We start from the raw sequence: 64113 nt of genomic DNA, 5'->3' as shown, positions 1-64113 counted from the left end.
ATGTGTTGGTTTCACCGCCGCCACCTGCAGTCTGTAACCAACACTTGCATAGTTGATGATATACTGCCAGACTGGGGGTCACTAATTCTAAGGGGGAATACTTAACTCTAATCTTAATTTCTAAGGGTCGCTGCCACCAGACCCCCTCTGGACAGCATGTAGCTCGTTAGGTAGCGTGCAGAGTGGACTAGGCATTGGGCTAGGTTTTCCATTGACCAGATCGATAAGGGGAAAGAAGGGTGAAACCATAACATGTCTTAATTAATTTATTCCTTATAAAGCATACTGGTACAAAAAACATATACATGAATTGGCCTTCCTCAGAAGAACAACGAAAATGTTGGTTACCCAGATGGGCCCCAGACTCTTACATTAATGGCGTGTCATGCACCTACTTATTGCATAACAATCTGTGACCACCTTACCTCGGTCATTCCTTCTTACACTATCCCTTAACACATCAGACTGCTCCACCTGTATGGAATATAGCACCATCGGTTATCATACATAGTAGCACCATCTCAACACACATGTTACACTCCATACCTGCAGGTATGGGACTCCTTGTGACTTGTAGGTATACACAACAGGCACCCCGTTCGCACACCGCCCTCGGTGGGTAGAGACGAGGGCTTCACCCAGAGACATACCAGCACTATTTCTACGCCTGGTATTATAGGTCGCTCCAAGTGACGACGGCAGAGTTTCTCACGGTCTCCTTATTTGTGACTACTCATTTGGAGTGGTGTGCTGGAAATCCACAGGTTCACAGTGGATTGGCATAGCTGGGAGTAGTCACCACCTGTTGGGACGCTCATAGGGATAATGGCTGCCGGGCAGCAAGGCACTCCGACCGCATGGAACCTGAGGTGACGGTAGAACGGAGGGTACTGAGAAATAATGCCTGACGGGCGGTTATCACACCTCCTAACACATTACTATTACACTTATATATCAGGCAAAGCTTGAAACTGTAATAACTTCTATATAAACCTTAATTATAGGGCGGGATATAGCCTGATAGGACACTGACCTGAGGTGACGGTAGAACGGAGGGTACTGAGGGCAGTGCCCGCCGCTCCTCACCGAGTAGGCCTACAGTTTCCAATCTTTAATTTTTACTTTTATTTCTTACGGTTCTCACCTGAACACTTTTCGGTATATTGTCACTCATGCCGTATAAACACATATTTTAATCCTAAAAAACCCTCTAAGGTAAGGTCTTGGTTTGCTAGTTCGTGGGTAAATTCATTGGGTTATAATATCAACGCGCACACCCGAGGCGGGTACATGACGCGCCTTGAAACAAAGGCTGAATGTTCATGGCGGGGGTGTATCACCTTCACTTAAAACTGTAATGAGGGATCCTCCTCTCACACATTGCACTATTTGAACACAGACATAAGATTCTCTGATCACTGTACCTGTCGTGGGTATATGTCACGTGAGGATGCGAGGTGTATTAAGTTCATACCAATGCATACAAGATATTTCCTTTCAAGTATAGTTTCTGGGTCACTTCCAACACCTCACATAGTTCTGATACATTTATCCTTTTTCCAGATCATTGTTCTCATGTATTTTCATATGATATCTGTGGAAGTTATGTTCGCTACATGCTCACAGATGTAAATAGTATGACCTTCAAACCCTGATCCACACTTAGTCCTACAGTACACTAGTCTGGCTCAACTGGACTTTAACATTCATCTTATGGATACCCTGAGTTCTCCTTAATGCTATGAATACATACAATTAATATGATATAACTGTACCTGGGTACAATACAACACATGGTCTAGTAACATTGAGTAGGTGAGTTGTCCTTTATCAATGTTTCCCGTTTTCTGAGGTTCTACAAGCGCGATGGATTTGAATGTTATATAGCGTAATATGAATTAAATGGGGTTTTTAGGAATGACAATGATGTGCGCAGTACAATGAGACTATGACCCGATACTACACTCAGTATCCAAGCCTTGTGGCCACAACCTTTCAGTTTCAGCATAAGGGAGGTTGTGAGTTCTTTGTCTTCCTTCTGTTCAGATATGCCCCATGCTGTTCCCTAATGCCACTTTGTGGATTCTCCCTGAAGTTCAAGTTTGTCAGAAATTTTAATGAGAGGAAGGACTTACTCCTTCTCTGTGTGGTTTATTCTCTCTTTTTTCCTTTTTAGAGCATGACTCCTCTCACAGAGGAACTAACCTTGTTTACACCGATGGCTCTAAGTCGGATGTAGGGGTGGGTTTTGGGGTAGTCTTTCCTGACTTCTGTTAGATGGTAGACCCCATAATGGCATCTACAGCCACTCCTCGACTTACGACTGCCCCAGTCGTACCAAAAAATTTTCAAATTACGTATTTTCGAGTCCCGACATTAGTGTTTGCGCTGTGTACTGACAAAATTTTCGTTTGTAATTCCCTTTACAATGGTTGGCATGCTTAAAAGTGAAAGTTTTGTGGTGCTGAGAAGAAAGGGACACCCACTTTAGATTTTTATGTATTATCTTCGCATTTTCGACTTACGACCTGGACATGGGTCCCTAACCCCGTTGTAAGTCGAGGAGTGGCTGTATTTTTATGGCAGAGCTTTCAGGTATTTTGCTTGCCCTCAAGATTATTTTTACCCAATCTCAGCGATTTTTGCAGTGCTCTCCAGGCCTTAGCTAGTGTTTCATCACCCCATCCCTTGGTTAAAGCTAATTTACAGTGCCTGTTTCTCATCCAACGTTGGGGCGGGAGAGCAAGTTGCTGGGTTCTGGCCCAAGGGGGAGAGAAGATGAATGAGCGTGCTGCTACTGTGGCACATCATACCCTCTACCTGCCTCTGATATGAAGCCAGTAATAAGAGCTGCCATCGGCTTGAGTAGGCAATGCAAGTGGGATGCCATTTTAGCAAACAAGCTCTGCGACATCCACCCTGCTTTGGGTGCCTGGGATTATCAAGGACTGCCTCGTTGCTGGGAGATTGCTTTGGCTCTCCTCCACATTGACCGTGCATGGCTGACTCAGTTTTTTTAATGGAGAGGGCGTCCCCCTCCCCATTGTGATGACTGCCTGGTGCCATTGCTTGTTAGATGCCTGGTGGAGTGCCCCAGTGCTGGGGTGAAGACGGGTCTGACTTGCTACAAAGTTGCTAAGCTTGTTCCACTCGTCTTCCCCTATTTGTGAGCCAGTTTCTTCCTATCTCCCTCCTAAACTTAAACTTATCCAACTTAAATCCGTTTGTATTACTGCCGCCAGCTGCTGAAAACAGTGAAAGAAACACTTAACCTTAAAATTTAATGAACAAAATCTATCCCCACATTTTCCCCTTTCCTCCTAGGCATGTGTTGTATTTGGCTTGGAACATGTACAGTGAAATATTGTAAGTAATATTCCTTCTTATTCCTGGCACGAAGCATCAAGCTTGACATCCTTCCACGTTCTCTCTATATTTTGTGTATGAACGCACGAGCCTTAAAAATGTCAGTGGCAGCGGCTTCGTTTTCAAATACTGTATACGATTAATGATCTGCCAGGCCAAGAAGAACACCTGTGAAGAGAGAAGCCATTTTGAGATCAGTGGTTCATGTAATACATAGAGATGAGCCTCAATTACCCCCCCCTCCGACCTATATACAGAAATACAAAGTCCCAACTATTCTAAACGGCAATGTATGAGAACACCGCTACCACCAGAACGAGTTGAAAATTTACCACAAACGTTGGCTGAACCAAATATAACCTGGGGAGGGGGAGGAACCTAACCTAACCTATTGCCACATACCTTATAAGATAAAAACGAATATGGTATTAACCCACAACCCAAATTAAAAGCTAATTCAGGAGTATTGAATTAATTTTGATTTAAGAGAAGATAAGTTTGTTTATGTCTTAAGAAGAAAAATAGATGTAGTAATTATGTTCGTACTCGGATTTAACATTGTATGCCTCACTAAGTTCCTCTGTGCTCATCCACTCAAAAAACACCGATTCACCTATAATTCGATACCGTGCCACTGCAAAACCTCAATGAAACGTTAAACCACGATTTTTAGAAATACAGTAACAATGTAATTGGCTGATCAGATCAGATTTGTTTACTAGCAACCCATCCCTTTAAATTTACTGTTATCTTTGGGAGAATTAAAAGATAGACTCACACACTTTGAAATATCTCTAATTAAGTCCCACCCGTCATTGTGTCACCTCTCCAGACTCACAACTTGCTTATTCTTTTATGAAATTGCATGTTTCAGAGTGCTCTCTAATCTACAAGTCTATCTCATTGTTGTACATTACAATGAAAGAGTTTAGAATGACTTGACAACTTAAAAATGAAGGGATCATATGGGATTGTTACGTCCTTAATATATATTCCTTGGAGTATAACGTCTTTATTACATATTTCTTGGAGTATAACGTCTTTATTACATATTCCTTGGAGTATAACGTCTTTATTACATATTCCTTGGAGTATAACGTCTTTATTTAATATTCCTTGGAGTATAACGTCTTTATTACATATTCCTTGGAGTATAACGTCTTTATTTAATATTCCTTGGAGTATAACGTCTTTATTACATATTCCTTGCAATACTGTAAACAAGAGACTGCCATCCACAACATGAGATACGACGAACAGTGAGATTAACTAATTACTGTTCTTGTGTCGATAAAGAAAACAAAATCCAATAATAACCCACAAGTGTTATATTATAATCGGTTTAATTATATTTGGGCCGCACGGTTTAAAAAATAGAACATAACCCATTATCATTTACGCCACCGTGTAATTTGTTAACATTGTGTTGTGTTGTGCACGTGTGAGACTGTCAGCCGAATGTTAACAATGTCTTAGTGATCTGTTGCAATATTGACCTTTATTATAATATTTGTGTAAGTAGCAAGGTTTATAAAAAATGGCAGAATTTGTTGAACAGCGCATCGAAGAGACCATCCCCGAAATAGAAGAGATGGAAAGGATTGGTCTTTTGGGTGCCAAGGAAGTTAAGTAAGTAAATTATGTTTTATGATAATTTTAAGATATGTTTTGAGTTAATTGTTGGTAAATATCCAGCAAGTGTTTACCCTCGTCACAGTGTACCGTGGGCAGAAGTCATAATGTACAATTGTTATATTCTAATCACTCTGTATGCCATCTATACAGTGTACCTCCAACTCGGCCCAAGTAGCTGACTAGAGGTTCAGGAATGAGTTTGAGATAAGTTTTAAGTCTCTTTTGGTTCACTGAAATGCAAAGAGTGTGAATGAGTGAATACTGAGGGTTCAATCTGTATGAAGGACGAATTTTATGAGTTTATATTAGTATAACTTGATCAGTGAACCATGATTAATATTCGTAACTTGTGCTTCTCCAGGTGATTTCAAATAGTTTGAAATTATTGCATCCATCAATTTGCCTACAATTAATGTTAAACTGATTGGACAGTAGTTAGAGGATAGTGATCTATCTCCCTTCTTGAGAATCGGTATCACATTCGCTATCCTCCAGGATTCGGTATTATTGCATTTCCGCACACAACATTTCTACCCCTAATCTATTATCATATTCGAATAAGACGTCTAATTATAAGATAATTGTCTTCTATTACATTACCGTCGCAAATGTATGATAACGGAGATAGCGTTTCCAAAATTTTCTCTATTTTCTTCCATTAATTTTCCGCCATTATCGCCTACCTCACCTCCCACACTGAGTGTCTCCCTCATAAATCGTCACTTGCATGCGTTCCTGTACATGTCACACGGCCAATCAAAAGAGGTTTTTTTTTATCCAATGAAAATGATTTGTGGTTTAATTTTCTCAGTACTTTTGGGCCAATCAAATTAAATTTTTATTTTGGGTCTCATATTTCAAAATTCAAATTCATTTCCTACCATAGAAGTCTGCGATGGGTGTCACTTAAATTATATGGAGCTGATTGCGAGTTTTGGGGGAAAACGAAGAAACTATAGCATTTTTTCGATCTCATGGTGTTCTCCCGATCTCAGTAAAGTGTCCTAAGTGCAAGAACGAATGTAAATATTGTCAAGACCAACATATGTGGCATTGTGGTAACATAAGAAAATGAGGAATCTGCAATAGGCCGGTTGGCCTGTGCACGGCAGCTCCTGTCAAGAGTTACTACCACTCTCTATCGTCCATGAATCTATCTAGCCTCATTTTAAAACTTTCCAGCATTCCAGCACTTACTACAAAGTTGCTAAGCTTGTTCCACTCGTCCACCACCCTATTTGTGAACCAGTTCCTTCCTATCTCCCTCCTAAATCTAAACTTATTCAACTTAAATCCGTTGCTACGAGTCCTATCCTGCTCGGATATTATAAGAACTTTATCTATATCGCCCTTATTGATTCCCTTCACCCACTTAAACACTCCAACGACGAGTGAAAACCTGGCCAGTAAGGTAAGAAATAAGTGATTCCATCCTTTGGTGAGTCAGTTAGGTTAGGTTAGGTCAGGTCAGGTTTATGTTTTCTAGTGTTTTTTTTTTTTCGCTTAGCCATAATTTTTGTTGGAAAACGCTCCCCCCCCCCAAAAAAGGATAAAAAACGGCCAATTTTCTACATATGTACATTAATATATTAATAAGATAGAATGAAAAGTTAAATAATAACAAATCAATTTCCCTCTTTACAATCTGTGTTGCTTTTTATCATTTTACTTTTATCATTCATGCAAAAATGTGTAAAGTTTTACTTTTTAGTCCGAGTTCGTTAACCTAAGTGGTCCAAGTTGGTCATCCGAGATGGTCCGATTTGGTATTTGATGGTCCAAGTTGGATGTGGGCCAAGTTGGCAATGGGCCGAGTTGGACTGTAACCCATCTATACTGTACTAATGATTTAACTACTGAAATGGGTCAAGGTGGAGGAGATCGTTAGCACCAGAGGGTCTTGGGGGGAGGGATTGCATCAAATTTTCCGATGTTTTGATGATACTGAGTAATAAAATCGAGGCAAGAACATTGTAGTATTTTTTCTCTTTTATCCTTTTAGCCTATCCTTCGATCATAAATTGCTTGTTAGTGGACAGGGCATGAAAGAAGAGGGAAATAATGTGGTAAAAACACTGCAAACACTTATCATATGGCAGTAATTTCACATCTCTACGTCCTTTGTAAGTGATGAAATAAAATATTTACTGTAATTATGGGGCCACTAGATTACCCATGGGAAACATGTTTTTGTTGATACCGTCTGCTCTTTGGGAGCATTTGTGGTCTTTGTTTACATGTCAAGAAATGAATGATTATCTTATCGGGCGCATACTACAGTATTTATATTGGATTGAATTCATTCATTTTTTTTTCTGGGGATATTTTTTGTGATAGTAAGAAAATCAGAACAATGAACAGGTTAGGAAGTTAGGTGAGGTTAGGTAAGTTAAGTAAGTTTAGATAGTTTAGGTAAGTTAGGTAAGTTTAGGTAGGTTAGGTAAGTTGGTAATACTGTACAGTAATACCTCGCTTTACGCGGTCAATTGAACCCACTGAGGCCCGCGTAAAGCGGGAAATGCGTAAAGTGAACAACAGAACATATGGGATTAATTGAAATAGAGACTGGGCCAACCCCCAAACTCCACTTTTTCAGACACAATACCTACGTTGTAGTAAAAATAACTTTTTTAACACTTAACATTAGTCGAAAAGATGGCTGGGCACACAGGGATGGGGGGGTTGGTTCTGAGGCAGAGGGCAGATTATTAGCCCTCACCTGTATCACTTGTATCAATTGTATCACTATCCACCACAGAGGCTTGCAGGGCCTCTTTGTCAAACCCCTCAAAGTCCATATAAGTCCATATCCTCACTATCACTGACTTGGGCCGGCTGTGGCGGGCGAAGAACTCGGTTATATTTTTGATGACTGGGCGACCTTGTGCGCACCCTGCCCGCGCCGCTTCCCGCATATGTGAGTAGATGCACCGCGTAAAGTGAACATTCCGGTTCTGGCGGGGTACCGCGTAAATGTAGAAACGCGTAAAAAAAAACCCGCGTAAAGCGGGGTATTACTGTATTTCAGTTTACAGCCACCACAGAATCCTGGAAGTTCACTACACTCAATCGATAGAACTATTTTTTTAAGATCATTTTCTTATACAGGGTATTACATTTCTGTAACAAATTGTTAATGAGGAAGTTATTGAATTTTAAAAAGAAAAAAAATCAGAGCACCTTTTGCCCCTACGCTGTTGCTCAAATTGTGTGTGTTCGTACTTTTGCTTACCTCCCGCGCATGTGCTGGGGGGCTGCCGCCAATCAAATCGGGGAGGGCCGCAGCCAATCAAATCTGGGGGGGGGGGCAACCAATCAAATCCAATAAAAAATCTCAACATTTGATTCAACCAATTAGCATTCAATATTCGGCATGGGTGGTAGGATGCGGGACATTTTTAATCAGTTACAACATGGAGCCATTATGTGCTGGGTGCGATTTTGATTATTGGAAGTTTATTTTATTACAGTATTTCATTTTAAAAATGAGGAAACTTTAGAGAACAGAGGAACCCACGGCGCATTATGGTCCCTAACTTGGAGTAAGGTAAGAAATACTGTAGTGGCTATTTATATTCTCGTGGAGGCTGACCACGTGACTCTTGGGTTATTACATAGCTTTCCGATAAAAACGATAGTCAAATTTGAACCACTCGCATCAAAAACCATCAGAAAAACAAATTTTTTATCAGATTCTTTGGTTACTGTAATCTGCAATTTTACCCATCAAACTGGGTGACTCGGATCCACATCTCACTAGGGATGCTGAGGAGAAGGGATCAGTTGGTCAATTGAGCTTGAAGGTTTTTTTGTAGCCTGCTTCAGTCATGAGGCTCATGTGCAGTGGTGTAGCAGCATAGATTCACAGCTCTTGATCCTGTTCATTACTGCTGCAGTGCCACCTACTTACTGTTTATATATCGGGAATGCGGTTAAACCAGGAGAGATTTCTCTAGTTTTCTAATGGAGGTGCGTGAGAACCCTAGGGTTAAACATGCACTACAGTACTGTATGTCAGTCATCTGATTCACACTTACTACTGTACCTACTACTGTATAAGATTAGATTTAATTTTAACTCCTCCATTTCACTACAGGAAGTTGATACAGAAGAGGAGGGATTTCCATTATCGCCTTGCCCGAAGATCAAAGAATAAAATTGATTTCATGAACTACGTTGATTTTGAACAAAAACTCATTGAATTGATTAGAATCAGAAGAAAGGTAAGTACTGGAAAAGTTATCATTTTATAATACAATACCCTGTACAGTACAGTATTACCGGTATGTTCAGCTAGCTGTATTTCTTGATAAGTGTTCATTTTATTTTATTTGGTCATATTAAATACAAAAGTATCCTGACATAGTACTGTATGTCCTCACTTATTGTCTCCCCATCTATCATTGTTTTGTGATTAAGTTGTCAATGAATTATGGAAGGTATCTTTAATGACTGTTGTCAGCTACTGCAGAACTACAGTACTTTTTGTTGTATGGGTTGTGAAGGACCCAAGAAGTGTTCCTGCCTCGATGAGTATGGTCAATCTACCTCAACATCATGCCTCCAAATATTATCAGCAGTTGGCAGTCTAGTGCCTAGCACAAAAAGCCAAGAAAATACTTACTGTACCTTGGGTACCAAATTAGAGGTTTTAAGATAATTTGTTGCTTGATAGTATTAGGCTTTAGGCTTGCCTCTCACCATGATAAGTATTCAGGGTAGCTATTGCCAAAAAAAAATCGGGCCAGTGCTCAATTTATTACACCCCTTAATACAAGGAATATGAGTAGGTCCCATAGTCAGTTAATAGAGAATATGGAATGTTGTATTTTTGTAATGTTATCAAAAGAAAAAATTTAAACTATATGCAGAGGCAATTCAGTTGGCCATGGCTGTGAGAGGGAGAATGCACATACTGTATATCTCAGTACATTACTGTATATCAGCTATTACCAGAGTTTCTGTAATGCCTTTATGCATTCATACATTTATTACATGCTTATTGTTTTAATGTTAATTGTGATAAAACAAGAGTAGATCAAGATGGTGGTAATTGTTGCCAGGTGGTCATGTTGGTCAGTTCAAACAGCCATGAGGAGGAGGATATGCTTACACCTCTCACTTGTTTTATACTGTATTTTTTATTTCATATACTTTACTGTACAGTGTATATGTATTTATTACTTTTTATTTATTTATTATTAGTTTTTATATGGTCACAATTTTTCCCGGGAATTTAAATTCCCTGATTACATTATTTCTTATGGGAAAATTGATTTCATGAGTATTATTCATTTAAATTTGCACTTTTCAGGAGTGCATAAGTATGATACTGTAATAGCTGGGAACCCCCTCTATATATTTCATTGTATAACTCCTCTGATTACAACTACTTATTGTTACAGCAAATTGGGATACGTGAGAAACGCCAGCAAATTGAAAATGCTATAGGTCTTCGGGTTATGAAACAGCTGCGGTACATGTCACGTATTTGGCCTTCACACCTCGATACTTGGCGACTTAGAATTAGTTTTGCTCAGTTTATTGGCTGGAAACATGAGGTAGGTGAAACATTACTTTTATTGGTTAGTATTGATGACTAGATTTTGAAGTCTTATTTTAAGCTGAACACTATGGTTTAATGATAGGCATTACAGGTTTACGACATGTAATAATGGTTTTGTACATTTATATTGTACTGTGATTTGTTTACAAATTTGGCTGATATAAGTTTTGATGCCAGTTTAATCAATATGAATAAGCTGACAGGTCCTGCATGATAAAAATAGTTGTATTTGATTAACAGTAGACTTTATTGTTACTACATAAAGTAGCACATCTCCAGCTCAGTCTTCCTACTCCTTGGAACTGACCTTGGACAGAGTAATATGATGAAGAAAAAAATATAGAAATATAATTAACTCTGCAAAATACAGGTATAAGGATTTTCAGTTTGGAGAGGATAGGGTGTTGCCCCTCTGTTCCTAGGTTATAGTGTGTGTTCTTTTGTGATGTTTGTGTATGTTTCTTGGTGAGTTACCTCAGTACAGTATGCATGAATGACTTCTTCATTTATTGGGATATATACAGTACTGTATACAGGTTATGTGCATCTCTAGTTTAATTTGGTTTTAAAGTTGGAGTGGAAAACATCAATTATTAAATGATATTTCAGATTGGTGTTGCCTTCACAGAGCAAATTAATTATCATGGTAATCAGGAAAGTGTCTGGGTTGCTTGGACCAAGTGGGAAGTAGAAGAAAGACACAATTTTGATAAAGCAAGGACGATCCTTCTTTCTAAAGCTACTCTCTATCACCCAAACTCAGTCCTGATTAAAAGAGAGGTAAGAAAAATCACTCTAATGCTCTCTTGAGCATATCTGTTTTTATGACAAAGTTATTTTGTTGACAATCATGTGCAATTTATTTTATGATGTACAATGAAAGCCAAAAGTCGTGTCGTGAAATTTGGTGAAAACATATGCCGAAGGGCTAAACTTTTGGTGCGCTCTGCCTTGTGGTAGGGCTCTCATAATGTTTCACGAGTTATATTTAATCTTCGGACACAACTTTGATTGTACATGTAACTTATTTAAGATATGGGATTTACTGTAGCTTTATCTGAATTCCCCTAGACACTGAAGATTATGAAGGTCATATCATTGTTATTCTTTTGTAAGTCTAGAACCAGGATGGAGGGTAGTTTATTCAGGCTGTATATACTGTTATGCCATAACTTAGTAACTTCATTTATGTTAAAGATCAGTATAATAATGAGGGCACATATGGCACAACAAAAAACAAATTGGCAACTCAGCATAACTTAGTCCTTAATATTTATCTCTTAAAATTAATGTTACTTCAATACACGACAAACAATGTTAAATGCAAAAGTTACAAACACAATTGAGGACAAAATTGTGCCTCATGGGTTCAATAAACATAATCCTTAATGTACAACTAATATGTGCACAGTAAATAAACCATAAACTGCTTTACAACACCACAATAAGTAATAATAGAGCAGCACTGAATATATAGTATTGAACTAAACCCTATTTGAGAAGGTATCCACCACTGACAAACTCGCACATCCTCCCACTTCCAAGGCCAGCCAGTGACTGACAAAGCCCAGTAGCCCTGGGGACTACAAGCCTAACAGCACTAATATAAAACAACTCCCACATTCAGCTGCAAAAATAGTTAAACATACATACATACCCTGTACATACATACATAGGTATCAAGTGCCAGCCCTGCTCACACATAACTATTCAAAATATTTTCCATACATAAGTAATGAGCATAAAAAAATTTCTCTATGCACAAGCAACGCACCACTGTACATTACGCCATGCACAACAATAATGTACTGTACACTGCTATTGCCAGAGCATCACAAAGTTTCTTATAACTTGATTCTTAGGTAGCTGTTGTTATCACAAGCTAATGGTTCACCTCTTGGTTATAAAATGGAATTTCAGAATCATTCTCACATTTCACTTTATGTAAACTTTTGACTATTGGAAATGTTGTTGTATAAATTGAAGTAAGATTTTTTGTTTCAGTCGTTTTTTCTTAAAGCTAATTTATTTTTATTTCAGTTATTTCGACTAGAGCTGTTGTATGTTGAATCACTGAAGAATAAGATGAAGAATGACAACATTGCTGGCTTGGAGGAAATTGTGGCAGAGAACCGTGAAAAGGTTAGGCAGTACACATGAGAATCTGTTTTGAATTTTTTCCTTAAGGCTTAGAGAACAAATTTTGACTATAAAATCAGACAGCTTGTGAAGAACATATTGAATGCCTTGTATCTGGGTGACAAGGCAAATTGCTTCTTTAAAAGTCCATAATTAAACCTTTGGATAATGTATTGAACCCAATGTTACTTAGTTACCTTCATAGGAACTTGAGTTTGCAGTGACAGAGTAACTTGGGACAAAAAACATACAGTAGGTGTATTACTCTTTTTTCTTTTTCCCACATGGCTATCCCAGTAATTCACAGGTTGCTAGCTAACAGGAATTGGCCTTAAAGAAATTCAGTATTTGGTGTTGAAGTTAATTAATTTCCTTTTCCACTGATTCTGTAAATAGGTATTGAATTGTGCAGTTGCCAGGGCAGTATACCAAGATGCTGTCAGCAAACTCCCAAATCCAGAACTGTATGTGCAACTCTACCAAGTAGCAGATAAGTTTGACTTTGCACACCCACTGCGGGATGAAATATACAGGTAAGCTCGATTTTATTTCAAAACCTTAGAATATAGTGTATTTATCTTTCATAAATATCTGTTATTTATAATAATATCTTTTTAGGAACCATGTGCCCACACAAACCATTAAGGTTCGGCTGTAGTCCTGGTCTAGGCTTGGTTGATGAGGGGATTATTAGCTATGCTATAGAGGGCAAATCACTCATGGGTTGTCTGCTACAAGAGCTGTGCCAATTAGTCTTCTCTTTGGGGAGTTTTACATCACATATGTAGACAACAAATTTCAATACATATTAAGTGTATTCATGTATCCTGTGATCCTATTTTGACAATGTTTGGCAGTGGCTTTTTAGCCTAGTTGGTAGATCATATTCATTGCAGGTGAATAGTCATGGGTTCTATTTCCAGGCAGGGTGGAAAATTTGGTTCCTTACTTCTGCATTTATGCATTTAATTGTGAATGTAAACACAATCGGTTGTTTTAATGATAATGGATTTACTTTTCAATGGACTGGCAGCATAAAGGGAGTGGCATAACCCATTAGCTGCTGAATGCTAAGAATCAGAAGAGTTGTCTGAGCTGTAAATGGTTCACCCGTCACCGAGGAAACTAAACTTAAGATGGCACCTCTGTTTAATTACCTAAAATGCTCCAGTATATCCAAACACATAGGACTTACAAATAATGCATTTGATAACATAAATATTTTGTAATATTTAACTTAACTGAGGCAGAGCACCTGTGATTTTACATAGGTTTTGTTTTTATATACTTCATATCATACAGCTTTTGCCTTTTCAGAGATAAAATAAGCTTCAAATATAACAGTTGTTTGAACTTTAAGAATAGTTGTTACAAATTCCTCATCCATTGAATAATTGATAATACCGTAGTTGGCTCAGAATCTGTTATATATTCTTTCAGAGATCTTTCTATTAAGTTCCCTGATGCTGCTTGTGTTTGGAAACTGAAGGCACAGAGGCTGACACTGGGTTTGATAGTAGTGAAACATGAAGAAAATATTAATTCACTAAAAGAAGGAGTTGGTGAAGACAGTGATGGCAAAGAAGGTGTGGACGTGAAAGAAGAAGAGACAGATAGTGGCCAAGAAAGTGATTCTGAAAATGAGAATGAGGAAATAGAAGGTGAAGAAAACAATGAAGCCAGTTTAGAAAGTGGGGATAATGAGAAAGATAATAAAAATAGTGAAGAAGCAGAAGGTGAAGATATTAAAGTGAAAGTTTTACTAGAAGAACAGGTTATCAAGAAAGAGGAAGATATAGTAGAAAGTAAAGCTACAGATGTTGTCTCTAACCCACCAACAGAGATGGGGTCAATGAAAAAGGTTAGTGTATTTCTCAAATTTTTTCATGAAATAGAAATCAGTGGTTTGGATTAAAGGATGGAGGCCGACTTGGGTGTAGATTTTTTATATAGGCCTAAATAAATTTTGTAAAACAGTCTAAGAATTAGAATCAATTTGAGGTTATAATTGAGGACCATTTCTGTATATAATAAGATAAGACAAAAATTGATAGACCAGTGATGTTACCTTAGATAATGAATGGTTGTGGATTGTCAAGTAATGTTGCTTTATCCATAATACAGGGGGCCCCCAAATTTGCGGGGATTAGGTTCTCAAAATGGTCTCAAATAACATTTGCGGATCAGGGGTTACATTTTTACTTATGTACAAAGAAATGTAAACTCCCTTTAGTATGTGATTGCCCTTAGGACAATTATTTATATTACCTATATTGTATATTTGTGTGTGTGTGTGTGTGTGTGTGTGTAGACACACACACACACACAAAACACATATAAATGAATAATAATGGGAAAATATTTCACAAATAATCAGAAACCAAATTTACTAAAAATATGAGTCTACTCTCAAGTCCGTACTTTATTAATAAAGTACTAGTAAAGCACGGACTTTAGGGTAGACTGTCACATTTTTAATAAATTTGTTTCTGATTATTTGTGAGAGAATCTTCCAATTAATATTTATTTGTGTGTTTTGTGTGTGTGTGTGTGTGTGTCTACACACATATATTTACAAGACAGGTCAAGGAAATTACTGTCTCTAGAACAAATGGCTCCCTGTCCCAGCCGCAAAAATGCCGGCAACTTTAAAACTACCCACAGACATTCATGGGTACATCCAGGGTGTTATCCGTGAATGATAGAGGACCGCGAAATAAAAATCCGTGAACTAGGGTGGGGGAGCCCTGTAGTTGTAAGCTGAATAAACCTGGTTCACGGTAACTTGGTATGCACAGAATGTTAAAATTCACTTGTGTTTTATGCATATGAGCAGCAGCGGTGTTTGGGTATTTGTACTTAGTGTCTTAGCCATTTTAGGTCATCTGTGGAAGTTTCATTTTCTTTGTGTTCCAGTTGTTTTGCATATTTGGCGATCCTTGGCCGGGGATTAAGGATCAACTCCTTACCCCATTAGTATTCTTTGAGTTATATTCTTTATAATTCAAGTGGAAGGAAAAGTCACCGAAAAAGAAAACCTCTCAGTAGTAATGGTTGGGTAGATAGATAAATGGATAGGATAATTATCACTTTCTGGAATGATTGATTCTATGAATTTAACAGTTTAGGTGAGACAGCCGTATGATATGTTGATACAGGTTGACAACCCTTTATCCGAAATTCCGAAAACCGAAAAGCTCTGAAAACCGAAAGTTTTTTGTGGAGAAATTTTTTTCTCCACCGAAATCCGAAATGTCTCTGGCCCCAAGGGTTTCGGGTAAGGGATTGTCAACCTGTATAATAATTTACTGAAGGAAGCTTAATAAAAAATTTTCCTCACTAGTTGGAGTGCGTCATCTCTACCTTTGATGAAGCTGCAAGAGTAATTGGGAAAAGCTTTGTGAAGACCTACATTAGTGAGTTACTGCCTCTACTGTACCAGTGTTGGGGTTTGGAAGCCATGACTGACCTGATTTTCAAGAAGCTGTTGATGTTGATGGAGGCACACACAGCTTCATTATCTCCACTGTGTTTTTTTGTTTGGGTAAGAAATAACTTACTACAGTACAGTATAAGGAATAATATGGGGGATTTCATATACGTACTACAAGTCCTTCAATGGTGTTATTAGGCTATAACCATAGATTTAAAGAATAAGAGTCACTGAAACTATGAAAGATAATGGTAGAGTGTGCTTATTTTTTCTTGAGCATTTAAATAATATGAGAGAATACCGGAAATGAATTTTGATGCCGTGTGAATGAGAATAATGCATTGTGACATTGTTAGAAAACAGTTCTGTGAAAGAAAAATATATGCTAAAGATTTTGCTTTCAATTTAATACAGTACAAAGACAAACTTCTAGAAGGAAAATAGGATCATAATAACGTATGAGATTAATGGAACAGGATGGAAGGAATTTGTTTTTATACACATTGTGTAAGGACAAAATTAATGCCCAATGGAAGCTTTCATCTACCCTTAAATTTGTTTTATTCCTCAGTATAAGGTGTTGTGTGAGCAGTCATGGCCCACCAGTGAGATGCAGACTGTTCTGGAGGAGGCTGTAACATGTCACCCAGAGGCAGCATATTTGCAGTTGGAACTTGTGCGGCTTATTATGAGAGAGGAAACTGATGAAGCACGACTTTTGAAAGGTAATTAAAAACATTCAACATATTTTGCTGCCTAATATTCCAATACCATGTCCTTATGCAGTACAGCGGAATCTAGACGATTTGTGAAATACAAATTCGCCAGTACCTCGATCTTTGTTTGAGACAAACTTTCCTTGCATTATTGTTTACTGTACAATATTCTTATCTTTCTGTTCAAGAGTTTTAACTGGAAGTAAAAATATTTTTTTTTAGAAAATAGAGATCATATTCCAGTGGTTTTTGTCTATTTGCAAATACCCAGCACTGAATATAGATCATTTTTCTTGTATATGTGAAATTTCATCAGTATCAAGGCATTGTTGTACAGAGTATTTCCAAAAATGAAAAAAAATCCTTGCATACTTGTGAGGTTTCTTTGTGCTGAAAATTAGGTTACACCAGATATGAATAACATGGACCAAAATTGTAGCCTATCTGGTTGATGTTTAAATTTTTATTGACAGAATTTGGCAAAGTGCTTACTTCCATGAAGGGAGACTGTGGTCTCCAGGCATTGTTGGAAATAACCATCCATGTGACAAATGACACCCTGAGGACCAAGATGTTTATCCAGGCAGCTGATCATGAAGATGCTACAATGGCACGAGGAATGAGGATCCAGCATCTGAAACAGACTGGCCTCCAGAAAGGTGGGTACATGTATGTGTAGTATAGTTGTTTTAAGATGCATTAAAAGTAGGAGTTGTGATTCAGGTTTGTTGCTTGACTTTTGGGTTCCCTTGAAGGAAATGTATTTTACGTTATGAATTATTTGAATTCTAGGTATTAAGGGAACTCGCAAGTTGTACAACAAGTTAAGTTGGAAACCACCATTTGCTGCCAAACTACATGCCCAGATGGTGGAGCTGGAGTTGTCACAAGTTGAAGTTGATGCTGAAAAAGTCAGGCTGGTCTTCAACAATGCAATTCAGCAACATGGAACTATCCACCCAGGTGAGTCAATGCTACTAAATTTCACCTGTAATTTCAGTTAAAAGCTATCACTTGAAATAGGAGGGAAATTTTAGTGGCAGTACTGTAGTGTTATTTTGAGATTACATTTATTTTCCGTATTTGGTTGACTCACTTCATGAAATTATATGAAAAACTTCTCGGAGACAAATGTCTTCTAATGTCATGGGGGTGAAGAGGAGGGGTTAAAGGAGAATGGGAATGGTTGAAGGATGCAGCCTTAAAAGGTAAAGCTAATGTGTGTGGGTACAAGAGCATAGGAATGGAAAGCAAAGAGAAAGATGTTAATTGCTGATTAAGGAGAAGAGCATACTAGTGCCATTTACAAGCTTTCATTGATATAAGAAGGATGGGGTACAGAGATGTTAGAAAGAAAATAAAGAGCAGATGAAAGATGGGGAGAAAAGTTGTCTTTAGGTTTTACAGAGAACTCCAAGCTGTTGTGGAGGGAACTGAGAATTGTCTCCCCTTGATATTATTACTTAGAATTTGTAAGAAAATCATTAATTACATTATAAGATAAATACTCAAATATGCTCTTACAATATACAGGTTTGTGGTTGGCTTATATCCAGTTTGAAAAGTACCAGGGTGATCCTTTGAAGACAGGAGGACTCTTCACTAGAGCTGAGAGAGAACTAGAACCCAAACATGCTCAAATATTTAGGGAACTCAATATGACTATAAGAGACCTACTTGAAAAGGTAAAGATTTTTACTTTTGTATGTGTGTGTGTACAAGGAGTGCAGCAGTGGAGTGGATACAGCACTTGCCTCCTGCTCCAGGGGGTGGTGGTTCAATTACACTGGGCACTCCCGTGAAGTGGATGCGGTCGAGTGCAGTACCAGACATGCTGCTTCTTTGCGTACCAAAGGCTTAGTATACAGTGTGCTATAGCCACACTGTCCATAACGGGCAGTCATGCCTATGAGATCTACTTTCACTTTTGTGTGTACAATTTCTTATCATTTAGAGCAATAAATTTTGTAGCAATTATTCATTTATCTAATTGTTTCATTCTTAAGTAAATAGGCAGGAACAAGTGCACCAAAGTTGATTCAAACTTTCTTGTTACCAGTACAGTACTGTACAGTACTTTATAACAATTTACTACGTATAATTAGAGAATTCACACTTCCACTTACATGTACACGTCTGTGTTACTATTGTCATCCACTTCTGGTTTAACACACTAACAATCTCTTCTACCCAGTTCTCAAAATACATCTTATTTCTGCATCTTTTTTTCACACCATCTGTCACCTCCCTTACTCACAGTGTTTGGTGTAAGTGTTTAAACCTGCTAGCCAGTCATTTTTAGGGAAAGATAGATGTTTGGGTCACTGTTGTGAATGGAGAATGCCTTCCCTAATATTTGTTACACTGTATTAGTAAACCTAAACAAATGGCAGTACTGCAAATAAGAAAAATTTGTATTTTCTCTGTTTCTTGCCACCTTACATGATAGCGGGGAAAAGGCATGAAAAAGAGTCATAACTTCAACATGCATAAATGATATATAATGACTGTAGGATACCACATTGATTTACAGTGCTGTATAAAAGATCATAGTGCACACTAAATTGATTCTTAATAGTTCATATTAAGCAACAACAGCTATTCATTAATATTAAAAGAATCGTGAAATCTCAGTCTTATGCATTATGGCAAGAATTTTGCAGAAGATTAACTTCTTGTTTTGAATCATCAACTCGGCCATTATCCCCAGAATGAACCATCCTCTCCTGATCATCAGAGCAAAACTGTTCTGGTCGAGAACGTAGAACAAAATTTGGAAGAAGATGATGATGCAGCTGTCTGTAAGCCTGCCCTTGTGTCTCTGTTTAAAGAAGAACTGATGCTCTCACACACTGCCAATAAAGAGCGCAGGCAGTTTTTCTTAAATATTAACACCATGGAGAAGCAACTGGATAAAGGTATTAAATGCATATTTCAATTTGATTAGTGGTGGATGCTAAGTGAACATTTAATTTGGGAGTTTTTAGACAACTCTTAAGAAATTTTTTACAGGGTTATTCATATAATTGTTACCAGAATGCATATTCTCTGAGGAAAATGGAAGGTGTTTAAGAACTATGGGAGAGAATAAAAAAAATACAGGTATATATATATTCATACCTCTAGACTAGGGTGATATGGTAAGATGCAGTGACTCCTGCTAGAAGTATTTTGAAGTCTGTTGCTTATATTTGTGAGCAAGTTTAACATCTGGGTTAGATTTAATAACTTTAGAAATTTTTTTGTGAATAATTCTGTATTACAAGAGGGATGTACAGTACTGTATAATGCTTTGTATGTATACATATGTTTGAGCATCAATTAAATGTAATAATTAAGCATATGGTTTTACCAGTCTTTTATAAGTACAGAAGTGATAATTAGTAGAAATTCCGAACTAAGAAAATTTAATTTCCAAAAGTTTGTTAAAAATGGATAAACACCTTTTTTATGTTTAACCCCTTGTATACTGTACAGGGTCACCTCTGAGCTGAATAAAATCATCTGGCATTGGCCAAATGAAATAGTAAAAGTGGCATCCCTCTCGTGAAGGGGTTCAGTACTTACTATTATTCTATCCCAGGTAAGGGTGATGCTCCAAAGGAAGATGGAAGTGACTGGGAGCCTGTATTACAAGCTTTAATTGGTCATAAAATAATACTATCTGTCCAACAAGTAAAAGTCAAAGAGGCACCTCCAAAGAAGAATAAAGGTTCTACAGATAAGATGATTGCCCCGAGGTTTAAGAAACAGTAAGTAATATTTGGTAGTGTGTTGTAAGAGGAAGGAGGAGCTCATCAGTAAAGGAGATTGTGTTTGTACACAGAGTTTTGGTTGAGATTTATGTCTCTAGTTTTGGAAGCTTTTTTTTTTTTTTTACTATGTTGCTGGAATCAAGAGCAAAAACATTATCTTCATTTGCTGTCATTTAGTATCTGACTGTTGTAACATTGACTTATCCTCCCTGTTCTGCCACAAAGGGACAGTTGAATAATGTAAGACACTATTAGGTCAGTACTGGCAACCAGATACTCAGTAACCTCTTGTATTGGCGAGATGGTATATTCACACATTTTATGAAACAGTACAGTAGTTTACTTAACATCTCTTAGTAGTATAAATTGAAGTATCAAGTAAATGCTTAGTGCTGCAGTGACCTCCATAATAATCAAATAATTAGAGTTAATCTTGTTTATGTCCTGAGTATTTAAGATGTTGTGAAGTTGGCAAGTCTATCATCTGGAGACCTGTCACCATTTCTGGTCATTGTTTATGTTTGGTGACAAAGTTTCCAAGTACTGTACATAGTAGAGTAAGGGAATGATTGAACAGGAGGTGATATGCCAGCATTCACCAGTAACATTGAGGTCATTATAAACAGCCAGATTTCATTATTGTGGTTAACTTTATGACTCATTTCCTGTGTTTTACGTCGCTCCTTCCACAATTATAAACCCTGATGATATATATGATGAGTACAACACCCCATAATTCCATAACATTCTAAATCGGTGCTTCATCATTTTCATTAACTTGTAGTACCCCGTGCCTTTACTTTCCCTAATGTAAGCTGAGCAATATCCTTCACAAGAACTACACAAGGAAACATACAGTATTGCATCATCTTACTATGCACAGTTGACCAATTAAAGAAAATGTGTAACTATCATTTTATTGTCTGGGTACAGTATCAAGTAAATTATCATCTCTTTCAGGTACCAGCCAACTGATCAGTTAAGAACAGAAGAGGATAAAAATGTGAAGATAGAAAGTGAGGATGGTATACAGAAGATCCTCAAGACGTCTACAGTGTTGAAGCCGGAGTTCATGCAACAGACCCACCTGACTCCATATATTATTGGCAAGAAAAAAGCCAAGAACCTACGCAGGGTCAGTTTAAGCGTGTGTTGGTTTAGTTTCAGACATTTTCAGAATATCTTCGGTGTCTTATCCAAAAATGAGAAGAAAGATAAAGATATGAGAGTGGTATCACTACTCCAGACTTTTGGTTGTCCTCTAGATACAAGCATCATAGAAGAAATGGGTTTGTATTCATGGAAGAAACACCCCTTGCCAGGTTTGCATGTTTTTCATTCTCTTTCATACATTTCTTTGCTCTTCGGGCCATGGGTTCAACTGATTATCAAAGCATCAGTTTGTCTCCACTGTCATATTTACATAATGTATTTTAAATAATTAAATAATACACATACAGTACTGGTACCTTTTTTCTTTTCTCATTTATTATCATTGTGGGGATTTTATAGAGCAGAGCCACATGCTTTCACCTTCTTTAATTTAGTTTTACTTTCTCACATTTGTCTTATTGAAAAATCTCTTGCTTGTTGGTGAGGTTTCTTATCCAGGCTTACATTCTACTTGTACACATTAGAGGAGGATGCATCCACTTCAGCAGGGAAACTTTCTGTCCTCTTTTGCCTGTGTCATATCACAGTATCCATCCTTTGTTCAATGAATTTTTTTTTTTGGCACTTAGAAAAATATTCAAATTTACTTTAAAACTGAGATGTTGTTTACTGTTAGTTGATAAGAAAATTTGGTGTTTTTATCCTAATCACTGCAGAAGTTAAAGACAGGAATTAAAATGTTTATATATTTATTTTATTACTACCTGTATTATTTAGTGGGTAAGTGAAATAATCTTTAACTTCCAGAAAGAGCTTGAGAAGACAAAGGGTCCTGGCTGGTATGACATGAAGGCTCCGGAGTTGACAGAGGAAGTCAAACGGGACCTGGAAGTGCTACAGATGCGCTCGGTTCTTGATCCTAAAAAACATTACAAAAACAGAGATATGAAGGTAAGCTTGGTTGAACCTTCTTTAGTAACAAAGTTCAAAATGAAGTTGGAGGGAAAATGGTAAAGCAGGTGGGAATGGTTAGACCTTTTGGTATAGTGGAACTGAACTTACAAAATTTTACGACATTGCTGCCATTTTAATTATTTAGTTTTAATAATATACAGTGGTGACTGGCTTGTTCACTATGTTAGTTTCCTGCACCCCTTCAGTCATCCTCAAAATTCTTAATAGCTAAATAGGGAAATAAAGTTGGTTTCAGAGCAATCCATTTCCCCAACTCTTAGTCTCTGATAAATTGAGTTTAAAGAATGTATTTTTTTCTCTCCCATATCTTTACATACTATGTGTTGTCTTATTCAATGGAACACCTGGAAGACATGATGAAAAGCCTGTGATATGGTACAGGATAGTAGGGAATCAGGGGTGTAGGTGGTCCTGGGGAGGGACCTGTTTACTCGGTGTGGTCTGGTGCTCGGTGATCCCTCCCTCCCTACTGCTGTATAGGGTCTTGTAACAACCCTTTTTATTACCCAAGTATTAATTTTGTACCTTTCACAATTTTTGGTTGTGGAGGGTATGGGAAGTACAATTAATGTGGGTTTTTTTATACCAACAATAGACAATTTTATGTAGTATATTAATAATTTTTATTTTATTTCTTTTTTATTCAAATCAAAATTTAATACAACACCTCTCCATAGGTGCTGCCTAAGTATTTCCAGCTTGGACGTGTGTTGGATAATCCAGTTGAGTTCTACTCTTCCCGTGTTCCAAAGAAGGATAGGAAACGATCCCTAGCTGAAGAAATTATTCACGACGAAGAAGCTCTGCGGTAAGTGAAAAAAGAAAGCAAGTATTACTGTATCTCTTTGTGAGTAAGAATGGGAATGGTAAGATATGGTGTATTTGTGAAGAGACAAAGAAGATGGTTGGCTACAGGGAGATGATAGGTGTAGGGGATGCAAAGAGAGAAATGGTTTGGAAGGTAGAGGGAGGAGGTGGGAAAAAAAGAGGAAACACTCCACAATTTAAGTCTCAGAGTGAAAGCTAAATTTCCCTATTCCCCTTCCATTTTCTCCTTCATCCTTTTCATTTCTCACCATTTCCATTTCTTCTCATATCTTTCCTTTCCCTATTTTTTCACCCTACCCCTTTCCTTTGTTCCCATTTTTTGCTCTCTTTTCTACTCTTACAGTCTTTTTCCTATTCTCCATTTCCTTTTTCTCTCTCCCCATTTCATTCCCCTCCTCCTCTTTCTTGCTAATACAAAATTACCTTTATCATAAATTTTAAAAATTCACATAAATGATTTATGTACTTTAATAATTTTCAGGTACCAAAAGCGTAAATACAACGAAATAATAGCGTCTAAACAGAAGACCGTGTTCAGGCATCACTCACGCAAGAAGAAGAACAGCAGCAAAAAGGGGGAGAGAAAGAGCTAAGTCTGTTCCATACTTTAGCTTAAAAGAGTTTTTATGTGTTTGTATTGTATTTTAAGATTTAAAGTTATATGAAAAACTGATGACTATGATTATCCTTCTCCTCAACCACATTCAAGTTTGGTTGCACCCTGATTGACAAGTACCAAAACTCGCTTATACGATTTTCCCAAATCGACACCGCTGTTTCGTGTTACGAAAGCTCTTCCCATTTATATGAATTTGGGTCCCGGCAAATATTCAAATCGTGCGCCATCGGGAGTCAGCTGGGGCATCCACATCCCCCTAGTGCTCTCCCTCCCAGGAAGAGGGTGCACTGTACAATATCTCAGCCTCCACCCATGCTGTGACCTGCGTTATTGTTATTTATGAACTTGTATTTTCGGGAAGATATATGAAATTAAATTTTTTTTGTTACTTGTACACAATCATTCATATACAATGTGCAAAAAATAATAATAATAATACTGTGTAATTATCATAAGGTCAAAACACATAAAGTTATTAACACTCTTGGGGTTTTTATATACAAAATTGTGTATGATCGAAATTATCGCTTTAGGGTTTACATACACAAATTTACAGGCTGTATGAAGTAAAAAATTAAAATAATTTTTTTTTTTTTACATATGAATGCTAGACACACAAGACGCACATTTGGCAACGTCAGCACGATCTGGCAACTATGTAGACTGCATTCCTAGGATGCCACACCAATCTCCCTTTTGTGTTTAAAGGACCCAGGATATAACCTTGCCCCGCATTTTCTTGCGGCTTGTGCCAATTTCTCGTGCAACACAGTGATTCATTTATTGATAACAGTGTTGCGAGAGTTTTGGACCATTCCTCGTGTTGCTGGCGAGGGTGGAGGGGTGGGAAAATGTAAAAAGTGCAAGGAGATTGTACCACCTGGTTATAGTGTGGTGCCTCCTGATGTCTCTCCCCAGCTAAATATTAATTTTTTCATAACTTCTTCTATAACTATTTTTTTCCTAAATATGTACGCTTTATAACAGAATAAGGTTCATATTGCAATCACATGAAATAATGAAGCTCTAAACATTTTCCTTACGCGTAAACAAAAATTTTGCTCTAGCGCTTACGTATAGAAATAATTATTTTATCGTGACTAATAAAACTGTATGTAGATAATATATTTACAATGATAATGCAACAAATCCCACCTCTTTATCTGAAGTAGTAAGTTTGTTATGACTCATTACATACAGTAATCTCTCGTGTGGTGTGTTGAGGTGAGTAACGGGCCAGACCCCGAGCGTCTCGCAAGAGAGTGCCTACCCAAACTCAAAAGTGTTAAATATTTATTATGTGTGGTAGCAAGCACAAAATTGCAACAAGTAGCTTTTAGGAAGGTAAAATTTAAATGACATCGGGTACAGGGTATCCCAAAGGGGTCAGTTTTAGAACCCCTTCATTTTGTAATACATATAAATGATCTCCCCAAAACAATAAAGCAGCCAAGACTAAGATATAGTACAAGCGGACCTTAACAGACAGAAGAATGGAGTAAGAAGTGGCTTAAATTCCACCCAGAGAGATGTAAATACAGTACAGTAATGTATATGCAGAGGACCTATGAAAGATCTCAGACACAGCTGCAACAAGTATCATCAGAGAAAGATATTGGGTTAATGGTAATATTGCAGTTAACAGCCACTACAGAATTCTGGAAATTCACTACACTCAATCGATAGAACTATTTTTTTAAGATCATTTTCTTATACAGGGTATTACACTTCCGTCACAAATTGTTAATGAGGAAGTTATTGAATTTAAAAAAAAGAATAAAATCAGAGCACCTTTTGCCCCTACGCTGTTGCTCAAATTGTGTGTATTCACACGACTGGATTATTACAAAGCGTCTGGGTGTCCAGGGGCAAAGCCCCCGGCTAGGCGGTTAGGTAAGGTTAAGTTTGGTTATATTGTATAAGTAAGCAAGCAAGCACAGAGTACCGGGAATTCAGAACACGCAATCGATAGAACTATTATTTCTACTATGTTTTGGTAAGTAACAATTTCTGTTGCTTAATGTGTTCTGATGTTTTTTGCTGCGATTCGGACAATTTTGGAATTCGCTCAGCAACTTATACAACTGTAGAGTGATTCTGTGACTTACTGAGGACCTAGAGGACACAGTCATAAATTATACCCAAAGTTGACCAACACCAAGAGGAAGGAACCGTTCATTGAGGACAGTGAGTGAAACAGACTAAGGAAATCGTTTCATCGGAGACAGATTAGATAATTTATTGGCAGCATTAGACACATTGAGGGTTCAAGATTCAAGTATGGAAGAACAGTAGCAGCCTGCACTATAAAACACCTGTAGGTAAGGTATAATGTCTCACTCTGGTCCTTGTGTTATGGTCTGGGGTGTTGGAGAACCTGTTTATCACTACCGGGTTATGTAACAGCGACTATAATTGTTCCTTAATATATATAAGAATAATATTATAGATGGTATATGATAGTTTATATAAAATGATTTAATTTTTTATATTTGTTGTGTAAGACTTAATAAATCTGAACATATTATTTAAATCAAACTTCACCATATTGTAAGCAGTATATAACACTTGACCTCGGTAGTCTTTGTATAGTGAATATTTTTATAATAAACTTAATTGTAAGTTTTATTATACAACAACAATGTAATTAAAGACGTTTAGTGGGGATTGTGCATAAATTATTAACACACCCACCAGTAGTGTCCTTTTAGCGGTACATGGTTGTTAAACAGTAAGTTAAGTTGTTAAGGATAATGTTTGACCTCTGTTAGAATTGAACCACATTTTGAAGGTATTATTATAATGTTACTGAAAATAAAGATGGAAATGACAATGAACAGAACCTGACCTAACCAAAGAAACCTTCCTAACCTAACCTAACCTGACCTAACCTAACCTAACCTGACCTAACCAAAGAAACCTTCCTAAATTTTAAAATGTTAGTTTTTGTATAATGTAGTATTACTGATAAGTAATTTCTCTTAGTATACCTTATTGTGGGTAAAAATACTTACTGTATATATTAAGTGCGTCCTCTGAAAGCATGAATTTGCTACCAGAGTTTAGCAGTTAATTCATGCCTAAGATTTTTTATAAACTTTCTACGTGCTCATGTTTGAAATAATAAATACGTATCTCTATATAATTTAGCTAAATATCTTTCTCGTCAGAAACGGTCATCCCAACGATTACGAATAAACTCATTTAGAAATACATCATTACTTCAGGATGAAATTGGACAGATTTGCAGCAGCCAATAAGCTGTAACTCTTGAGGAGGCGGGGCAGCTTTTTTCAGTTGGGATAAAACGCACTATAGTGTTTAATGGTCTCCTCCACTTTTACAAAAAATAAAAATAAAAAATTCCTCTGCCTTTTTGAGATGTTCTTGATAAACTGAAGAATTTTTTTCTGTTGAAGCTTTCTAACTCGGCTCTTTAACGAGGGCACCTGTTCTTAAATATAACTGACACTTTGAAGTTAACTATAATAGTTAGGTTGGCATTAGGTTAGGTTAGGATTAAATTGGTTGATCCTTAGGTGAAATAAACTGGGTTGGAGATTCTTCAGGCAATTTGAAATAATAATACAAACTTTTTTAATACATGTGTACAAAAATGTTGTAAGATTGCTGGACTTTTGTGTGCAAACAACTGTTGCTGAGAAGTGTTTCTCTTGATGAAATGAAGCGATGAAGCGCCCTGAATGTAAAAAGCGGAAAGTGGCGCTGAATTGTGTGGGCGTAGTAATAGTCTCGTTGTTACTTATTCCAAGTTACACATCGTTTTTAACTTTCCAGGAAGGTTTGTGACACCAGTACAATATGGCCAGACCTGGAGCTCATCGCAAATTTTACGACTTTACGAAATCAGATGTGAAGGAGAAGGGGAGGGAGGAGCCCAACACCTCCCCCCAGGACCTTATTGCCTATGTGTCTGATAATGTTATTGGAGCAGCAACCGTCTTCTCCACACCTTTTGGTCCCCGTAGAGGTGAGTGACTTGAGGAGTTAATTGTTTTCTTAATGTTAGTGCTGTGTTATAGTTAGTTAGTGCTGTGTTATAGTTAGTTAGTGCTGTGTTATAGTTAGTTAGTGCTGTGTTATAGTTAGTTAGTGCTGTGTTTTAGTTAGTTAGTGCTGTGTTTTAGTTAGTTAGTGCTGTGTTATAGTTAGTTAGTGCTGTGTTATAGTTAGTTAGTGCTGTGTTTTAGTTAGTTAATGCTGTGTTATAGTTAGTTAGTGCTGTGTTATAGTTAGTTAGTGCTGTGTTTTAGTTAGTTAGTGCTGTGTTTTAGTTAGTTAGTGCTGTGTTTTAGTTAGTTAGTGCTGTGTTATAGTTAGTTAGTGCTGTGTTATAGTTAGTTAGTGCTGTGTTTGCTAAGTTAGTTAGTGCTGCGTGTTAGTTAGTTAGTGTTATAATTGTTAGTTAGTGCTGTAGTTAGTTGGTGCTGTGTTACAGTTAGTTATGATAGTTACATCAATGTGTTAAATTTAGTTAGTTAATGCTGTGTTATGCTGTAGTTAGTTAGCTGTGTTATAGTTAGTTACTGCTGTGTTATAGTTAGTTAGTGCTGTGTTATAGTTAGTTAGTGCTGTGTTATAGTTAGTTAGTGCTGGTATAGTTAGTGCATGTGTTAGTTAGTTAGTTAGATTCTGCTGTGTTACAGTTAGTTAGTGCTGTGTTATAGTTAGTTAGTGCTGTGTTTTTTAGTTGATTAGTGCTGTGTTTTAGTTAGTTATAGTTAGTTAGTGCTGTGTTATAGTTAGTTACTGCTGTGTTATTAGTATAGTTAGTGCTGTTAGTTATTACGTGTTATAGTTAGTTTAGTGCTGTGTTATAGTTAGTTACTGTTATAGTTAGTTAGTGCTGTTAGTTAGTTAGTTAGTGCTGTGTTATAGTTAGTTACCGCTGTGTTAGTTGGTTAGTTAGTTAGTGCTGTGTTAGTTAGTTAGTTAGCTGGCTGTGTTACAGTTAGTGCTGTGTTTTAGTTAGTTTAGTTAGTTAATTAACATTAGTTTCCAGTGTTAACAGCATGTCAGTGCTGTGTTGTCAGTTAGTTGAATGCTGTGTTATTAGTGCGCAATATGTTTTAGTTAGTTAGTGCTGTGTTATAGTTAGTTAGTGCTGTACCAGTTAGTTAGTGCTGTGAAGTTAGTTAGTGCTGTGTTTTAGTTAGTTTTAGTTAGTTATCACAAAAGTTATAGTTAGTTAATTTATAGTTAGTTAGTGCTGTAAAGTTAGTTAGTGCTGTGTTATAAAGAAGTTAGTGCTGTGTTACAGTTAGTGCTGTGTTATAGTTAGTTAGTGCTGTGTTTAGCGCTGTGTTAGTTAGTTAGTGCTGTGTTACAGTTAGTTAGTGCTGTGTTATAGTTAGTTAGTGCTGTGTTATAGGTTAGTGCTGTTAGTTGCTGTTAGTTACCGCTGTGTTAGTTAGTTAGTGCTGTGTTTTGGTTAGTTAGTGCTGTGTTATAGTTGTGTTTAGTTAGTTAGTGCTACAGTTAGTTAGTTAGTTAGTTGCTGTGTTTTAGTTAGTTAGTGCTGTGTTAGTTTTGCTGTGTTTTGTTAGTTAGTGCTGTGTTATAGTTAGTTTAGTTAGTTAGTAGCGCTGCGTTTGTTAGTTATTTATAGTTAGTTAGTGCTGTGTTACAGTTAGTTAGGCGCTGTGTTATAGTTAGTTAGTGCTGTGTTTTTAGTTAGTTAGTGCGTGTTTTAGTTAGTTAGTGCTGTGTTTAGTTAGTTAGTGCTGTGTTATAGTTAGTTAGTGCTGTGTTATAGTTAGTTAGTGCTGTGTTATAGTTAGTTAGTGCTGTGTTTTAGTTAGTTAGTGCTGTGTTATAGTTAGTTAGTGCTGTGTTTTAGTTAGTTAGTGCTGTGTTATAGTTAGTTAGTGCTGTGTTATAGTTAGTTAGTGCTGTGTTTTAGTTAGTTAGTGCTGTGTTATAGTTAGTTAGTGCTGTGTTATAGTTAGTTAGTGCTGTGTTATAGTTAGTTAGTGCTGTGTTTAGTTAGTTAGTGCTGTGTTTAGTTAGTTAGGCTGTGTTTGCTGTGTTATAGTTAGTTAGTGCTGTGTTTTAGTTAGTTAGTGCTGTGTTATGTTAGTTAGTGCTGTGTTATAGTTAGTTAGTGCTGTGTTATAGTTAGTTAGTGCTGTGTTATAGTTAGTGCTGTGTTATAGTTAGTTAGTGCTGTGTTATAGTTAGTTAGTGCTGTGTTATAGTTAGTTAGTGCTGTGTTATAGTTAGTTAGTGCTATGTTATAGTTAGTTAGTGCTGTGTTATAGTTAGTTAGTGCTGTGTTATAGTTAGTGGCATACTCAGAAATTTGTCAAGGGGGAGGTGAACTTTGAACGAAACGTACTGAGGTATTGATGAAATAAGAGATAATATTTTTTTTTATGTTCATGATGAGCTTACTGACAAAACACTTTTTTAATGCACTTTAGTTTTGTTTTGGCCACCAGGCACTGTAACAAAAAAGGGCCTGAAATATTGAAATACAGTAATATTGTTTGTATTTACTGATGACTATGTCTTTTCAGTTGTCTACTGTGACTATATTGCATCAGGGAGATCTGTGAAATTTATCGAAGACTATATCGGCAGTGAGGTTCTCCCCCAGTATGGCTCAACACACACAACCTCTACTGTTACAGCTCTCCAGACAACACTCTTCAGGTACAGCGGAGGAATAGTGTGAACTTTTAGTTGATTATGGTTGTGAGGATTTTATGTGTATGTAAATGTGTATTACGTATATCTGTATTATATCTTCCCTGGACCTCATGAAAATTAGGAATCCTTGCTTATTGCACATGATTAAACCTCCTACTTCTACCCTAACCAAAGTAACTTAAACTTAGTCAACCTAACCTAACTCTCCATTTAGTATTAGGGTGTTTAATCATAAGCAAGGGTTCCTAATCTTCATGATATCTTCTTCCATGTCTGCTGATAGACTAGATAATTCTTTTACATATACTGTGCAGTACTTTCACTGCTGCTGATTCTCCGTAAGTTATCGTACAGATGAAAATAAATTCTGTCGCAGAAATAGCTCTTTTTGATATGATGATTGTGTGGTGTAGTGTAGTGTCATGCATAACAGTGGTTCTGCATCTTGAACAAAATTAAGGACTCAGGTTGCTGTTTATCATGAATTGTGAGAATGATAAACATAATAAAACTTAATTATTTATCATGCACGGGAATAAAGTACAGTAGTGCTTGTAGATAGACATAAAACTTAATTCTGTAAGTAAATATGTCAAGGAATAACAGTGGTCGTGTGTGAAGATAAAAGAAGTGTTATATTGTAGACACGAGGCTCGAGATATCATCCGGAATGCAACTCAGGCGTCAGAACATGACAGAGTGTTGTTTGTGGGCAGCGGTGCAACTGCTGCCGTGCAGAAGCTCATCCATGGATTAAAATTAACTGGGGCTCCAGTTGTGTTTGTGGATCCTTACGCCCATCACTCTACCCTGCTGCCCTGGAGGGAGATTGGTGCCAAGGTAAGTCTTGCTGAATTGTTAATTGTCTTCCATTCCTGAAGGAACTGTGGCCCAGTTGTTATCCTTCTCAACTCCCAACTCAGGAGACTCAGGTTCAGTACCGTGGCCAGGCATGATTTGTGAAAGGGTTCTGCTTCTAAAAACCTTTTATAAATTGTTTTTTATAAATAGGTTCACATTTTCCCATAGACTTTTATTATAAAGGCTAAGATATGTTCGAGTGGAAAATAATACTTTCCCAAAATTTCTTATGCGGTAATATACAACAAAACATGTTTCTATTGAACATTTTAGGTGGAAACAATGATCATAAGACAACGAAAACATAAAAAGTGAAATACTGTACATGCAGTGCAGTACTGTACAGTACTCCAACATTTTCTGTTATTAAATGCCTATCATAGTATGAGATAATTTTAAGAGTATTTTATTGTGTGGTTAGTTTCTATGGCATTTTATTGTGTGGTGTTAATATTTGCGTCCTTAACAGGTGCTGAGGATCCGTGAAACAAGACAAGGTGATATTGACAGTGAGCACTTGGAGGAGTTGCTCAAACAACACGAGGGGGAGAGCTGCCGCCTGATTGGCTGCCTCACTGCAGCCAGTAACGTGACAGGGGTGGTGGCGGATGATGTGAAGTTGACAAAGCTCCTCCACAAGTACGGCGCTCTAGCTTTCTGGGATTATGCAACTGCAGGTCGGTGGGAAGTGTCATTGGTTAGGTTTTCTCACTTTTTAAGGTCATGTACTGGTGCATTGTACTGGACACAATAGTAATGTAGAATCTTATTTGTGCATCTGTTGTTACCTAGCTAGATATTTTTTGCTGTATTGTCCCACTTTCACTAAAAAGGTCAGTCCTCCCCACCCCCTGATATCAATTTAATGTCTCCATTTTGTTTCATAGCATCATACATCAGGGCCCCCCCCCCACCACCACCAAAAAACACACACACACACACACACACACACACACACACACACTTCATCTCCAGTATATACCTGACTCAGCCCATCCTCCTTCTACTTCTGTTACTTCATTTTACAGTAAGAGCCTTAATATCTTTATCTGCCTTAATGAAGTGATGACATTTTACAAAGGATTTTTTGCTTATTTTGTACCCTGAACTGATCTGCACCCAGCTAATGGGGAGATTACTGGGAAAGATTAAAAGAAACAATTCCATGAAAGATGTAATGTAGGAATATAATGTAGAACGAGCAACCTTTATATTGTGAGAGTTGGCCCCATGGGTATGAAGTTTCAATTCATAACTCACAAATTTACTTTCCAGCTCCTTATGTGGATGTGAAGATGAATCCTTTAGTCAGTGGGGATGGTAGAGGTGAGGCCCATAAAGACGCCATCTACTTCTCCATGCACAAGTTCCTCGGTGGGGTACAGACGCCAGGTACGTGCTGAGTGTTGTTATCTACGTTGTTGTTGTTAATAGGTAACTGATGAAGAAGATACAGTTCTAAGCCTGTGTGGTTACCTTAATGACTCATCTGTGTTTATCTTCCCACCTCAATTGTCCTGAAGGTGAGCTACATGGGTAATATGCTGGTGGGTCTTATTCTTCATATAATTAAAAAACTTTTCCATTTGTTCTCTTCATCAGGAATTTTGATTGCAAAGAAGAACTTGTTTGAGAATTCAGTTCCTGAAGTATGTGGAGGCGGCAGTGTGTTCTTCGTCTCCAGGGATTCACATCGATATTTACAGGTGATACTTGGCAAGAATTTCATTGTGCTTATTTTTATAGGCTTTCCATAGGATTTTGAAAGTCATGAAAATTTGGAAAGTTTTTAAATGCTTCGCAGGACCTTGGAAGTTTGAGGAAACTTATTTAACTTTCTTCTCTGGGAATTGAAAAGTTTCATCTGTTGATTAAGCACCTTTACATTAATCTAACCTAACATAACCTAATATAACTTAACCTAACTTAACCTAACTTAACCTAACCTAATCTGCCCTCAATAAGCTTGGGGGGGGGGGTGCTAAATCTTCACACAGTCTCCTAAATATTAACTTGCACCATAGGATGTGGAAACACGCGAGGAGGGAGGAACGCCAGCCATCGTAGAATCCATCCGTGCTGGTCTGGTTATGCAGCTCAAGAACGCCATCAGTCCCGACTACATAGCTGCTCGCAATACACATCTCTCCAGGTACTTCTGAACACTGCTGTACATTTATTTATATACGGTAATGTAATTGAGGTATGAGTACTGTCTGGGTGTGAGGTTTTCGATATGAGGAACAGGTAGGTGTGAGAAATGATGAAGGTTCTACTCTCTCTCTCTGTCTCTCAGCATCCCCTCAGATCTCTGGATGGCAATGAGGCATCACAGGTCAGATTGAAAGGTGAATATAACTGCTGAGATGACTGGGGGCTGAGGATTTAGGAGTTAAAATATCTTATTTTTTATGTTACCAGTGATGACTTTGGGGGGGTATAATGGTACTGGATGCTGGTCAGTTTTAAGGGCACATGGAAAATTTTTAAGGAATTTAAGCCTTTTTTTTTCAGGAAACTTTCAGAATTAATGAAGAGTGTTGCAGAATTAAAAGTGTTGGGAAATGTTGACTCCCCAAATCGACTGCCAATTCTGTCGTTCGTGGTGCGCCATCCACAGTCTGGTCTGCTGCTGCATCATAATTTCATATGTGCGGTTTTAAACGACGTGTTTGGCATTCAAGCCCGTGGTGGTTGTGCCTGTGCCGGACCATACGCTCAGGATCTCCTGGGAATTGACGAAGTCCTCGCTCAACGTTATGAGAAGCTATTGGTGGAGGATAATAGACTGGATAGGTCACATCTCCGTAGACAACGCGAACACAGTGACGTGGAGGTGTTGAGACCTGGCTTTGTGCGTCTCAACCTTCCTTATTCTGCCTCTGATGAACAGGTATATTAACTTTACTTTTTAATAATACAATATTGTTTCAGTACTGCAAGATCTTTCCCACCAAACTCAAGAGCAACTTAGACTCTCACATTATTCATTCTCTCTTCTCTGTTTTACCATTGTTCCACTGTCTTATTCCATATTTAAGTTGTATTTCTCTATTCTTTTTGTGTGTGTTGTTTTTCTTCATTATAATCTGTCTTGATAATGCTGAAGTCACTAAATTCCATTGTTTATGCCTTATGTTTATAAGTATATAGAATAGACTAAGAATTTCCACTTTTTTTCTACAGATTGAGTTCATCTTGAGTGCAGTACAGGAGGTGTGTAAGAATGGGTGGCGTTTGCTTCCCCAGTATAATTTCAACCCAGAAACCGGTGAATGGAAACACCACACTAATCTCGTGTATCGTGAGAGGCTGTGGCTGCAGAATATATCATATGCTGAAGGTGTCTTCTCCTACCAAAATAAGGACAGTTGTGGCGATGCACTGAACTATATGGATTGCCTAGAGAAAGCCAGTGAAATAATGAATCAGGCAGCAAAGGTAAGTTTCTGTTGATAATTTTCATAGATCAACCTAGAATTTTGCCCCAGGAGCCCTTGAGGAACCATGGAACAAAGTGTGATGATTTGTGGCATAGTAGCATTGGCAGCTAAAGATGATGTCATGCAGGTGTGAGTGGACTGAAATGAGAATAATGAGATGGATGTGTAATGTGATAGGAAACTATTAAGAGCTAAAATTGCAGCTTGAGAGTACAGTATTGACAAGTTTGAGGTTTAGGCATGTGGAGAGATTGGAGGAGACTAAGTGGGTCAAGAGGTGCATCAAACTAAAATGTAGAGGGGAGGAGAGCCAGAGGAAGGTCAAGAATGACATGGGGGTAAGGTTGTAAGACATGACATTAGAGTTAATAACCTGACGTGAAAAATACTGCAAGAGACCATGCAGCATAGAGAGCTGCCATCAGGTAATTGCAGCTAACACGTGCAAGGGTGAAAATATGGTCATAAAACAATGATAATGATGAATCTTGTAGTGAACATCTGGTCTTTAGAGTTAATATTTGCTCTTCATTATTTATGTAAACTCTTTGTTTGCTTCACGCTGACATAAAATTGTTTTACTGTAGTGTTGTTGTTTACTTGTGTTGACAAAATGCTTTATAACTTTCTCTTTTGGAAATGAACTTAAACAACTGTTTCTGATGAGATTTGGTATCATTGGTGTTCACTCACAGTTCAGTTCCTTGTTCCACTAGGAGTTTGCTAGTAATCTCACCTCTGTCCAGATGCTATAAAATTTCTTTCTTTTCATTAATACTCAGCATCACATGTTTCATCTTGGGTGTTGAGGGCAATACAAACACCAATGATGGCTGTAAGTTTTGTGGGTGATAATATGCTTAGCTTCTTCAGATAAAAATAAGTTAGAACTGTATACAAGGTGGCTACTTCACACAGCACTGTACCTTTGTCTTTTAAAGGCTTCCATTGTTGATAGATGGCTGGAGCATTATTATTTTTATTATTATTATTATTATTATTTTTTTTTTTTTACATTTATTTCAGGCATCTCAGAGACGACAGGTTCCAGACGATACTATTATCTTTCGGGACGAGGCAGCTGAGTTACGTTGGTTCTTACTACCAAGTGAAGCCAAGGAAATCCTCCAGCACAATAGTATTCCCTTCCGACCTCATAAGAGCTATCCCCACCCTCCTTTCCTACCACTGGTGTATCCCTTGAAGGACTCAGATTTGCGCTTGAGGTCCGATTTTGTATGGCAGCCAACAAGTGGTGCCCAATGTTGTATTAAAAGAACTAAAATGTCAGAGAAAACTAGTAATAGTGTGAAGAAGAATGAGAATGATGAAGGAATTACTAGAGTACTGCCTGAGAATGGTATAGAGAGGGAATGTGATATGAAAACAGGTGACACACACAGTGACTTGCTTGAGATTAATAGGACTGACGTTGGAAGAAACATTGAATTGGCGAATGAAAAATGTAAGGAAGGAATTCATTCATCACAAAGAACTATATTTGAAGGTCTTGAAGGAATTATCACAGGAAAGGATTCAGATGTGATTTCCAGTAATGAAGAAAGTAAAAATATGTATTGTAAAAGTTCTCTGATGAGTGTTGGGGCTTTGGAAAGGGCCATCTCACAAGATAAAGAGACAGATGAACTGACAGGTACTGATGGGGAAGTGACTGTACCAAGTAAAGATAGTGTAAATACCTCCAAGAAAAAGACAGGGGAAGTGACAGCTAATGATGGGGAAGTGACTATACCAAGTAAAGATAGTGTAATTACCTCCAAGAAAAAGACAGGGGAAGTGACAGCTAATGATGGGGAAGTGACTATACCAAGTAAAGATAGTGTAATTACCTCCAAGAAAAAGACAGGGGAAGTGACAGCTAATGATGGGGAAGTGACTATACCAAGTAAAGATAGTGTAAATACCTCCAAGAAAAAATCCCAAATAGTGTGTGAAGATCTGAAGTGTTTTATCAAGAGAGATGACAACCGCCCCTGTGAATGTGTCCCAGTACGCAACAAGTGGCATCCTCCACCTAAGAATATTTTTAACCCAACTGTAGAGGTAAGACTGTAGCCTCATACTGTATTTGTATTCACCTTGGTAATCTTTTCATAATTTGCATGCTTAAAGAATATCCCACCCCAGCTTATTTCACCTTAAGATTAACCACCCTAATCCTTATCTAATCCTTCCAGGTATCATTAGGGTGGTTAGGTGAAATAAGCTAGGAGGGATTAATCTTCAGGAGATCCATCTTGTGTATAAAAATGACAATTTAATAGCTACAGCCCAGAATCATTGTCAAAAGAGGACTTTGGCTGAAAATGTAACCCTCCCCCTCCCACTCTTTACTGTGGAATACTGGTGTATTTGTCTGTACCAATACCAGTTATGCTGGCCTTTCGTAGGAGTTCAGCCATTGGTGTATATAAGGGCAGTCTGTAATGTTCGGTGGGAATTGATTGAAAGCACACCAAAAAGTGGAATTATGCTTCAACATTGATCTCTTCCTGTATGTAATTTGATATAATGAATGTGTTTGATAGTGTATGGGTTCCCCTCTGTGCTGAGTAAAATAATTTCATGTTAGCCAAAGGAAACATTAAAAGTGGCATCTCATAGTGAAGGGGTTAACAAATAGATTATTTTTGCAACACATTTATATAATACAGTACAACATATTTTTTATTGATACAGTTCATTTTTTAGTAATTGTGAAATATGTTGTGATATATGAAAAGTGTTACAAATGTTGGACATTGTGTTGAGCTCTGGCACAGGATGAGTACTGTACTTGGATATAAAAATCTTTTATTATCACCATGTTCATAGATAAGTGCCAAGTGATTTATTCATTTAAGTTTGTTTCATTTTATCTCTGCATTCTCCTGGACTTCAACTACAGCACCAGTGTACTGTATATTCTGCTGACTCAATAATAATGTTTGTGTAAAAAAAAAAAATTCAGTGTTGACATTTTTCTCTACTTGGTGGACAGGATGGTTGGCACCTTGAGTTATACAAGACTCTCATCATTCACTGTCATTCATTCTCTCTGAGTCAGTTAACAGATTTTTCTAATACATCTCTTTTTCTCCACATTTCAGGCTCTGCTGGAGTTCGACATGGTAAGAGACGGTGACCGGGTTTTAGTTTGTCTCTCTGGGGGGAAGGATTCTCTCTCCCTCCTCCACACACTTCGCCAGTACCAGTTTTATGCCGGTGCTAGGGGCCTCAAGTTTACCCTGGGTGCTGTAACAGTGGATCCAATGAGTGCATCTTATGATCCAAGGCCGCTAATACCTTACCTGGCTAGTCTAGGAGTCCCATATTTCTTTGAGCAACAAGGTAGGGACAACTACTGTACATGGGGTTTTCACTAATTGTGGTGGTGGTGGTGGGTAGCTTGGAGGCTTTTGAGATCACCTGATGTGTCTCCACTCCAGTTTATTTCACCAAAAGAGTAACTACCCGAATGCTATTTGGGGGCAGGATAGGTTAAGTGTGTGTGTGTGTGTTTTGTAGAGGTATATACAGTAGTGAAAAGTAAATGAATGAGTTGTGTGTAAGTTGTAGATATTTTCATGTGTGTTTCAGATATCCTAAAACAAGCTGCAGGTTTGGAGAACCTCAACTCTATATGCAGCTTTTGCTCTCGAATGAAGCGGGGCAGGATTTATGCAACAGCACGACGTGAGGGGTACAACGTCCTCGCGTTTGGCCAACACCTGGACGACCTGACCGAGAGCTTTATTATGTCCATTTTTCACAATGGGAGATTACGAACAATGAAAGCTCACTATAGTGTCAAGTGAGTACAGTACTGTACTTATTTATTTTTATTTTTTTGTTTGTGTGTGTGTGTGTGTGTGTGTGTGGTTAATATCATAACCACCGTTTTGTTTCCTGCACTTTTCACCTGCTTCCTTTCTTGAAATTTGTATTTACAGTCTCTCCTCGACTTACGACGGGGTCCCGTCCTGACGACCAAGTCGTAAGTTGAATTGGTCGTAAGTCGAAAAGGTGAAAATAATACAGAAATTCTAAAATGGGTGTCTCTTTTTCTTCTCAGCACCACGAGAACTTTCACTTTTGCGCTTGCCAGCCATTTTAAAGGAATTACAAACGAAAATGTCAGTACACAGCGCGATCACTAACGTCGGGACTCAAAAATACGTAATGTGAAAATTTTTTTATACGACCATGACAGTCGTATGTCGTAAGTCAAGGAGAGACTGTATACAGCTCGTAAAATATAAAGAAAAACCTTATTATTTTTCTTTGCTAAATGGTAAAACTCAATCAGATAAGTATTCAGGTACAGGTATTCCTGCATAAATCAATCGAGAAAAAATTTTGTTTTATGATCGTACACAAAGTTTATTTTTCATTGTAGGGAAGGAGATCTCCGAGTTGTCCGTCCTTTTGCATACGTGCGGGAAAAAGATCTGAGAAGATTCGCAGAGTACAAGAAGCTGCCGGTTATCCCTGAGAACTGTCCTGCATGTTTTGAGGCACCGAAGGTAAGGAAAGGAACAAGCTGTAGGTGTTTGATGAGTTGTGGCAGTACCGGGAGTAGTCGATTGTAACATCTGTCTGTTTGTCTGTCATGTGCATAGGCTAGTTATAATATACCTGTCATATGTCAAACTGGAATAAAATATGATACCTTGAAATTAGACTGGGTAATAATGAACTGGTCACTGGCCAAATTACATTACAATGCCTTGAAACTAGACTGGGTTATCATTTTAAACTGGTTCCTGGGTCATTGGATCAATTAATTTTAATCTTGATGAAAAAATTAACAAGTGGACATCCAAACACACCTGTCGAGTCATTCCAATGCTGTGGGTTACTGTTTATTGTGTGTTGTGGGCGACCTGCAGTAAGCCATGGAGAGACCTCGTGATACAAACTATATCTATAGGTCTTATACAGGGTGTGTCATAAGTTGTGTGTTTATTGTATAGGGTCGTAGAATCGATACACGACCCGTGACACCTCGAACAATAAACACATCCTGTACATAGACATTTAGTGAACACCCAGGGTAAGTTTATAGGTACGATGTTTCTTGGGAGAGAAATTTGTTGTGATCCATCCATGTGGGTGAATGACTGACAAGAACAAGATAAAGAAACATCACGAGGCTTAAGTTTGCCTGTTGGAAGACTGGACACTGTAAGATAATATATAATTTCCTTACTAGTGACTTCTGAAGTGGTTGGAACTTAATTGGGCCCCTGTACTAATCAATCTTAACCTAACCTACCTTGATCTGATTTAACTTAATCTAACTTGACCTGACTTAATGTAATCTAACCTGACTTGATTTAACTTAACTTAACCTGACCTGACTTAACATAACCTGACTTAACTTAACCTTACCTCATTTAACTTAACCTGACCTAACCATTAGCACTGGACCTCCTATGTCAGATTTAACTCTTAAATAGTGGCTAAGGATTCCCTATTGCACCACTGAATGTGCTAAAATATAATACAAGAAACATCCACAGCTGATGGCCACCATTCCTAGAACTAACTTTCACTGTTGAGAGCCATTTTTAAAGGGTAAAACCTAATTATAAAGTTATGTTATGTTGGGTTTATTAAGATTATGGCTTATAAGAATTAGAGTTCATTTGATGTCGTTTGTTTAATCATTAGTTACAGTCATGGAAAATAGTCCTATGAGTCGTCCGTCCCATCCATGAACCCTGAGACTTGTGAACCAGTAAATACGAGACATCACACAGTGCACCATCTATGGGCCCAACACTTTGTGATGTCTCGGATTCACAGGTTCACGAGTCTCAGGGTTCATGGATGGGACGGAGGACTTACAGGACTCTTTTTCCATAACTGCACATATGCATATAACATTATAGAGATATGCAATAACATACATATACAGTTAATGTGACGACTGTGTTCTAGGAGCGTCATCGAGTGAAGCAAATGTTGGCTCAGCAAGAAGTCCTATTCCCTGGGCTGTACTGGTCCTTGAGAACAGCTCTTCATCCAGTCATGGCAATAAATTTAACAGGAATGGAGAATGCTATCTTTGGGAAAAATGGTACATTAGAAAGTCTCTCAAAGGTGAATGGCTGTGTGCAAAATGATGAGGAGGAATAGTAAGAAGACCAATGTAATAACACAAACATGAAATTTTAGACTTTAGGTGAGTGTTTTATTCTTCTCTGTATAGTACTGGAGGGTCTGTAAGGTAATTTATATGGTATAAATGGTACTTAATTTCATGAGGCTTATAAAAAACTAATTTAACTAGACCTTATTAAATTCTTCACAGTAAAAAAGAGTGATACAATTATATAACATTTTTATTATGGCTCGGTTAGGATAGTTATTTTCCATAAGTTCAGTATCCTGAATTAAGGAAAACATTTTACACTTCATCACTTGTCACCTTATTAGCCAGTTGGGTGTTTGTCAGTTCTCTTGTTGCATAAAATTGTTAAGTACTGGACATGATGTGAGTTCTTAAAGTACCTGAACATGTGCCAGTCTTGGTCAAGTATGGATTTTGTTTACTCTGATAATTGTCCTCTGTTAAAATTGGATAAACTATATTTATTAATATGTGATACATTCTCTAAGCACCAATGTTAATCACCAATCACATTCACTGGCTCATAATACAATCTAGGCTCTAGTGTTAATCACCAATCAAATTTACCAATACACAAAATGCTCTGTGATTGGCTGGTCTAAGTCAGACTGGAAGCCTTGAGTATTACAATGGTTTCAAAAAATATGGTTTGTACAGGTTGGGTGGGAAGTAACTGACAGGTAGGTCAGGTCAAAGGATCACTTGATAATCTTCTGGTCATTAACTGATAGTAGACATCCAGGGAATAGGTGACATTTTCCTAGTAGATAGAGACGGTAAAAATTAAATGGGTACCCAGGGGTGTAGATGACATGGGAATAACAGGTGTTTAGACAAAGTGGGAATGCCAGGTATACTGTAGATGGTGGGTACAAACTTATATCTCACCCAAACTCTGTAGGACAATTCTGCCATAAAATGAAACAAGAACTGGAAGACTTATTTATAACCAACCAGCTGTAACTACATCCGATGAGCCATAAAACTCCCTCATTTGAGCAGAAAATTTTGACCAGGCAACTATGGTTCATCTTGTAGCAACTGTAGTTAAACCTTGCACCTGTAACATCTGTGGGTTAATCTTGCACCTGTAACATCTGTGGGTTAATCTTGCACCTGTAACATCTGTGGGTTAATCTTGCACCTGTAACATCTGTGGGTTAATCTTGCACCTGTAACATCGTTGGGTTAATCTTGCACCTTTAACATCTGTGGGTTAATCTTGCACCTGTAACATCTTTGGGTTAATCTTGCACCTGTAACATCTGTGGGTTAATCTTGCACCTTAACTACCAGGTTCCCCTTGGCACCTTTGGAGTTGATGATATCATGGTGAGCATTGCCGGCCTGTAGACAACAATAACACAAAATATGTAAATGATTGCATGTCACTTATGATGATTCCTGACTAGACAACTGATGATTTAGTCTAACCTAACCTAATTGTCTAAACAGGATGGCAAACATTGCATAAAATAAATTATTACATGCCACTTGGACAATTTAAAGTGAAATAAGCTGGGAGAGGCTAATCTTCAAGTGAAATAAGCTGGGAGAGGCTAATCTTCAAGTGAAATAAGCTGGGAGGGGCTAATCTTCAAGTGAAATAAGCTGGGAGGGGCTAATCTTCAGAGGATCCCAATAACATAAGGTCAACTCTTCCTTCACCTTGAAACAAATTATGGTAAACTCACCTCCTCTAAAGTATACACCTTGTCTACTATAGGTTTCACCCAGCCAGCCTTGATGCCTTCCACCACACCAGCAGTCAGGTCTTTCCATTCATCCTGGTTAGATAAATAAGTTAGTACTGGGCGATTATTCCTCACTGAAGGGTCATAATTCACTAAAACAAATGTAGGTAAAATACTGAAATTATCAAACTCCTATGAGATCTTGTTAGGTTACTTTTATTTACCAAGTTTCATTATTGTCTGAGTTACTGTGTTCATAATATACTGTACTTAAATGGACACATAGATGGATGGGTACCGTCACCACATCCTGTGTTCATATCATACGCAGATAAGACATGTAAATGGAAGAGTACAGGTACCACAACCCTTGCCGCAGGTGACAAGGAACCACTATTACCACGTTACAAACATCCAGTGAAGTATCTCAATGAGAATCAACAAAACTTAAAAAAACAGTGGATGAGATTTTAATAAAAATAACAATATTTAATAAATTTGAGTCCAGCCTGAGGGAGACTCATCCTCAACACTACCAGAGTCCCAGTACTGTACCTCACGACAACTGGATGTAACCATAGCTGTAAGGGCATCGATCATCATCACTAAACGTTTCCTGTTCTTGCATTCCATTTTTATGCATATGAGGGCAGAGTAGGTTGTCCTCAGCCTCCATTTAAGGGTTAAGGAAGTGAAAAATATTATACGTGCCATCATGCTGTATAAAGGTAATTTAGGTGTGGACATTAATAGGATGAGACATTAACTTACGGGCGTGGCAGTTAAGAGGGCAACACCCATTACAGAACTTTCGAGTCCCATGAGAAGGCGTGGGTCGATGGTCACAGTTCCTCGTGAGCCAATCACCTGTGGATGAGGTAACCGACACTGAGATATGCTGAAGATATATTTAACAGTATGACATTGTTAACAATATCTTCTCTGATGGTAATTGAGCAATCTGATAATAAACTTAACAATCTTGGAATAACTTAATTTTTGATTCCGTAAACTAATATTCTCTGTTCTTTTTCTAGTGTTTTGTTGGATGAGAGAGACAGAAACACACACACTCACAATAGTCCTTCCTCGAGGGCTCATCAGAGTCAGGTCCTTTCCCAGATTAACGTTAGCTAACATTTCAAGAATGACGTCAAATTTCTCCCCCTGTTCGAGCTGGGCCATGTACTGTTTTTCTCGATGGTTAAAGACAGCATCAGCACCCATGTTCTTGACGAGCTCCAAGCCTTCTTTGGTGCCAGCCGTTCCAACGATGCATAAACCTGTAGGGGAAAATAACAGCGGTACGGTCTTCTAAGTGTCTGTTACTTGTGATATTTTTTATTTATTTAGTCCAGAACCATTTGTAAATCTAGGGAAAATTGATAGTGATGGCGGGGGGTCTTTTAAGTGTGTGTTATTAGTAATATTTCTAGCACAGAACCATAAATCATGAGTGTTTCCCAACCTAACAAATGCACTGCTAATGTGTAAATCCATAAAAAAGAGAAATATCACTGATGAGGTTTTCTAGTAGTAAATACCCAACCAGTGATTTTGATATACTGTACTGTACTGTATTTGTGTCCAAGATCTGGTCCCAAATTGCATCAGAAGAAGCTGTTTAAGTTCTCTCTATGTGTGTGTGAAACAGTCACTCAGGATCAGTACACATATAGCTGACTGATGCAGTTAAAAACTTTGGATTGCCTGAAGATTAGCCCCAAGCTTATATCACCTGATTATAACCATTTTAATGCTGCTGGAGGTGGGTTGGGCTGGGCTGGGTTAGAATGGGTTTGGTTAGTCATTAAGCTGTTGAATCATGAGATAAAATAAGCTGGGGGCTAATCTTCAGGTGACCCCACAAAACATCAGTCTAAGAAGGAGATAGATGAAGCATACAAATACCCACCATGTGCTTTACCGATCTGCACCGCTGCCAGACCAACAGCACCGCTTGCCCCGTGGATCAGTACTCGCTCTCCCTTCTTGGCGTGGGCTCTGTTGATTATCACGTAATGATTTGGTATGAGGTACACACACACACGGACGATTTCCATTGTATGGTCGTCTGTTTCAAGCAATTTTTACCAATCCACCTAGACAATTAGGTTAGGCCTAGTTTGGTCTGGCCAAGTTAGGTCAGGTCTGGTTTGGTTAGGTTAAGTCTGGTTTGGTCTGGTAAGGTTAGGTTATGTCCGGTATGGTCTGGTTAGGTTAAGTCAGGTCAGGTCTGGTTAGGTTGGGTCTTATACATACTGTCAAGCATTCCATTCCATTACGAATATAATTTCGTAATTTCCTACCAACTTATGATGATACACTGAGGATCATATCAGAACATTTTGTCTAGTGTTTCAAATTATAGCGATGGAAAATCTAACAATAATTTTTATGAGGACTGTACATACACAATGCAGGTATACAAACATTGTAGATAAATAGTGCAGGTATACAAATTATAAATGGACAGCAGGTATACAAACAATGTATATAGTGCAGGTTTACAAACAATGTACAAAGACAATGCAGGTTTACAAACAATAGACTGAGTAAGTTTAAACAAAGGAAAGACACGGACTTGCACTACACTTCTTACTTCTGGAACAAGGCGCGGTAAGCTGTGAAGTAAGGAATGCCTATGCCCGCACCCTGGGTAAAAGTTAGCTTGTCATCGAGAGGGAAGACACGGGTTTCGTCTGCACACGTGAATTCGGCCAGAGTTCCGATCTGAGTACCATGAGAGGTGAAGACGCGATCTCCCGGCTGTGGAAACAACTTTGTACAGAATGCAGGACCACGGCGTGATATTTAAAAAAGATATATATTTTTTTTAGTATCTAAAACTTTTCCCTTTTGTATGACAGGATGGCTGAAACCTAGCAATAGATAGCTAGATTGGCAGATAAATAGGTAAATAGATCAGTGATAAACAGACAGGCAGACATAGTTTGTGCAAAAATAAAATGCAAAGAACATGAAACGTCCACTGGTGACGGCCTCGTCCCTTCAGTTAACCGCCACTGATGATCGCTGACGTCTACAGCTAATTGCCACTGACGATGGACTCCGTCCCTACATGTAACTTCCACAGACGATGGCCGTCCTCCCTACAGCTAACTGCCACTGATGATGGCTGACATCTCTACAGCAAACTGCCACTAATGATGGGTGCCGTCTCTACAATTAGCTTCCACTGATGATGGCCACCGTCCCTACTGCTAATTTAAGAATGAGACAGGCCAAATATGTTGTCACCTGAGGAAGGAAGATCATTAAAGGTGTACTGTACAAGATAACCACTACAGGGACTACAGAAGGGAAGGCAGAGAGAGAGATGGGAAGGTCACCTTCATCGCCGACATCTGAACATTACACGTACAATATCTATAACAAGTATTATGTATGGAGAAGATCTCGTATGAAATTTAATACTGTACATCAATCAAGTGTTTCTTTTTCAATAATGTATTCAAGATAATAAACTACAGCTCCTCCCCGACTTGCGACGGGATTAGGGACCCAAATCCAGGTTGTAAGTAAAAATGGTCGTAAGTTGAAAATGCTTAAATAATACATAGAAAATCTAAAATTGGTGTATTTTTTTCTTCTCGGCACCACAAAACTCTCACTTTTAAGCTTGCCAACCATTTTAAAGTGAATTACAAACAAAAATTTTGTCTGTGTACTGACGTTGGGACTCGAAAATACGCAATTTGACAAAATTTTGGTACGACTGAGGCAGGTCGTAAGTCGGGGAGGAGCTGTATAGTAATGTCAAAAGGTTTTATATTATATACAATAAAAAATAATAAGAAGAATGAAGAGTTGAATGTTAAAGTAATACATTAATAAAAAAACTTCATAAACTGATACTTTCAAATGCCATACCCTAGTCCACATGAATCACTTGGAGATTAGCCACCGTCAAGCTAACCTGACCTAACCTAACTCCCAGGCAGGAATAGTGTTTAATCATCAGGTGAAATAAACTGGGGGCTAATCTTCATGTGTTCCATACATGTGAGTGTAGGTTCTTGCACATGGGAAACACAGGCTAAACGAACCTTAAAATTGGTAACTTTTAGACCAGTGCCGTGAACTACTCCCGCTGCGTCTTTCCCTGGGACATAGGGTAGGTCAGGCAGCTTGGAATACTGTCCACTACGAACATACGTATCAACTGGGTTTACACCACTGACACACACTTTTACCAGTACCTGTTAATATGGGGACAAAGTTAGCACCTTCATAATACAAGGGAGACATCCACAAGAACAGATTTTGTTGCCACATGAGATTGCAGTACATACACACTGTACACTGCTAACTGGGTTCTACATATCAAAGGGATAAGCTTTTCAATTTGAAATGTGACGAGTTTGGGTTTTTTCCAAGTAGCATAAACTATAGGCTGACAGGTTATCACTGGTCACCTCAGGGAGCAGCAACCCTGCCTTGCCAGCTAAGAGGGCAATTGGAAGCCTTACAAACAGTGCCCAGCTCCCACTCTATAACAGTTGGTGATAGGAAGGATATCCAGTCGTAAAACTCGCTTCAAAATTACCCGATGGCAACGGGGACACCGTACCATCGGGTAATCACGGTTAGCCCAGGTGTGGAAAATGGCCGTAAAAATGTTAATGATGGCGATTATAAAAAAAAGAGTTGGAGAGGAGGGGGATTAGCAGCAGGAACCCTAAACTGGCATGGCAAAAATAGTCCTGGTGATGTCTCCCATATTATCCACACAACACCCATTACCTTGAACTGAGTAACACGTTTCCCTACGGCCTCCACCACCCCTGCACCGTCATACCCTGGGGTATATGGCAGGTCAGGCCGCACCACAAATACACCCTCTCGGATATATGTGTCGACTGGGTTCACTCCAGATATGAAAACCCTGATTAGTACCTGGAATTATGTATGTGAAAAATGAATGTGTATCTGAATTCGTAAATATTATTAAATGACGTACATTGTAGCGTCTTGTGTAGTTCTTGAATGTTGCAAATAACTTTTAACCTCTTTATTAACTTAAACATATTGCAATATAACATGACCCCTTTCTTAAGTTTAAAATGATAGCAATTTCTTTTACTCCTATTTAATTTCCAAATGTTGCAAAATAATTTTTTTCACAGACACAGTATTGCTAAATTACAAAGATGATATTTTTAATATCTAAAAGTTGCAAAATTACATTAAAAGCCTTTCTGTTGTTATATTTTGGAAAGATTTCTTAGAATATATGTTTCAAATTGTTTCTGTAACATGTATGACAATATTTTGGGAGATTGCAGTGAATGAATGGAGAGATAGTACTGTACATGGAAATACTCATGATAGTATAAAAGTGCGATTTATCAGAAAGTAAGATGATTAATCCCTTTACTGTGGGGATGCCACTTTTAATATTTTATTCAGCACGTAGGGGATCCCATACACAAGGGATTAGTAGACTACTGTATGTCCACTAACCCCTTCACCATGTAGACTGCACTTTTACTATTTTATTTGGCTAATGTTGGACAATTTTATTCGGCACAGAGAGGACCCCATACACGGGTTAATGACACTCGCAGTACAGTATTACTTTATTAAACAATAGATGGAAATAGTACAACAGATAAATGACCGACTACCAGACGTGCCAAGTGGTGAAGAGGGTAAAGTACAGTATTAGCAGGTAAATATATAAAGAGTAATGCAGTAGTACAGTACAGTACTGTACCTGCTTATCACCGACAGAGGGAATTGGTACATCATTCTCCACTTTCATCTGCTCCACCCCACCAAACTGACGTACAAGAACTGCTCGCATGATGCTGCGTCCTACACTGGTCATCTGAGCTGCAAGGAAGTCATATTCAGTACACATGGCATACAAAATTAAGAGTGTTTTTGAAGATCTTATACATACCTAGGTGGTCCATTCCATACAAGGTTCTTTAAAAGTGTGGTGTTGCCAAACTTGCAGTATTCTATACCTACCATATTACTATTCTGTCTGGTCCTCGAGATATGCTAAAGAAAGATAGATTCACACAGTCACTTGCATTTATACTTGGAACATTTTGTGAGATGTAGCAAATCTGTCTTTGTTTATATTGTATTAAAACTCCAAGAATGGCCCCTAAGGAACTCACAATACAGGTAGTAACCAGACTAAAGGATGCAAGATAAGCATTCCACAGAGTTGGCACATCTCACAAAATGATCAGCCACTGTACTATATCAGGTAACCGTACAAAATATATTGATCAATTCGCAGAGTATTAATTTTGAACAACCAAGATAATATTAAAATTACTAAAACAAAATATAAATCTTAAAACCAAATTTTCAACATTTCAAAAGAGCAACATTGCCAAATTAAATGTATTCTAATATATTGAAAATACTTCCTGTGCATCCTCAGAATGTCAGCCCTGCATTACATATACAGTACAATATATGGAGAGAACAGAGGATAGGACATCAGCCAGTACTACACAGAGGTGCGTACAGTTGGATCCTGGGTACTTCCTATATCCTCACATGACAGCTTCCTAGGGGTTGCTTCCCTCCACCCCAGTAGGTAAGTTTATTAACTAGGTTAGGTTGGATTGTTTGTGGTTTGTTTTTAGGTTATGTTGTTGGATTAGGTTAGGTTAGGGTGGGTTGGGTTAGGTTAGGAAGGCTGTGTTAGGTCAGGCAGGGTTGCATTAGTTTTTGTATTGCCACAATTTTCCATACTACAGAGGTTCAAATTTGTAAAACTGTCGCCAGCTGGCAAAAACAGTATTGTACTGGATTAATATGAAGGAGAAATGGGCCATAAAATTAATCAATCAATCGATGTGGATAACTGAGGAAATTATGTAATAACAATTACAGCATGACATTGAAATCCCACTACAGTACGAGTTAAAATAAATAGTACAGTATTGTATAGGACCCAGGACAGCCGCTAGAGACATCTCACTATCACCCTTCCTAAATATCAAGAATAATATCATAATTAAGTCACCAATAACCAAATATAAGCGCTTTATGTAATTACGTGACTTATGGACGGTGAAGATAAGAGAATTGTGTACTGTGTTTAAAGGTCCTTATGGCACTAGCGCCATTATTTACGCAGGCGGCAAGTCCCGGAACTATACAAGTACCCAGATACTACTGCATTATCATTTATTATAGATAAAATTTACAAAACCTTCCCTAAATTACTGCAGTTAATTTTTTATATTTTGTAAATGAAAACAAGATAAATATAGTATTGCCTCGGTTTATCTTGTTGGTAGAATATTAAAGATGATGACAATAGACCAAACACTTACATATGCTTTCTTCAAATACTGGTGAGCAAAATTAAATGTAAGTAATATAATAATGTTTAAATGAAGCTCTAGTTTAGTTAGGTTAGGTAGATTGGTTTGGTTTATTTTATGATGGATAAATGATAATGTGGTCGTATCTAGTACTGGCTGTAGTTGGTGTTTATCTTTTAAATGACCTGCAGTAAGCCTACGGAAGCTTGAGATCATGCAAACTGAAGCAATGAGAATAATTTTAGGGTGTCAAAAGAATGCAATGATTGAGATAATGAAAATGGAACTAAGGTTACAGAGCATTTCACAGAGGGCCAATGAAATTAATACAGTTGCAGCAGTTCGATTAATGAGAGGGAATAGTGGGGGTAAATTTGTACAAGATATAAATGATGGTTTAAAAAATAAAAGGACCTTCTGCAGGCAAGGCAAGAGAGGATACATGAATGGATTAGTAAATATTATTAAAAAATGTAATCTGGCAGAATGGTGTACAGCTGTTCAGAAGAGTTGTATGAATCCACCCTGGGAAGAACGAGAAGTAGAGTTAGACATAGTGCCTCTCACAATGAAGAAATCATTACATGAACCAGGACAGTTAAGATCTTTATATGGGAATAAGATTAGTAATTTGCCTAAAATAAACACATTACATGTATATTGTGACGGTTCAGTTATGTCAAGTGGCAGGGCAGGGTGCGGGATCCTTATAAGACAGTACACAGAACAAGGAAATGATGACATCAAAATTGGACTTCGGTTGAGCAGTTTTATTTCACCAACACAAGCTGAGTTATATGCAATGTTAGTAGGATTGGAAAATGTTGTAAAGAGGTATAAAGATGCATATTTTTTTTTTTGATAGTAGGGCAGCTTTGGATTCTTTGAACAGTGGGAGTCCAGTCTTTGAACACATTATTGGTTCATGTAGAAAATTAGTAAATACAATAAGGAAAAATGGCCATAATGTTCAATTTGTATGGGTCCCTTCACATGTGGGGATTGGTCTTAATGAAGCAGTAGATATAATAGCAAAAAGAGCCACGGAAAAGGCCGAGATCGACATAATATGTACTAAAACCTTGAAGCAATTAAGGAGCAAATTACGGAAAATACAATAAATAGAAGATAATTTCAAAAGGAATGAAATATACGAGAAAAGTGAAACAATGAAACATTACCATCATGTTCTCATGAACACAAAATTTACATATGGGAAAGATAGGAGTAGGTGGAAAGATTCAGTGTATATGAGGTTAAGATTAGGATATAAATATTATTGGGAACTTGGAGCTGAGAGAAGTGAACAGGATAAAGAATGTAGAGTTTGTAGAACATCCAGATCCCATACCCTGCCACATTATATACTGGAATGCCCATTGCTTAATGTATATAGAAATGCCCATATAAATAATGTCCCCATGCAAATAGAGTGGATGTATAAAAATAGGAAAATAGATGAAATATTAAAGAAATATGGAAATTTTGCATCTAGAATATAACTATGTATTATAACTAATTATATGAAATATTAGGGATTTATGTGAGTCCTGAGAGGGACATTCCTGGACTGGGGTGAGGATGACTTATGTCACTTCATCCCTTTGAGATGTATTAATGTTTTTTTGTATCTCAATAAACGTATCAATCAATCAATCAACCTGCAGTGAGCTTTACACTTCAGTATACAAATGTTTGCGGCCGATACCAAGTTATTCAGGAAAAGTAAGAACCAAACAGACCGTAAAGAGCTACAGAAAGATCTTTGTGTGCTTCGGATGTCTCAGGAGGACAAAACTCCGTTGATGCGGCTCGAACAGACTTTCTAGGACTTCGTTGGAATGCTTCCCGAACAGATTCAACGGACTCCTTGGACATCCACTTCGGGGCAAGTCACAAACGCCACCCGTTTCCAGAAATTTTTTGAAACCGTGCCCGAATGCTGGGTTTTGAGGGTGGCTCTTTACCATACCTCTGGCGGCATTGTTTTTGCACCGTTGTCGCCGATTTGCTCTCTGCAAACCAGACAACACAGAGCACTTTCTCTTGATTAGACGCCATTGTTACTCCTTATCTTCTCCACCAAGATAATACCTCTCAAACCCACTGCACCTAGCCTCCCTACATCCTCCTTGCCTCCGTACATCCCTCCTTGCCTCCCTACATTTCTCCCTACATCCCTCCTTGCCTCCCTACATCCCTCCCTGCCTCCCTACCTCCCTACATCCCCTGCTGCCTCCCTACATCCCTCCTAGCCTCCCCCACACTCCTCCTTGCCTCTACATCCCTCCCTGCCTCCCCACATCCCTCCCTGCCTCCCTCCTTGTCTCCCTCCTTGCCTCCCCACATCCCTCCCCTGCCTCCCTACATCCCTCCCTGCCTCCCTACATCCCTCCCCTGCCTCCCTACATCCCTCTCCCTGTCTCCCTCCTTGCCTCCCTCACATCCCTCCCTGCCTCCCTACATCCTCCCTGCCTCCCACATCCCTCCCTGCCTCCCTACATCCCTCCCTTGTCCCCTCCCTGCCCCCCCCACATCCCTCCCCTCCCTCCCCTACATCCCTCCCTGCCTCCCCTACATCCCTCCCTACCTCCCCTGCATCCCTCCTTGCCTCCCCACATCCCCCCTGCCTCCCTCACATCCCTCCCTGGTCTCCCTTCTTGCCTCCCTACATCCCTCCTCGCCTCCCCTACATCCCTCCCTGCCTCCCTACATCCCTCCCTGCCTCCCTACATCCCTCTCCCTGCTTCCTTACATCCCTCCCTGCCTTCCCCTCCTCCCCTGTCTCCCTCCTGCCTCCCCACATCCCTCCCTGCCTCCCTTACATCCCTCCTTACCTCCCTCCATCCCTCCCTGCCTCCATGACCCTCCTGCCTCCCCACATCCCTCCCTGTCTCCCCTCCCCTGCCTCCCTCCTGTCCTCCCTCCTGCCTCCCCTACATCCCTCCCTGCCTCCCTTACATCCCTCCCTACCTCCCTCCATCCCTCCCTGCCCCATGACCCCTCCTTGCCTCCCCCACATCCCTCCCTGCCTCCCCTCTTGCCCTCCCTGTCTCCCTCCTTGCTCCCTCCCCTACATCCCTCCCTGCTCTCTACATCCCTCCCTGTCTCCCTCCTTGCCTCCCTCCCCCTGTCTCCCCTCCTGCCTCCCTACATCCCTCCTTGTCCCCCTACATCCCTCCCGCTTCCTTACATCCCTCCCCACCTCCCCACATCCCTCCCCCCTGCCTCCATGCATCCCCTCCTTGCCTCCCTACATCCCCTCCCTGCTTCCTTACATCCCTCCCTGCCTCCCTCCCCTGTCTCCTCCTTGCCTCCCTACATCCCCTCCCTGCCTCCCCACATCCCTCCCCTACCTCCCTACATCCCTCCTCCCTGCCTCCATGCATCCCTCCTTGCCCCTCCCTACATCCCTCCCTGCCTCCCTACATCCCTCCCCACATCCCTCCCTGCCTCCATGTATCCCTCCTTGCCTCCCCTACATCCATCCCTGCTTCCTTACATCCCTCCCCTGCCAACCTCCCCCGGTCTCCCTCCTTGCCTCCCCTACATCCCTCCCTGTCTCCCCTCCTTGCCTCCCTCCCTGTCTCCTCCCTTGCCTCCCTACATCCCTCCCTGCCTCCTTACATCCCTCCCGCCTCCCCCTACATCCCTCCTCCCTGCCTCCATGCATCCCTCCTTGCCTCCCCTACATCCCTCCTCCCTGCCTCCTTACATCCCTCCCTACCCCTACATCCCTCACTGCCTCCCTACATCCCTCCTTGCCTCCCCCTACATCCCTCCCTGCTTCCCTACATCCCTCCCTGCCTCCCCTCCCCCTGTCTCCTCCTTGCCCCCTACATCCCTCCCTGCCTCCCTACATCCCTCCTTGCCTCATCCCTCCTGCCTCCTGTCCCCTCCTTGCCTCCTCATCCTCCCTGCCTCTCATCCCTCCCTATCTCCTCCCTACATCCCTCCTCCTACATCCCTCCTGCCTCCCTACATCCCTCCTTGCCTCCCTACATCCCTCCTGCCTCCTACATCCCTCCCTGTCCCCTCCTTGCCTCTCATCCATCTGCCTCCTCATCCTCTGCCTCCTTTCATCCCTCCTGCTTTCATCCCTCGCCTCCCTACATCCCTCTTGCCTCCTTCATCCCTCCTTCGCATCCTACATCCCTCCTTGCCTCCCTCATCCTCCTTGCCTCCTGTCCTCCTGCCTCCCCTACATCCTCCTGCCCTCCTACATCCTCCTTGCCTCCCTACATCCCTCCCCTACATCCCTCCCTGCCTTCCCTCCTGCCTCCCTACATCCCTCCTTGCCTCCTGTCCTCCTTGCCTCCCTGTCCCTGTCCCTCCTCCATCCTCCTTCCTCCTTACATCCCTCCATCGCCCTCCCTACATCCCTCACACTCTCATCCCTCCCTGCCTCCTCATCCCATCTCATTCCCTGCCTCCTGTCCCTCCCTTATCCCTCTACATCCCTCCTTGCCTCCTCATCCCTCCCTGCCTCCCTACATCCCTCCTTCCTCCCTACATCCTCTACATCCCTCCTTGCCTCCCTACATCCTCTCCCTGCCTCCCCTCATCCCTTCTTGCCTCCCTACATCCCTTGCCTCCTACATCCCCTCCCCTCGCTCCTTCTTTGCTCTCATCCTCCCCTGCCTCCCTACATCCCTCCTTGCCTCCCCCATCCCTCCTGCCTCCCTACATCCCTCCCCTTACATCCCCTCCCTACATCCCTCCTTGCCTCTGTCCTGCCTCCCCTGTCCCCTGCCTCTACATCCCCTCCCTACCTCCCTGTCCCTCCCTACATCCCCTCCCCATCCCTCCTTGTCCCTCCCTCCTACATCCCTCCTTGTCCTCTGCCTACCTTCCTACATCTATCCTCCTCCTCTACATCCTCCTGCCTCCTCGTCCTCCACTTGCATCCTACATCCCTCCTTGCTCCTACATCCTCCTGCCTCCTACATCCCTCCCTACATCCCTCATCCTCCTGTCTCCTCCTTGCCTCCTGCATCCCTCCTGCCTCCTCTCATCCCTTGCCTCCTACATCCCTCCTTGCCTCCACCATCCTCCTGTCCTCCCTGTCTCCTCCTGCATCCCTCCATCCTTCCCCGCTCTACATCCTCCTACATCTCATCCCACTCCTGCCTCCTCATCCCTCCTGCCTCCTCATCCTCCTTGCCTCCCCTCATCCTCCTCCTCCCTACATCCCCCCCTGCCTCCCCTCATCCCTCCACTCTGTCCTCCCTGTCCTCCTTGCTCCCTACATCCCTCCTACCTCCTACATCCCTCCTGCCTCCTACATCCCTCCTATCTCCCTCCTACATCCCTCCTTTATCTCATCCCTCCTTGCCCTCCCTACATCCCCCTGCCTCCTACATCCCTCCCTCACATCCCTCCCTATCTCATCCTCCACCCTCCCTCATCCCTCCTTGCCTCCCTCATCCCTCCTGCCTGTCCTCCTGTCCCTCCTTGCATCTCATCCCTCCTTCATCTGTCCCTCCTTTCTCCATCCCTCCTTGCCTCCTACATCCCTCCCCGCCTCCCTACATCCTCCTGCATCACCTCCCCTGCCTCCCCATCCTCCCTCATCCCCTCCTGTCTCTACATCATCCCTACCTCCTCATCCCTCCTTGCCTCCCTACATCCCTCCTTCCCTCACATCCCTCCTGCCTCCTACATCCCTCCTTCCTACATCCCTCCTTGCCTCCTACATCCCTCCTGCCTCCATCCTCATCTCGTCCTCCTCTACATCCTCCTTGCCTCCTACATCCCTCCTGTCCTACATCCTCCTTGCCCTCCTACATCCTTCCTGCTCCCTCCTGTCTCCCTCCTTCCTCCCTGTCCTCCTGCCTCCCTCCCTCACTCTCATCCTCCTCCTGTCCTCCTGCTCCCTGTCCTCCTGTCTCCTCCTTGTCCCTCTGTCCACCATGTCCTTGTCCTCCCTCCAATCCCTCCTTCGCTCCTACGTCCTCACTGCTCCTACGTCCTCCTCCAGCATCCCTACATCCCTCCCTCGCATCCTACATCCCTCCTGCTCCTCATCCCTCCTGCCTCCTACATCCTCCTGCCTCCTACATCCTCCCCCTCCTACATCCCCTCCTGCCTCCCTGTCCTCCTACCTCCTACATCCTCCTTGTCTACATCCTCACCTCCCTCCCTACATCCCTCCCTCCTCATCCTCCCCTTCCCTCCCATCCCTCCTTGCCTCCCTACATCCCTCCCTGCCTCCCCTGTCCCTCCTGCCTCCCTGTCCCTCCTCCCTTCCTCCTCGTCCATCCTGCATCTCTGTCATCCTCCACCGTCCTATCATCCCCTCATCCCTCCTGCACCTCCCTCATCCTCCTTGCCTCCCTCATCCCTCCTGCCTCCCTACATCCCTCCTGTCTCCTCCTTGCCTCTACATGTCCTCCCTGCCTCATCCCTCTTCCTCCCTACATCCCCTCCTTGCCTCATCCCTCCTTGCCTCCCTACATCCCTCCTTGCCTCCTGTCCCTCCTGCCTCCCTACATCCTCCTTACATCCCTCCTCCTTGCCTCCTATCCCTCCTTGCCTCCCTACATCCCTCCTTGTCCCACATCCCTCCTTGTCCCTCCTCCCTACATCATCATCCCTCCCTGTCCTACTCCCTCCCTGCTCCCTACATCCTCCTTGTCCTACATCCCTCCTTGTCCCTCGTCCCATCTGTGTCATTATCTGTCCTGTCTCCATCTCGTCCTCCTTGTCCTCCTCTCACCTCCTCCATCCCTCCTTGCCTCTCACATCCTTCCTGCCTCTACATCCTCCTGTCTCCTCCTTACCTCCCTTCATCCCTCCTGCTCCCATGCCTCCCTCCTTGCCTCTACATCCCTCCTTGCCTCCCATCCCCTCCTTGCCTCCTTCCTCTCCCTCCTTGTCCCTCCTGTCCCCATCCCTCCTTGCCCTCCTCTCTACATCCCCTCCTTGTCCCTCTCATCCTACGTCCCTCATACATCCTCTCTCCTGTCTCCCTCCTCATCTTCCTCGTCCCTCCTGCCTCTCGTCCTCCTGCCTCCTCATCCTCCACCTTCTGTCCTCCTTGCATCCTCCTGCCTCTACATCCCTCCTGCCTCCTACATCCTCCTGCCTCCCTACATCCCTCCTTGCCTCTCATCCTCCTTGCCTCCCTACATCCCTCCTTGCCTCCCCATCCCCTCCTGCCTCCTACCTTCCCTCCTTGCCTCCCTACATCCTCCCTGCCTCCTACATCCTCCTGCCTCCCCATCCCTCCTGTCTACATCCTCCTCCCTCCTTGTCCATCCTGCTTCCTCCTACATCCTCCTGTCCTCGTCCTCATGCATCCTCGTCCTCGTCCATCCCCTCCATCGCGTCCTCATCTGCTCTGCGTCTCTTCCATCCTCGCTCTGCGTATCATCCGTCTCTGTGTCCTTCATCCCTCCTCCCTACATCCTCCTGCATCTCCCACTCCTACATCCTCATCCTCATGCCTCCTGCGTCCTCCTTCGCCTCTCGTCCTCCTACATCCCTCCTTCTGTCCTCCTTTCTCATCCCTCCCTCCCTACATCCCTCCTTGCCTCCCTGTCCTCCTTGCCTCCCCTCATCCCCTCCTTGCCTCTCATCCTCCTGCCTCCCTACATCCCTCCTTGTCCCTACATCCCTCCTGCTCCATCCTCCTCCTCTACATCCCTCCCTACATCCTCCTCATCCCTCCTTGCCTCTTCCCATCCTGCCTCCCTACATCCCTCCTTGCCTCCTGTCCTCTCTGCCTCCTACATCCCTCCTTGTCCCTACGTCATTATGTCCATCCTGCATCCTCCTGTCTCCATCCTTGTCTCATCCCTCCTTGTCTCTCATCCTCGGCCTCCTCGTCCTCCTTGCCTCCCTACTCCCTCATTGCCTCCCTACATCCTCCTTGCCTCCTACATCCTCCTTTCCTCCTCCTTGCCTCTACATCCTCCCTGCCTCCCTACATCCCTCTTGCCTCTACATCCTCCTGCCTCCTACATCCTCCCTACCTCCCATCCCTCCCTGCCTCCCTCCATCCTCCTCATCCTCCCCTCCTACATCCTCCTGCCTCTGCATCCTCTACATCCTCCTGCTCTCATCTCCTCACCTCTGTCCTCCCTGCCTCCCTACATCCCCTCCCTGCCTCCCTACATCCTCCTTGCTCCTACATCTTCCTCTGTCTTGTCATCCTGCATCATCTGCATCCTACATTCCTCCTGCGCTCACCGTCATCGCTCCCGTCATCATGCTCCTGCGTCATCATACATCACCATCTCGCATCTCGTCATCACTTCCTCGTCACTCATCCTGCATCCTCCTGCCTCCTACATCCTCCTTGTCCTACATCCTTCCCTCTCTCATCCCTCCTGTCTCCTCCTTGCCTCCCATCCCCTCCTGCCTCTGTCCCTCCTTGCCCTCCTCATCCCTCTGCCTCCTACATCCTCCTTGCCTCCCTCCCTGCCTCCCTCATCCTCTGCCTCTACATCCTCTCCTCCCTCCCTGTCCTCCTTGTCCCTCTGCCTCTACATCCCCTCCTTGCCTCCTACATCCTCCTGCTCCCTCTGTCTCCTCCTTGTCCCATCCCTGTCTCATCTCCCTCATCTCGTCCCTCCCTACATCCTCCTGCTCCTACATCCTCTCCTTGCTCCTACGTCCTCCTTATCCTACATCCCTCCCTCCCTCATCCCTCCTTGCTCCTACATCCTCCTTGCCTCCTATATCCCTCCTCACCTCCTACATCCCTCCTGCCTCCTACATCCTCCTCCTGCCTCCTACATCCTCCCTCCTTGCCTCCTACATCCTCCTTTACCTCCTACATCCTCCTTTCATCCTCCTTGCCTCTACATCCTCCTCCTTGTCCTCCTGTCTCTCCTGTCTCACTGCCTCCCACATCCCTCCTCCTCCTCCCATCACTCCTTTGTCCTCTAACTCCTGCATCACCACGTCCTCCCTGCATCTCATCCCTCCTTCACTCCTACATCCTCCCTCTTATCTCATCCTCCCTGCCTCCCTACATCCTCCTGCCTCCCCTACATCCTCCTTTCTCTCCTCCTTGCCTCTGTCCTTCCTGCTTCTCATCCCCTCCTGCCTCCCTACATCCCTCCTTGCCTTCTGTCCTCACCTCCCTACATCCTCTGCCTCCTCTGCCTCCTCCTGCCTCCTTCATCTCTTGTCCCTCCTTGCCTCCTACATCCCTCCCCTGTCTACATGTCCTCCTGCCTCTCTTGTCCATCACTCATTCCACTCCTCCATCATCAGCCCTATCCTCATTCACTCATAACTCCTCGTCACTCCTGCATCTCTCTGCCTCCTACATGTCCTCCCTGCCTCCCTACATCCTCCTTTCCCCATCCTTCCTGTAACCTACATCCTCCTGTCTCCTCCTTGCCTCCTCCCTCTACATCCTCCTTGCCTCTACATCCCTCCCCTGCCTCTACCTCCTGCCTCTACATCCCCTCTGTCTCCTCCTCTGTCCTCTTTGCCTCCCTCCTTGTCCCCATCCCCTCCTTGCCTCTCATCCCCTCCCCTTGTCCCATCACAATCACATCCTCCACTCCTCTCCTCTGCCTGCATCACTCCTGCCTCCCTACATCACTCACCATCCTCCTTGCCTCCTACATCCCACTCCTGCCTCCTACCCCTCCCTCCCTTCCTCTACATCCCTCCCTGTCTCTGTCCTCCTACCTCCTACATCCCTCCCTGCCTCCCTACATCCCTCCTTGCCTCCCTACATCCTCCCTCCCCATCCCCTCCTTACATCCCCTCCCTCCCTACATCCCCTCACCTCTGTCCCCTCCTGCCTCCCCTCCTCTGTCCCCCTTTGCCTCCCCCATCCCTCCTTGCCTCCCCATCCCTCTGTCCCTCCTTGTCCCTCCTTGTCCCTTTGCTCCTGCATCCTGCCTCCTCGTCCTCCACCATCTCGTCCACTCCTGCTCCCTGCAATCCCTCCTTGCCTCCCCTCATCCTCCTTGCCTCCTACATCCTCCTCCTACATCCTCCTACATCCTTCCTCCTCCTGTCTCCTCCTTGCCTCCATGCATCCCTCACTGCCTCTGTCCCCTCCTTGCCTCTGTCCCTCCCTCCCTCCCTCCTCTTGTCCCTCCTTGTCCTCTGTCCTCCTCCCTCCTTGTCCCGTCCATCATGTCCTACGTCACTCCTGTATCTCATCCTCCTGCCTCCACCATCCTCCTGCCTCTCGTCCTCTACCTTCATCCCTCACTGCCTCCCCTATCCCTCCTGCCTCTCATCCTCCTTGTCCTCCTGCCTTCTCTGTCCCTCCTGCCTCCTCCTGTCCTCCTGCCTCTGTCCTTGTCCCCTTGTCCCTCCTGCCTCCTTGTCCTCATGTCCGCATCCTCGTCCTCCTCACCTCCTTTCATCCCTCACCCATCCTCATCTCCTTGCTCCACCATCCTCCCCTGCCTCCCTCATCCTCCTTGCTTCTCCCTACATCCTCCTTGCCTCCTACATCCTCCTGCTCCCTACATCCCTCCCTTATCCCCTACATCCTTTTGCCTCCCCTCATCCTTGCCTCCCTACATCCCTCCTTGCCTCCCTACATCCTCCCTGCCTCCCCTACATCCCTCCCTTGCCTCCTCCCTCCCCTGCTCTGTCCCTCCCTACATCCCTACATCCCCTCTGCCTCCCCTGTCCCCTCCTTGCCTCCCTGTCCTCCTGCCTCCTTGCCTCCCCTCCTTGTCCTCCTGCCTCTCCCCCATCCTCGTCCCTCCGCCATCACCTCGTCACTCCTTGCTCTATATCCTCCTTGCACTCCCCTACATTCCTCCTTGCTCCTACATCCCTCCTTACACTCCTACATCCCTCACCGCCTCCCCTACATCCCCTCCTTGCCTCCCCTACATCCTCCTGCCTCTGTCCTCCCTCTCGCATCCCTCTTCCTCCCTACCCCTCCTTACCTCCCTCTCCTCCTTGTCCTTCCTTGTCCCTCCCATCCCTTGCCTCCCTTGTCCCTCCTTTCCTCACTCCTCCTTCATCCTTTATCCTCATCCCTCCTGCCTCCACATCCCTCCTGCTCCTACATCCTCCTTCCTCCCCTACATCCCTCCCTGCCTCCCTACATCCTCCTACCTCCTACATCCCTCCTTGCCTCCTACATCCCCTCTCCCCATCCCTCCCTCTCATCCTCTCTACCTCCTGTCTCTCCCTCTGCCTCTGTCCCTCCTTGTCCCCTACATCCTCCTTGTCCCCTTGTCCTCTGTCCTCTTTGTCCTCTCATCCCTCCCTCATCGTCCTCCACCAACATTCCTTCCTCCCTCACCTCCTCATCCTCCTACCTCCCTCATCCCTCCCCTACATCCTCCTTGCCTCCCATCCTCCCTGCCTCCATCCCTCCCTACCTCCTACATCCCTCCTTGCTCCTACATCCCTCCTCCTACATCCTCCTTGCCTACATCCTCCTCCTTGCTCCCTCCTGCCTCTACATCCTCTTGCCTCCCTCCCTCCCCATCCCTCTTGCCTCCTACATCCCCTCCCTCTGTCCTTACGTCCCTCCATCCCCTCCCTCCTACATCCCATCCCTCCCTACGTCACTCACCATCCACCGTCCTCACCTCCCTACATCCCTCCCTCTGTCCACTCCTTGCCTCCTGTCCTCCTCTCCTACATCCTCCCTACCTCCTACATCCTCCTCTCTCCTCCCTACATCCTCCTTGCCTCTGTCCTCCCCTCCTACCTCTTACCTACCTCCCTCCTTGCCTCCTACATCCTACCTCCCCTGTCCCTCCCCCATCCCTGCCTTCCCTCCCCTCCTCTGTCCTCCCCTTGTCCTCCTCCCCTCCTGCCTCCTCCCTGTCCCCTCCTGTCCTCATCTCGTCCCTTGTGACTTCCTCATCCTCCTTGCCTCCTCATCCCTCTGTCTCCTCTGCATCTCATCCCTCTAATCTCCCTCCTTGCCTCCTACATCCCTCCTGCCTCCTACATCCCTCCTTGCCTCCTCCTCCTGCCTCCTCATCCCCTCCCTGCCTCCCTACATCCCTCCCTGCCTCCCCTGTCCTCTGCCTCCTACATCCTCCTGCCTCCTAGCCTCTGTCTCCTCACCTCCTACATCCCTCCCTCCCTCCTTCCCCTCCTGCCTCCCCATCCCTCCCTGTCCCTCTACATCCCCTCCTTGCCTCCTCTACATACATCATCAGCATCATCGTGTCCCTCATAACATCCCTGCATCCCTCCTGTCTCCTCCTCCTACATCCTCTTGTCCTACATCCTCCTTGCCTCCCATCCTCCTCCTACATCCCTCCCTGCCTCCTACATCCCTCTCCTCCTTGCCTCCCCATCCCTCTGCCTCCCCCCTCCTCCTTGCCTCCCACTGCCTCCCCCTTCTCCTTGCCTCTGTCCTCCTTACATCCTCCTCCCTCCCTGCCTCCCTCTGCCTCCCTCCCATCTCTGTCCCATCCCCTCCCTCTGTCACTCCTCCTGTCATCCCCTCCTTCTCCTTGTCCCCATTTCATCTCCTTAATCTCCTCTTGCATCTCATCCTCCTGTCTCCTCTGCCTCCTGTCTCCTCCTTGCCTCCTACATCCTCTATTTGCCTCTACATCCCTCTTGCCTCCATCCTCCCTGTCCCTCCTGCCTCTACATCCCCTCCCTGCCTCCCCTGTCCCTCCCTACCTCCTACATCTCTTGCCTCCCTCCCACTGCCTCCTCATCCTCCTTGTCCCCTGTCTCTCCTTGTCCTCCTCTGCCTACATCCCTGCCTCCCTCATCCCTCCTTGCCTCCCTACATCCTCCTCCTCATCCCTCCTGCCTCCCTTGTCCCTCCATCAGCCCTCCTCATCATCCTGCCTCCTCACATCCTCCTGCCTCCTACATCCCTCCACCTTCCTACATCCTCCTTCATCCTCCTTGCCTCTGTCCTCCTGCCTCTGTCCTCCTGCCTCTGTCCCTCCTTGCCTCCCTGTCCTCCTGCCTCCTACATCCCTGCCTCCCTACATCCCCTCCCCTGCCTCCCCTCATCCCTCCTTGTCCCCCTTACATCCCTCCCTGTCTCCCCTCCCCTTGCTCTGTCTCCCCTTGTCCCTCCTTGCATCATTCCTAAATCCTCCTGTATCTCGTCCTCCTTCATATCCTACATCATTTCTTATTCCTCATCCTCCTGTCTCCTCCTTGCCTCCTACATCCTCCTCTCCCTACATCCCTCCTTGCCTCTCATCCTCCTGCTCCCTACATCCCTCCCTGCCTCTCATCCCTCCCCTGTCTCCTCTGTGCCTCCCTACATCCCTCTTTGCCTCCCTCCTTGTCCCTCCTTGCCTCCCTCATCCCTCCTTGCCTCTGTCCCCTCCTTGTCCTCTCCTCCTTTGCATTCCTCATTCCACTCTCCTCCTGTCCTCCTCATGTCAGCCTCTCTCATCCCCTCCTGCCTCTACATCCCTCCTACCTCCTACCTTCTCCTCCTACATCCTCCCTGTCTCCCCATCCCTCCCTACCTCCTACATCCCTCCCTGCCTCCCTACATCCTCCTTCCTCCCTACATCCCTCCTTGCCTCCCTGTCCTCTTCCTCCATCCCTCCTTGCCTCCCTACATCCTCACCTCTGTCCTCCCCTGCCTCTCCCTGTCCTCTTTACCTCCTACATCTCCTTTGTCCTCTGTCCTCCTTGTCCTCCTTGTCTACATCCCTCCTGTCCCTCTCCTCCTTGCCTCCCTACATCCTCCTTGCCTCTCATCCTCCCTGCCTCCCCTCATCCCTCCTTGCCTCCTACATCCCTTCCCTGCCTCTCATCCCTCCCTGTCTCCCCTCCCCTGCCTCCCGTACATCCCTCTGCCTCCCCTCCCTCTGCCTCATCCTCCTGCCTCTACATCCCCTCTGCCTCCCCATCCCCTCCCTGTCTCCTCCTTGCCTCCTGTCCCTTTCTCCTG

The 64113-nt window shown here is 41.9% G+C and overlaps 3 protein-coding genes and 1 long non-coding RNA gene across 9 annotated transcripts; 2 read left to right on the top strand and 2 right to left on the bottom strand.

Moving 5' to 3' along the window:
- Positions 1 to 4605: 4605 nt before the first annotated feature.
- LOC121860610 lies at positions 4606 to 24196 on the top strand. The gene is made up of 18 exons (XM_042357816.1): positions 4606 to 4995; positions 9098 to 9224; positions 10407 to 10562; positions 11177 to 11347; positions 12608 to 12709; positions 13103 to 13239; positions 14147 to 14567; positions 16050 to 16250; positions 16711 to 16864; positions 17329 to 17514; positions 17648 to 17818; positions 18389 to 18540; positions 19566 to 19773; positions 20439 to 20607; positions 21571 to 21745; positions 22531 to 22674; positions 23376 to 23506; positions 24008 to 24196. Exons 1-18 carry the CDS (start codon positions 4904 to 4906, stop codon positions 24117 to 24119), a joined length of 3009 nt encoding a protein of 1002 aa, XP_042213750.1. The 5' UTR covers positions 4606 to 4903; the 3' UTR covers positions 24120 to 24196.
- LOC121860611 lies at positions 22460 to 26528 on the bottom strand. Its single transcript, XR_006087897.1, has 2 exons — positions 26486 to 26528; positions 22460 to 22642 (listed from the first exon to the last, which is right to left on the bottom strand). It is a non-coding gene; the product is annotated as an uncharacterized LOC121860611 (long non-coding RNA).
- A 188-nt stretch (positions 26529 to 26716) lies between these two features.
- Positions 26717 to 42192, top strand: LOC121860608. 3 transcript variants are annotated; one of them, XM_042357811.1, is made up of 16 exons: positions 26724 to 26876; positions 27944 to 28136; positions 30685 to 30820; positions 31462 to 31657; positions 32148 to 32355; positions 32954 to 33070; positions 33281 to 33384; positions 33703 to 33830; positions 34193 to 34571; positions 34865 to 35119; positions 36148 to 36958; positions 37034 to 37185; positions 38232 to 38472; positions 38722 to 38935; positions 39521 to 39647; positions 41068 to 42192. In XM_042357811.1, exons 2-16 carry the CDS (start codon positions 27968 to 27970, stop codon positions 41263 to 41265), a joined length of 3435 nt encoding a protein of 1144 aa, XP_042213745.1. In that variant the 5' UTR covers positions 26724 to 26876; positions 27944 to 27967; the 3' UTR covers positions 41266 to 42192. The 3 variants fall into 3 exon arrangements, with proteins under 3 accessions (XP_042213744.1, XP_042213745.1, XP_042213743.1); XM_042357810.1 differs by having other exon boundaries at positions 26717 to 26763; positions 36148 to 37185; XM_042357809.1 differs by having other exon boundaries at positions 36148 to 37185.
- Positions 42192 to 50100, bottom strand: LOC121860609 (quinone oxidoreductase-like). Of its 4 annotated transcripts, none has more exons than XM_042357815.1 (9): positions 50006 to 50100; positions 48695 to 48808; positions 47722 to 47874; positions 45557 to 45723; positions 44870 to 44958; positions 44032 to 44237; positions 43726 to 43821; positions 42955 to 43047; positions 42192 to 42607 (listed from the first exon to the last, which is right to left on the bottom strand). In XM_042357815.1, exons 2-9 carry the CDS (start codon positions 48806 to 48808, stop codon positions 42533 to 42535), a joined length of 993 nt encoding a protein of 330 aa, XP_042213749.1. In that variant the 5' UTR covers positions 50006 to 50100; the 3' UTR covers positions 42192 to 42532. The 4 variants fall into 4 exon arrangements, with proteins under 4 accessions (XP_042213749.1, XP_042213747.1, XP_042213746.1 ...); XM_042357813.1 differs by having other exon boundaries at positions 48695 to 48813; positions 50006 to 50096; XM_042357812.1 differs by lacking the exon at positions 47722 to 47874 and adding an exon at positions 47025 to 47177 and having other exon boundaries at positions 48695 to 48813; positions 50006 to 50096.
- Between the last annotated feature and the right edge of the window lie 14013 nt (positions 50101 to 64113).

The sequence above is a fragment of the Homarus americanus genome, unplaced genomic scaffold, assembly GCF_018991925.1.
Source record: "Homarus americanus isolate GMGI-L3 unplaced genomic scaffold, GMGI_Hamer_2.0 scaffold11150, whole genome shotgun sequence".
In the NCBI taxonomy this organism is placed as follows: Eukaryota; Metazoa; Arthropoda; class Malacostraca; order Decapoda; family Nephropidae; genus Homarus; species Homarus americanus.
Note: the sequence above shows the minus strand (reverse complement) of the source record. Positions and strands in the feature narration are given on the sequence as shown.

What these genes read in the sequence shown, in the direction of transcription:
- LOC121860608 (XM_042357810.1), top strand. Translation starts at nt 27,968, where the DNA reads ATGGCCAGACCTGGAGCTCATCGCAAATTTTACGACTTTACGAAATCA. An exon ending in TAATGAATCAGGCAGCAAAG is followed by an intron (nt 35,120 to 36,147) that starts GTAAGTTTCTGT and finishes CATTTATTTCAG; the next exon opens with GCATCTCAGAGACGACAGGT. An exon ending in AAAGCTCACTATAGTGTCAA is followed by an intron (nt 38,936 to 39,520) that starts GTGAGTACAGTA and finishes TTTTCATTGTAG; the next exon opens with GGAAGGAGATCTCCGAGTTG.
- LOC121860610 (XM_042357816.1), top strand. Translation starts at nt 4,904, where the DNA reads ATGGCAGAATTTGTTGAACAGCGCATCGAAGAGACCATCCCCGAAATA. An exon ending in ACAGACTGGCCTCCAGAAAG is followed by an intron (nt 17,515 to 17,647) that starts GTGGGTACATGT and finishes TTTGAATTCTAG; the next exon opens with GTATTAAGGGAACTCGCAAG. An exon ending in ACAAAAACAGAGATATGAAG is followed by an intron (nt 22,675 to 23,375) that starts GTAAGCTTGGTT and finishes ACCTCTCCATAG; the next exon opens with GTGCTGCCTAAGTATTTCCA.
- LOC121860609 (XM_042357815.1), bottom strand. Translation starts at nt 48,808, where the DNA reads ATGACCAGTGTAGGACGCAGCATCATGCGAGCAGTTCTTGTACGTCAG. An exon ending in TACCGCGCCTTGTTCCAGAA is followed by an intron (nt 44,959 to 45,556) that starts GTAAGAAGTGTA and finishes GATAATCAACAG; the next exon opens with AGCCCACGCCAAGAAGGGAG. An exon ending in GCAGATCGGTAAAGCACATG is followed by an intron (nt 44,238 to 44,869) that starts GTGGGTATTTGT and finishes TTTCCCCTACAG; the next exon opens with GTTTATGCATCGTTGGAACG.